Genomic DNA, 72,089 nt, shown 5'->3' with positions numbered 1-72,089 from the left:
ATACTGAAGGCATTCCAGGCTACACAGATGCAGTCTTTCTGTTCGCCAATTGTCAACGTCACATCATGGCGGCCATAACTGTTGTGAACAATTCATTATCATCGCTATCATCCATTTATCGGAAAACAGGACGAATTTCAATAACTCAAGACGTATTTTGATATATTGTGACAATGTCATTTTTACGATTGGATGGATGTGAAACCAAGCAAATGATTTATTGCCCGCAACTTAAGAATGTTATTTGGAATTTGTTCAAGTTTATGAAAGCGTGGTATGATTATAATGGATCACCTACGCTTTCCAATTCAATCACTTGGCAATTTGAAAAAAACAATTTTCCACGAAATTGTCAAAATTATCTAGTATAATTCTTCATTGGGTAATTTTGTATGCCCATCGGCTACGTCCTAATAATTACATCAAGACTTTCAACAAGTTTTATTTGACGACTTGTACTAGAAAAGCATGTATGTACATGTTGTAAATGTATATTTTATACTCAAATATGTGACGATTTTTATAATTCACACCCTGTTTCAATTTTGAGATATTACACATAATGAGTTTTGGCATTCATAACCTTGACCTGACACAGTTTCACTGTCCATATCACATGTAGATGATAACTCATATTTGACACATAATTACACTTGATTGGGTCATTTCTTCTGTCGACCAAATCTTGTAAATTGATCACACGTGTGTGAATGATCGAAAGGAACGGATATTGGAAAGAGAATACTTCAACACTTGTAAGGTTGTCGTTTCAACAACGATGACTTATCTTATTTGTTTCGCATGGAAATACGCTAAAATGATGTAATGGGTGATTGAAAAGAAACTTAAAGCTGAAAACGACAATTTCAGAGTGTGTATGTAGTGGTGAGGCTGTCCATTCATTGTTTGCCGGTCTGAGTTCACATTCATACTTTCAATAGTCTGGATGACTTTAGGTTCATTGAAGAAATGTGAAGATTGTGAAGAATACTATGCATTTGACTTTTTATAAAAGGATGTTTGTTTTGACAACGACATCTTCATATCTACATGAGACTATAGGGTCGTTTTATTGCCATCAGTGGCAGATATTTCCATGTTCAGCCACAGAGGTGTGTATTTTTTTATTGTCTTGCGTCAGCGCAAATGGGAAAAAAACCTAGTCATCCAGCGAGGCTTCACTATCTTAATAAATGTCTGTACGTTGGCAAATGTGCGAAAATCATTACATAAGTTATCAACAATTCATGGTTGATGATTATTTTTTGTAGATTCCATGTCACACAATGTTATGATTAATTTTGAGAGTACAACAACTCCAAATTCACTCATCAAACTAACAGAACTTAAAAGGTGTTAGTGTTTGGTCAGTGGGTAATCTAATCTAATCTAATCTAATCTAATCTAGTCTAGTCTAATCTAATATTCTTATACAGTGCAATCCTTGCATGTAATAAGTAAGTGAACAGTGTGTTATAGACGTACGGTTTATTGTTTTATTGCAAATAATATTTAACAGAATTACTTCCTGAATGACCAGACGTGATGTATTTCGTGTACCTGTGGTCAGATCGTGTTCTGTGACACAGTGAAGTCAAATATTAAATATCTAAGGCACGATCATCCCTGATTTCCAAGATTTGGCGGAACACATTCTGTTTGAAAACCTGCGAAGTGATTGTCTGTTACATTGTCACAAACGAAAAGTAGTTTTGATGTGTACACTGAGGGCGCATGTCATACTATATTCACATATACACAACTACTTGGCATACAGAATGAAATGATTACCCAGGACGAGAGCACACACACACACACACACACACACACACACACACACACACACACACACACATACTTCTCTATGTCTATAATACAATTATGGCAAATAAGGTCGAACATTACTTTGTGATAATTAACATTATAAGTATTTATTTGAATACATAACAAACCAATAACTTACAAACAATAACTGTAACTCCTTGTTAACATTGGAGCATGTCAAGACAGTCTCTATAGGACACTGGCATTACAAGTAATTCTTATATACAACATCTGTACAAATGACCATCTATCTCAAAGCAATCAGAACTTGTAATTGCATAATTTAAATGTGATCCTACATTTTATCCGGCTATTTTTTTCATTTTAATATTCTTGTCAACTGCGAAGGGTTAAATAATTAAACGTCAGTGAGATGTGGTGATAACGAAGTCTATTAAACTCAGGCTGTTATGGTTTGCATCTTCCTCGTCCTGTTGACTGAGTATTCTATAAAGTATGTCTAATTAGTGATAGTACATGGAAGTCATATCTGCTGTATTAAACACGTGGTTATGACAATCACAGTTTGAACAAACACGACCAGATGAGTTGATGTTTTTTGCAGAAAATGACATGGAGTTAAGTAACTAGATATATAAAATTGCCTTATGTTGTCTGTAAATAGAATTCACTTAGAACATAAGAAAGTGATTTCAGAAATCAAACTTCATGAACTCGGAGAGAAATACAGCTTTAGGAATTCGTCCTTTCTGAGTGGAGGAAACACACACACAACAATCGTATCACTAAACAAACTACATTTTGGTGACTGCGATACTTGTTAGTCATAAAACTTCGAAGTAGTAGGCTTTCTTCAGATCCATGTTCAAGTTAGTTTATGTCCTTATAGAAACTGACAGTCTGATAGGGTGAATACATTGAATTTCCATTTCTATTGGAATTTCATGGATTTTCATTAGCACCAATATATTGCAAAATGTAACACTTGATACATGTATACAGTAATAACAGACACTAAAATATATCTATTGCATGTTATACCGCAGTACCTATAGCAACCACCACCAACTGACAAGCTAAACACATTGGATAAGAAATGTGAAATTGTTTCTGTATATTAGCCGTGTCCATCCTCAAATACAATCTGAAATTACTGATGTAGGGAAACACAGCAATACTTGTCAAGTCTACCAGTGGAGAGTTAGGAATCCCTCAGGACTTGAGTGTTATGTTATTAGAACCTGGTTGTGTAAACGTCTATATGTCGCTGACCTTTGTGTCACGTGTGTCACCAATATTATGGTCACAGTCAGGAATAGTCAGGAATATGAGTATGGACACAAGTGCTGGCCTTAGCCAAGCGGCGTTTTGCTTAAGCATTCATCCTCAGTAGTGGAGATGAACATCGGTGTCTGAGCATAGATTAGTTTGATTTTTCGGGTTATATTCCACAGGGAAGTATGGCCGCATGAGCAAGAATGTAACAGGTGGTTTGAGAGGTCATACAAGTCGTAAAGTGACTCCAATATTGATAACCCGATATGGAGATGAGGAAAATCTAAGACATAAGTTGTGTTGAAATTTTCTTTTATCACAGTCTATGCCCTAAATATGTATTGCTGCTGTCTTTACTTTATCTACTGTTGTTAAACTTATGAAATGAAAATGACGTATTTTCATACACATTTTGTTGTTGCAATATTTTGTTTTCCACTTTATATTCATATAGTAGGTTTATGAAAAGTAATTTGAAAGACTTGTCCCTTTTCCATTGGCTAAAACTCTTTGTTTTCCACACCGACAGTAAGAAATCAGGGGTTTGTACGATCGCAACCTTAAAATAGACTTCCCCTTAGTGGATGTCCTTAGAGACCTGTCTGACTTGGTCAGTTATCAAAACATTGCCAAGTTGATGACTGAGACAGCGACATCGCCTACTGTGCCAGTGTTAGTATGCATGTCTATAACCTTTAGAAAGACAACAATGAATTTCTGAACTCGTCATTGTAAATTCTACTGTGGCATGGGGTAATTGTAAACGGAATTGCGGTATAAGCAGGAAATACAGCTCGGTGCTGATATGCCTCGCTGTATTTCCTATACAAATATCAATTAAAATAAATTACAATATACTCTGGAAATGAGCACAAGATGTATAAAATATAAAAATTATACATCTAGAGTGTGTGGCTTGTTGTAATAAATATGTGTACAAATTACGCTATGAAAAAAAACGCAAACATAGAAACGCAAGCATTGTGAAGATGATTTTATACCCTGGATAAAGAAGGAAGAAATTCCTATGTCCGATGTCACACCATGTGATAATGTAGAGACTCAAGTTAAGCCTATTATTGTGATTACCAAAATATATGTGAGATTTAGAACTGAAAACCATTCGCTTTTTAGTAAACACATTAAAGAAGTGCCCAAGGAAATGTGTATTACAATATTTCTCAGAAATGCTCAAGAAAAGGCATGTTTTACAGTATTTTGCAACAACACCATGGCCTTATTTGTTAGTAATCAAACAGGAGTGTGAATTCAAGATTTTGTACTATCTCAATAAGTACCCTGGGCTGGAAAAAGTACTCCATTGCGACCTGAAGTTTAAACAAATATATTATTATCTTTGATCTCCTTCAGGATATTATGAACCACATCAGTTGTACTGGCCTGTCCACCAAGATCTGGTGTGTGGATCCGGTCTTCACTCATAGTCTTCAATATAGCTGCTCTGATAGTCTTGGCTTTCTTGGACAGGTCTAGATGATCTAACATCAACGTACTTGCCAACAGCATGGCAGTTGGGTTAGCTATGTTCTTACCAGCTATACTTTTACCAGTGTTTCTAGTTGCCTGTAAAATAAACATGAAGGTACTGTATTGTCTTTTGGTTCTGTATTAATATCGAAATGCAACATGTATAGTAGGTGTAAAAACTCCATGTTCATATTTTCACAGTCACGTCATTTTAGGCATTACTGATTAGATTGTATTTTTATGCAACTAGTTAAAATTCATACATGGAAACAATGTTTGTTTCATCATTTTCACACACATACAAGTTCTGTTAAAGACTGAGCGATTCTTTTGCTAACATAAAATGATGAACATTTACATGATGGTAATTTGTTCTTGGGTTGTTTTAGAATAGCATTAAAATGGATAGGCATACCAACATTGAGTAAAATACACCCTTTGCATTTTGCCTTAAATAGAGGAAGTGTATTACCCTGACATGAAATAGTTATTGTCTTCTGAATTCCTGCACATAGCCAAGTCATTTAATACTTTTCTTTGAATTCATACTTTTTCAAATCTGAAGATGATAAACATACCCTTGCCACCAAGAAGAAGAACTATCCTTGCCAATAGAGATGGCTACAACTTGATTTATTATGAACCAGCAAAAATTTATTAATCTTGAGTGGGAATATTACAGTGATCGATACAGTACTCACAGCTTCAAAGATGGCATAGTCTTTGCCAATATTTTCACCAGGAACAAGACCAGGACCACCTACAAGTCCTGCACCAATATTACTGACAATGTTACCATACAGGTTTGGCATTACCATCACATCAAACTGCTGGGGTCTGGACACCATCTACAAAGTCCATAAAGACATCATTACAGTTACAAATTAGACTCTCAGTTGTCTGATTGAGATGGTTGGTTTCCTTCATACATTTATGAATGCGTTTGGATTGCAAGTGCTTTTGGAAAAGTGTTTTTTGTGTGGCATCCCAAGAGAAATGTGTACTTTTACATTTCACGGATAAGAAATTTAACATCACTTTATGACTATACAAAATATGATCTTGTATATTTCATGTATCTATCTGTCAGTATGTCTGTCTGTCTGTCTGTGTCTCTGTCTGTCCATCCGTCCATCCATCCGTCATGAGTTTTCTATACAAAGTTGTGAAAGGCGACATGTTGCATCTCTAAACTGAAGAGTTTGAGTGTAATTTTAAAACTTTATGTTGAAATAATCCATAATGATCATAGTGTATGAAATATGTTAATATACAAAAACATACGAAGTGTCTAGTCTGAATAGCTCTAATTATAATTTATATTCATCCTTGAGCAGAAACCTTTAGTCACAAGTCAGTGGTCTATTAGTGATTACAAGACATTTAAAATGGTCTTTGATGAAGAGGTACCTACTGAACCACACACTGACATGTTCATATCTCTTTGTTAAATAGCTACCAATATCATTTTTAACATGATGGATGGAGTCGTTTCATTTATCAAAATTAAGTCATATAAATCATATTAAGATTATAAACTAACCTGCATACTGCAATTATCAATAATCATATCACCGAATTCAATATCCGGATAGTCTTTGGCCACTTCACGACAACACTGTAAAAATAAACCATCTGCAAGTTTCCTGCCAAGACAATAACATTATAACAATTAACACTATTTATATGTTGTTTTATGTGTCTTCATGTGATCTATTTTTATACAAAACAAGTCATTGAGAATGACATAGTCCCCGCTATGATTGGATTTTAAGGAACTGGCAGTTTATGTTGTCATTTTCTTGATATCACTACTCTGATCATGCAACAACATTTGTGAACCTAAATAAAACAGACTTAGATATGTTGTGTCTGCTCGTTGGACATGGAACATGCCTACTCATGTTGTATCTCCTTGTTGGACATGGGACATCCCTACTCTTCAAGATCACCTGATGGAATAATCCATTCAACAATAAAGGATGGGTCGGGTATGGGGGGGGGGGGGACCTGTTCAAGCATGTCTGAGTAATGGCTTAGGACATGGAAAATTCGCAAACAAAATGGCTGCCAGGCAGCCATATTGGATCGTATCACGATGAAAATGGATATGCACATGTATGTCACAGAACACTGTCCTAATACCAACTTTGAATGAGATCTGTTCAAGCATGTCTGAGTTATGGCTTTGGACATGGAATATTCACAAACAAAATGGCTGCCAGGTTGCCATATTGGATCGTATCACGACAACAATGAATATGCACATGTATGTCATAAAATACTGTCCTAATACCAACTTTGAATGAGATCTGTTCAAGCATGTCTGAGTTATGGCTTTAGACAGGGAAAATTTGCAAACAAAATGGCTGCTAGGCAAACATATTGGATCGTATCATGAAACAAATTGACGTGCATATGTATGGCATTGTATGTTGCCCCTGTACCAAGTTTGAAAAAAATCGGCCCAGGCATCTCCAAGAAACGGCTCTGGACGGACGCACGGACAGACGGAACACAATCCATAAGTCCCCGTCCCGTACTTTGTCCGGCGGGGACTAATAAAGTACATGTTGTAGCTTTATCTTTAAAATATATCTCCCTTTGATGTATCTGAACTTACATAAAGCAATTTGCATTTGTAAATCAGAGTTATTGATTCCATATATAGTTACCAACTATGCTGCCATTTTCATAGGAAGAAAAGTTTGAGGGCATCCCGATCAACTGTCTATATTACAACCTATACTTTAGTTAATGTGGTACGTTAACAAATCTGCATTTCATTCTTCATTATATATTCCTTTAAACAATCGTTATGTTCAAAAGAAACGACTTCTTTCATTCTACTACTGAGCATCTTAAAACTTTAAACATCATCCACGTCTCTAGATTTTTAAACAAAAACTCACATGATGTTTGCCTTGTGTATGGCCGTCACCTTCTTCCTTTTATGTTCTACAGCATACTCAAAGGCAAACTTGGCTATTCTCTTTGATCTCTCAGATGTGATAATCTTCAGACTTTCCACGACACCTTTTACATTCTGAATGAGCCAAGAGAAATGATAAATGATAAAGGAGTGAGAAATCATACACTTCAACCTTCATTCAATATTTTGTTTACATTTTTTAGTTCCTGAGCTGCTCCTTTCAATCATTAACTATCCAATAAAAACTACAATGACAAGAGTAATAATCTCCTTGCAATGTTAAATCCCATCTGACCTTCTTTGTTCACAGTACATGTATCGACGTAGCAAACAGTTTTTACATTACACTATTATATATCAAACATGTACACTTACTTCATGTTCAAGACTACTATACTCCCCTTCTGTGTTTTCTCTGATAATGACAATATCAATGCCTTGATGTCTTGTTTTGACACCTGGTAAACTAACACACCTCAGTACATTTGCAAACAAATCGAGTTCGGTCCTGCAATTTTAAAAAGAAAGAGAGAGAATAATGATCTGAAATTTGCCAAGTATCAAACTAAAGACAAGCTTTATATCATATTATACAAAGTTGGTTACAATGATGGCATACCTGCATGTGCATTCACACTTGCATAATACAAAGAATTTGAACAATTTGCTTTCATGCTCATTAAACAGTTATTTTGTTCTCAAAATAAATTTTAACAGAGTGAAGGGAGACAATGTACACTACCCTGGTTCAGTACTTGATCAATATCAGTTTCCACCAATTTGAAAGGAAAGTCATGCTTTTATAATATTATTCTATGCTTTGAAAATTCCTCAACTCTTTGACAAGAGTCTAGTCAAGTAGTAGAACATGCAGTGCATTCATTTCTGTTGAATATCATTCATTTAGAAGAATATATATATAAGTACTATGCTTGACAGGTGGTTGTTCAAAACTTCGGTTAAAGTCAAATGTATGTATGTGTCCCTTACGGTATGAAATTGCGAGAAGAAAAGGTTTTCACTGAAAATGATTATCACCATTATGATAAACTGATATGGCTCGCTCTCATACACAACACACGAAGTCATAGTAAATCATGCAGCTATGCTTAACAAAATTTAAATTGAAAGTACACAGCCATCTGCAACATCCCATGAAATTTGTTTTGTGACCTTAAATCCAACATTAATGGTTCAAGTACAAGTCTTTACCTGAGTTTGACATTCTTGGTTTTTGCAGGAGCCCGGTCATCAAGAATAGTTTCAACATTTCCTTTTAAAGCCACGCCATTTCTCTTGACAGCTGTTATTACATCATCAATATCATCACTGTTTGGATCATTGCTTAGATTCACTTCTTCAAAGTCCACAGGAACACCAGCATGCCTTTTTTTGATAAATCAATCGTGTATAGGTCAGTATTTGTGTCTATCTTAATCACACAATGTCACACAAGCTCAACAAGCGAACTTTGTTCATTTAGGGAGGGAGGGGGTCTGGCATTAATACGATTGCTGAACTTCATTTTCGCACTTCTAACCAAGTTTTGAAAACTTTCATACCTTCAATGATAGAAGCTTCTGTATTTACTACTGAGATGTTGATAAGGTGATAAAAATTTACTTCTAATGTGAGATACACAGTGTTGGGTTTACGGTTGTATTTTGATGTGTTCACCATCATCTCAGTAAACAATTCATAAGGTTGGAACTTCATGATTGCGATAATGTTTTTACACTGCATCAATCAAAGTGGTGTGACTGCTAGAATTTTCAGCACGGTTTGCATCATATATAAACAAGTGATGTCTCATTTGTGAATGTTCATATATATAGGGGAGGGGCTTTTGCCATAAATGAACGATGTTCGTTAATTGAGCTTGTGCGACATTGTTCAATCATCCCTTAGTTTGCTGATATTTTCTGTAGCAGTATATTACCCATAGGTTTGTACATAAGCTGTATGCCAGCCACAACTAAGGCCAAATAAATAAATTATGTGTTTCTGATAACCCAACCAACCCTAGTTTAAGCCTCAAACCCTAAACATTTTTAAAAACATTTTAAACTAAAAGATAAGAAATTCTTTGCTTGACCTTCATACACATCTGTTTTCTTTCCCCAGTGACATCTGTACAAATTTCCTCAAACTGCCACAAGGGTATTCTGACCAACATTTTGTTTGTTTTTGGGTCTTGGCAATATTTTTCAAATATGAGAACAATTAAGAAGATACAATAAAACAAAAGCAAAATCCCTGACCTACCTACCTACCCTACTTTCTGAGGCCATATTGGAAACACACAATGAGTGTTTTTTCACCTAACTGTGCATGTGATAATCTGTCTTGGATATTTACAAAGTATTCTAGACAACCACAAAACCCCTTCATATCAGGTTTATACATGTTATTGTCTTTTGATATTTCCTATACATGGTTTAGAGTCCTACACATGTCATTTTTCTTTTTTCAGTTTCATTTCATTTCAAATTTCTGGGGGAATATATTTCAATGTGTCTGTTATATCATAAGATTACTTCATATAAACATATAAATTTGTCACCTGAATCAAATTCAAAGATGACTGTTGATGGGGAAACATATTACATAATGGTAGAAATGACAAGTCTTCAATGAAGATATAGACCCAACTTCTGACTACCTAATTGTTCTGTTTAGTAGGCTTTTGAACACAATTCAGTGTGCACATGATGACAGCAATTTCTTGTGACATGCAATTTTGTGTCACTCTATTTCTTATTATATCGGTGCAAGTTATTATCATTTTCACAAACTACCACTAGAGGGTGTGCACTGATTTCCTGTATTTCAACATTATATCAGGATGTGAAAATTGGATATTCCCAACAACTATATACTCTATAAATTGCCCATTTACCAGAATCATTGTTCAGATATCCATGTTCTGCTAAAGGATATTTCATAGGGCTAATACTATATGACCTTTGACCTTTGGCATTTGTCTATAGAAGCCTTGGGAATACATCTGTTTCAAGACTATTGCAGGTGACCTGAACAGGTAAAATGTTACTCGTAAGTAATCAGTACCCTTGATCATGGTCAGTGTTTTATTTAAGGGCGGTAAGTAGGTAAAATCTACCGGGGTTCCCACATCATTTTACCGGGGTTCCCCACCTAAACTATGAAACATTGCATGGGAAGCACTACCAGTTTTACCTCTTTCCCCCTTTCTGTTACCGGGGTTCCCAAACCTTAGCAAAAACACTGATGGTACAATAATTAATTATTACTATGTTTTACCGACATGATGAATGTATTTAAGGATACTGCAGACAACATAGACACCAATCTCACAATCACCAGTATCTTTCACATATCTGGATAATCTCTAAATTATACATATTAAGATCAACCACATTACATTATGAGAAAAATTGACAAAGCCCTTACCTAAATATGTCTTTGATGTGAATCATAAGTTCTGGCCCAATACCATCTCCTGGTATCAGTGTTACTGTATGTCTACCACCATACTGAGCTGGAGGGGGCTTTAGAAAATTAATGGAAGTTATTTGGCATTAAAACATTGCTTATAAGATTTATTGTATCATAATAAAGTCTTCAGTGTGCAAACAATGATTGCTGCAGTGTTGGTGAGTGTAATAGAAGCTTTATTAAGTAATCAGCTGAACAATATTATCCTTTTATTTCTTGTATTGAAGGCACCATTTCCAAGTCGCTGACCATGGACTTTTACTAGTATTAGTGCTAGATTGTACTGGTTTCTCAAGTCAATGGAGTATAGAGAGGTGCAAATAATATACATCCTACAATGTAGCATTTACAATAGTAACAAAAGATGCTACAAATAATTGCAAAGGTCTGGTTGTCAACCTGTAAATGAAATGGGTGAGAACTCGGTGAAAAATAAAGAAACTATTATTACTGTATATCATATGTTGACAGCTTATGAGAACCAGAATAAGAAAGTTGGATCAAAAGTAAAAGTAAATTTAGCAAAAAAAACAATCATGCAAAGCAAAAAACCACAGAGGCTAGAAAACAAAGAATTGAAAACAGAGTGGCTAGATCAAAAGTGCTGATGTATTTAGTCCAAACACAAGAGAAAACATTTCCTAAAACAACATAAATAAGTCATTACTCTACTAATGAGTACTACCAACATGAATGAGGTTCAACTACATACACCAACATAAACAGATTTAGATTTTCCTAAGGAACAATGTATGGGGAAAATCACATCAAATTTCAGGCGGAAAAAGACTTTGGAGAACAGAAAATAGATTCAAGCCTTGGTTCCATGCGTCTAGTCCTAAATGAACATTATAATTGTGTCAATGTTACATGGCCTTAGTACTAGTGGCTGAATTGAGTACTGGAGCTGACTTTGCAATTTCAAAGTTGTCGTGTAAAATGGCATGTTAATGTAAAATTTTGGATTCACATGATACTCTCACCAAACTACACTCTTCCTTCGCAATACTGAACATGTACATAATGAGATCATGAACACAAAGTATTTAGAAAGTATTTCATGTCAGATATTCAAAAAAAAGCTCTTCTACCATACGTTTTTTTTTGGAAATGTTAATACATGTGTGTATATTCACCAATTCTTGACATCTGTGATAAATAGATCAATAAATTTTCTTCAACCAAAGTGTCAATTTTAATTTTTCATGTGCCAGTAACATGCCATTGACATGCCAAATACATGATTGGATATAATCACCAAAGGACAATGGCATTATGAGGGCAAAGCTATGGTTAGCTGATCAAATTTGAGTTTAGTAACTGTGTTTTAATATATCGGTAACATTAGGAGGGTAAGATTGGGCTAGCTGATGGCAAAACATGGAACCAAAACTTGACAGCTCAAAGTCCTAATTCACTACATAACAACCATGCATTTTTAATAATCATTAGTAACAATCTTACCAACCTTACCATCTGTCTCAACCCTAGCTAGTATACTGTACCTAGCAACCTATTCTACATCATCATACATTGTACAATATTGTATGAATATTAAAGGGTCTGTCTAGTACAGGTAGTAAATATCACAGAAGCTGCTCCAAATCCCACTTACCATCCCCTTATATGCGTGATCCTAAGATGAGAAAAGGAGACATGCAAACAAAGACATGAACAAAGGAAAGCATATAAACTAAATGCAGATGTAAGATGCAGATGCGAAATGGCACTGGGATATCATAATAACCCAAACGAATTTGACATATTTAAAGAATACTGATCAGAGAAAGCATATTCCTGCCATGAATTCTTAATTGAAACATTTTCACCTCATGGTCATAGTGTTATATGAATGATTGCTATTATATTATACAAAGTTTTGAATGTATATTACATTGTTATGACAGTGATATTATACAAAAAATAACTGTTTGCAATATTGTCACCAGAAATGTATGTTATGTATCATGATGAATATGTTTCATGACAAAGAAATTCATATAAAACACAGAAGGATGACAGAACAACAGATACTGCTTAGTTAAGATTCCAGCTTTAATTCATTTACTGTGACATTTATGAATACTTGGCCCCCTGAAACTAAACAGGTTGCAGCCCTTCATAACAATAAATAGCGTATGACCTATCTTCAGATTTATCATCGTCAGTTATTTTATTTCCAATTCCTATTTAAGTACAAAGAATAATCATGTGTTTTAAAACAGGTCTAACCGATATCATAATTGCAAATATATAACTTAAGAAGTAGGTCGTTTTCTAGTCATATAGTATTACAAATAGGAATTTTACAAGAATGCATCAAGTACATTCTATTACTCTTATCTGTTAGTCTAGACATCTAGTAAAGCCTTCACATTTTGGCAGCTACATGGTTATACAATATACAAATTGTTACAATGAAAACTAGGAAATCATATCTGCATTAATATTGATAATATTACAGTAATTTGGAAAGGTCAGACAAATTATATATTATGAGGTTCTAATATCAAAATGTGTCCAAAAGGATATATAGATATAGATAAGATATATATTAATATTTCTTTCTTGATCAGTCTTTTGGCAAAGATTATAGAGGTTTATTCAGAAACTTGAGGTTTGAATGAAGAATACTGGTAAAAAACGGTGCTTGCAAGTTGTTGGATTTAACTTGAAAAGGAGCAGAGGCAATACTGTTACACAAGATGAGACCAAAGGTAAATGAGTGTAATAAATTACCCTCTTTTTGAAAGTGCCAATTAAGTAATGCACTCTATTTGATATTGCTGATTTAAGATACTACATTTGTGTGTTAATCCTATCTTGAAAAAATTACACGATTATATAACTACATACTAGTATTAGAGAGGTGAATGGTTGAAAAAAAATAGTTAAATCAATGTTGGGGAAAATTTGACAACAAAAACATCTCAAATAAATGTGAGGATAAAATATATCACTTGTAAATAACATAGCATGATAATATTATGTACTCTACATGTGTGTATACTAAATAAACAATGTTATTAATAGGGTACACAACCATAACAACATTACCACATCCATGGGAAGTATGGGTAACTCAATAAGGCATTCCCATTCTGTTATAATTGTTGTCACATACATACATGCACAAGTTGTACACATCCAGTGACATTGTACTTGCATGTTTCCAAGCACAGACACAGACACAGACACAGACACAGACACAAATACATGCAGACAGTGACAGACAGGCACACACGCACACATGCACACGCGTGCACACACACACACACACACACACACACACACACACACACACACACACACACACACACACACACACACACACTAATCTCTTACCACAGCTGTGTAATTTCTCTCTGGTCTTCCTGTCACTGTTATGGGAGCCAACACCTGAATAGGGGGAAAGTTTATGATTATGACTTGATAATTTGAAAACTATTTTGGGATTTGGCAAAAAAAATGACTTCAACTGTACAGCCCCACATAACTTTTCCATGCCAACACTTTAAACTTGTTTATGTAGATTGAGAAAAATACATCGAAACAGAAATTCAAAAATATTTGTACCATACCCATGTCAGAACCCCCACAGATACAAATACAAATAACAAAAAACTGATATCGATCCAACCTTAAGCTCATTTTTGAAAGGTTTGTAATCAGAAACATAACACTTAAAATTTGTCTTTTTTAACTCAGTCTTCGATTCAAATAATGCGTTACCCTATATAAAGTCATGGTTTGCTATGTTTACTCATCATCTTATTGATGCAGGTTGGTTTGTTAAACTTAAAAGTGTTATTGAGTTTATAGTTGCACTTGTGAGGCATAGAATACAAACTTAATTAACATAGTGGGTGATTGGTCGTCATAGCAAATATGAATATAACAGACCTTCGACATGATCGAATACTATACAACACAAAGTTCAATGACCCTTTCTAGTTGGCCGGTGATTTTTGCGTAACGGAACTTGTGTGCAGCAGCGTACATGTGTCATGAACGTATGGTCACACATTGTTGTATATAAGATATGGGAGAATTTGAAATACAATTTTAGTGGGGCTTTCCATCAAATGAGTGATCCGTGGTATTAGACTTTACGGCCTGTGTATGATGTGATCTCTCATGACAGTTTGACTTTGCCTAAATTATCGTCTGCTATGCTGTATTTTAACTGCACCTTGTGAGATTCTCAGGACCACCGACTTTAGACGTCGTTTTTTTAATTACGGACCCATTTTAACTGAACAATTATTAAACACAAACTTTCTACATATGTTAATATTCTACACAAAACAATCTTACCTTCAAGAGACCGCCTTGAGAATAGAAACCTTGTAATTTACAGAGAGAACGCCGGAACGTCAGTGACATGGCCGCCATCTTGGGAAAACCCTTCGCCTGCTGTAGCCTCGTTTTCGATCTCATATCGTGTTGCTCTGATACAATATATGAATCGTGTGTGGTGTGTTGTTGGTGGGGTACCTAAGCTTATAATATTTGTTAATTGTGACAAGCTTTACCCGCCAAAGTAATTTTTTTCTGATTTCATCTCTATCCATATCTATCATGTTTTTTACTTCTCAGTTTATTTGATTTTTTTTCCTTTTACCAACGAATTTAAGGCCTAAAAATGTTTGGTTCCGATTACGCTCAATTTTAGATACCACACCTAATCTAAAATTGAGCGTAATCGGAATCAAACATTTTATATGAAATGGACCGTTTCATTGTCACCTGACGACCCTTCTGGTGAAACGGTAGTAGTGTAAATCCATAATGTAATATCAGACTCGTCTTCTTTCATTTTTATGTATGAATATCTCTCCAAGGTGATTGAGCACTCTACTTGGCGAAAGAAGAATTTAACAGCTATTTATACGGACTGATTTATAAGTTCCATATGCATTTATATATATATATATATATATATATATATATATATATATATATATATATATATATATATATATATATATATATATATATATATATATATATATATATATATATATATATATATATATATATATATATATATTTTATATTAGTGTCTAGTTCAGGTAGTTATGTTTTCCATGTGGTCCATGTGTTACTGCAGTGTGTGTCTCTTTTCGTCAGATCAGATGTACAGCTTTTACAGATTGAATAATAGTTTTATTTTGTCTTTTTAGGTTAGTATCAGTTTGAGCATCCACTATTTCTTGCGAACTTCACAATTTTCTCGATTTTATTACTAGTATTATTTTTTTTTCTTGAATACCTAAAAAAAAGTTTAGGGTCGGCAGTGAAAACTTGGTGGGGTCGGGTAACCGAAACCAAACAATTGTTTAGGCATAAAAGGGATTAAATAAAACACTACTGTGCATGTGATCTCATATATGAGAAATGATACCCTATGTCCTTGAGTGAATGATTGTGAAACAGTCGAGTGAACGCGAAAGCCAATTGCAACCGCTTGAGGGGGCTATACTAGTAAGGCATATATAGTATAAGAAAATATTCATGAGACCGAAAACAATCTCCCAAAGACTGTTGCAAGTCTACGCATAACGCTCAAAATGCTACAAAATGCCCGGACAGGGTACTGCCTTCAATTATTCAGAATTCACGTTAAAGTATTGACAATTATCGCCTATTATAATAAAAAAAGGGTGGAATAGTATTGTCTTATGCAAAATATTATGGAGGTTTAGATTTTTTAATCTTGAAAAACAAGGTAAAAAGTGGCACTTTTAATTATCTTTGAACCCCCCCCCCCCCTGATTTCAAGTGCGCCCGCTGTGGCGAGGTATAAAAGAAGTAAACGAAGACAATTTCAATACGTGAAGAAGCCGAACACAGTGCAGTATAAATTCAACTTACATCTTTGGAAGCCTTGATTTAATAAAGAATACTTTGGCAAGAAAATTTACACGGAAATGGAAGTAAATTCTAACTTTTTTGAATACGTTTAGGGTCGGCGGCTTAAGCTAGGCCTGATTTCTGTGGGGTGGGATTTTAAGAAATATACATATATAATATTTGGCCCAATCTGTCACTCTGATTAAGATCTGATGAAGGATTCTTTTATTTACTCAATTTCCGTAAGTAGTATATTGGTTTTTTTTTATTTTATACTTCTGGATACCGGATGTAGCGTCTTTATCGGAAAAGGGAGCAGCAGTTTCTGCTCCAGATCTGCCCCGGCCCCCTCTCCATCCATTGATTGATTGAGTCGCTTCTGAAAATGTGATTGTATTTCAAAGAATCACTCCTGGACAAAAGTTAGAGATAACACAATCTTTCAGTACATTTATTTGTGAAAATTTATTTGCACTACAATATCTAACATGTAATTCCAATAGAATCGACACAAGTAATAAAAAACACGTACATTAAAGAAGTAACTACACACCATATGCAAATGACATATTTTCTATGATGAGTAAAATATGATTATGATATACAGAACACTAATATAATAAAAGAGCTATATGTGTGTTCATTGCTGACATAAACATTTAAAAGAAAAACTATATTAACACGAGCCAGGTTCATGTGACGTCAGAATTGTTAGTTCTGTGTGCAGTTAGCTCTTCCAACGGTTCGACTTTCGGGTACCTCATTACCATTTTTATCCGTGCACCAACATTCACTTGTTTTGCTCCAACACTGTTCAGGTGAGTAGTTGCCGTCTGAATCGCAGTAAGGAATGTAGGTTTCTGCGAAAAGTAAAACATGGTAAAAAATAATCAATAACTAATGAGAGTGAGGCTTATATTTCCATATTTTGATCGAAATAGAATCTGGACAGAATTTCTTTATGAATTGTTACTCCTTAATAGCATTGTTCATTGCGCACAGTCACGTGATTTGAATTTACAAACTATTATAGATGTTCGTAACCTGTTTACGGCGCTGACTGTGACTCCGATAGCTGTCGTCTTCTGAGAAGACAGACATCGAAGTGCTCAGTCTTACTCAAAAGTTGTACACAGGCTACTCACCGGTCCAAACACAAACGAAACTTTATGACAAATAAGCGCCATCTATCGGTAAAATTTGTCCATGGTTGATATCTTAGTAGCTATTTTCCCCTGAAATGTTTATTTGAATGTGATATGTATATTAATTAGCTAAGCAGAGTTGAAAGACCGTTCTTTGTTCGATACTTAGTCTGAGTAAAACTAAAACAGTTATGCTTATCAAAACTATCACTTTAACAGCATCATTATCCAACCATCAAGCATATTGACCCTGGGATATTGAGAGCATGTACCAAATCTGACAAGGGAAACAAGTAAGTCTTTCCATGGGCATAATAAAACGAAACGAAATCACGTTCACTTACGTTGGGTTAAGTCAGCATACGCTTCACTGACTGCTTCGCGACAGGTAGCTTTCACTGGCTCTGGAACTGAATCAAAATAATGTCATTATTTATGGAATGGGCGACATCATCTTATCTTTCAAATTCAATAGGGATGAAATTATTAGGCATACATCAAGAAACACCGTGATATTATTTGATGGACAACCCTTGGTACTTCATTACAAATGAAAAAACTGCATGCGTTCAATAAAGTAAAACCGGGCACATTTAACGAGACCCTTTTAAATCTGTAGGCAAGTTGGTGTATGCGATGTGTGGTGACAGTTGCAATGCAGGTGTTGACAGTATCATATCACTTTCAACTTCTAATATAATCATAATACGACGGGTGAGGTTCTTGGGTGCTATTTTATGAAAGTTAGAATAAAAAAAATACAATAAAATCCCTTTTCCTTTCAGTTTCGTTATTCGAAACTTTCAAATATACATTATTTATAACCACGACCTTTGATCTACTGGGTAAAGAGTATGTGTCCTAAGATGCTTACCAGGAATAGAACAGGCATGACCACATCCGTTGGAACAACATTTGTGATCATCAGGACAGTCGTGGTCATTGCTACACAACTCGGCACAGACTCCAAAACCAACACCCGGTGGTGAGGCAGGGCATACGCCAGGTTTATCTAAAAAGAAGAAAGACATTCACGCACACAAGTGTGGTTTAATAAATCGCTTTATAAACCATTTGAAATCATTATTATCGTTATCATTATTTTAAGTTCTTGCCTTAATTATCAATATCAGGTTTTCAGTACATCATCATTTCTTCAAGCCTCAAACCACGACCCCCACCACTCTCACAAACACACAAACAAACATAAGGATCACATCTAGGTTTTGTAACATCATGTCGTAACCAGCATGATTTCAACGAAGGTCCATATACTAGTAATTCATTTGTCTAATGCAAAATGAACCAGAGGTACTTATATTGCCCATACTTATACAAACACTATAAACTACAGGCAAGGAACACACACACACACACACACACACACATATACGCTGTTGGTGTACTTACCACAAACCAGGTTATCGCCACCTCTGACATTGGTATGTGTACCTTCGACACGGTTACCGTTTTTGTCAGAACACCAACAATATCCGACACTTCCATGACATTGCTTTTTCTGGTAGTAGCCGTCATCAGTACATTGTGGGGTAAAAGCACCTAGAGAGAGATCATTGAAGATTGTTATCATATTCATAAAGTAACAAACTTTAGCACTCAGTCCAGTGACTGTACAAACGTAAACGGGAACAGTAGCCGTCATCAGTACTTTGTGGGGTAAAAACACCTGTAAAGAAGATTCGAATTTTGTCATATTTATAAAAAGTTTACGGTGAAAATTGTACTAGTGAAGCTAAAAGTGTAAGCTGAAAGGTATTAAATGTGCAAATGCCACTTAAAGATAACAGTCACTAGATAAAATTCACTGAAGTAGTGTCCGCCATTTCTAAAAGAGCTACTCTTCACCAGGTAACATAAACTTGTCTTTACTCCAATTAAGCAACTGCAACGATTCTCGAGGCCTGTGGTAGATTACAAGTAAGTGCTAACGTTGTGATATATAGCTCTAAATAGTACACTTACTACTTTACACTAACTGTACTAACCTAGAAGTATTCCACGGCTTTGAACTTCTCGAGCTTCACGTTCACAGGGTGGTAAAGTTGACAAATCAGCCTCTGTTTTAGAAGGAATTTCAAAGAAAGTTAACAATAAATCTTTACTAATTTTATCATGATCACATGCATTGCTTTAATCCTCCAATAAAAGATGTTACATATCTAGAAGTCTGATCGATCACTCTGTTAGTTTGTCTGTCTGTCTGTATGACTGTCTGTCTGTCTGTCTGTCTGTCTGTCTGTCTGTCTGTCTGTCTGTCTGTCTGTTTGTACGTCAGTACGTACGTTAGTTTTAAGCTGATTGTTATGCCTCTTACCTGGAGCAGAACAGGCCTGACCACATCCATTAGAACAACATTTGTGATCATCTGGACAATCATGGTCATTGCTACACAACTCAGCACAAACACCGAAAGTATCACCTTGTGGAGCTGGGCAAGTACCGGGTTTATCTGCAAGAAGAGGTATGTATGAATTTACAAACTTGTGCATTGCTAGTAATGTACTCCATGTATGTATACATACATATATACATACATACATACATACATACATACATACATACATACACACACACACACACACACACACACATACATACATACATACATACATACATACATACATACATACATACATACATATTTACTTATTTTTTCCATTTACTTTTAATCGTTCACTAAATAGCTAAGTATGTCTTTCATACCAATTTTCTTACTCACTACACCCCATCAACAAAATACAACATCTTAACTTCATTGGAATTTTCCCTCCCTTGACCATCCCATCGTGGTGTTTACCATGACGATATCAACATTATTTCTACATGATTCAAGGGTTATGACATTTGTCTTCGCACGTCAAATCAATCAACACACACACACACACATACATACATACATACATACATACATACATACATACATACATACATACATACATACATACATACATACACACACACATACATACATATGTACATACATACATACATACATACATACATACATACATACACACACATACATACATACATACATACATACATACATACATACACACACATACATACATACATACATACATACATACATACATACACATATACATACATACATACATACATACATACATACATACATACACACACACATACATACATACACACACAAACACACATACATACATACATACATACATACATACATACACACACATACATACATACATACATACATACATACATACATACATACATACACACACATACACACATACATACATACATACATACATACATACATACATACATACATACATACATACATACATACATACATACATACATACATACATACACACAAACTGACCACATACTTACCAGCACCATACATACAGACAGCTCAGCACCTATAAACACACATCCAATACCTACTTACACGTATAGTAATTGCCAGCAACCATAATCATAGACAGCGTATACTTATGCCATCATCCATACACACACACTGTCCATACTTACCATTACCTATACACAGAGACTATCCATACTTAGCATACCCATATACACATACTGTCCATACTTACCACAAACCAGATTATCGCCACCTCTGACATTGGTATGTGTACCTTCGACACGGTTACCGTTTTTGTCAGAACACCAACAATATCCGACACTTCCATGACATTGCTTTTTCTGGTAGTAGCCATCATCAGTACATTTTGGGGTAAAAGCACCTAATGAGAGATCATTGAAGATGTTTATCATATTCATAAAGTAACAAACTTTAGTACTCAGCCCAGTGACTGTACAAACGTAAACGGGAACAAAGTGTTGAACAGTGCAATTATAGTTTCAAAGTGTGTGATGGGTATTAAACATGCACTGATCACTTGAAGTAAAAGTAGCTTGAAATAACATCCACCATTTCCGATTTTTTCCCCTTAAACTAAGCATGTGGAACATTGCTCAACATTGACTAATTCACATACATTGTTTCACATCACTAACCTAGTAATACACCACGACTTTCGACTTCACGAACTTCTCGTTCACATGGCGGTAAAGTTGATAAGTCTACTTCTGTCGAGGAAAGAAAGTTAACAATCAATCCTTCAGTCTGGTCTTCGCAAACCCTACAATGACCCCTTGCATTGCTTATATTCAGCAAACACACAACTGTTTCTGTCTGTCTGTCTGTCTGTCTGTCTGTCTGTCTGTCTGTCTGTAGAGTCAGTGTTCTTTATTATCATTGAAACTAACATTGTTTTATAATATCTTAGTTCGTATTCCATGGCTAGATTTGTTGGTTCATTCACTACAAGGTCGACTGCAGTCTGGTTTCCTCTTACCTGGAGCAGAACAAGCATGACCACATCCGTTGGAACAACATTTGTGATCGTCAGGACAATCGTGATCGTAGACACACAACTCAGCACAAATACCAAAAGTATCACCTTGTGAAGCTGGGCATGTGCCGGGTTTATCTAAAAGGTAAACCATGACAAAATATTGAGTTACCACAACAACAGACGGTAAACTATTACCTTTGAAATGTCTCGAAAACTGTACTTTAAAAAAAATGTGTATTGAACACACGTTAATCCTTTTGACATTCAGCTTTCTTTTACTCGAAACGTTTTCTTGTCTATAACTGAGATCAAAATCAAAATGGGAAAAAAATCATTTGTATGAAATAAAAACTCAGACATACCACATTCGAGGTAAGTTCTAGTCTCTGTTTCCTCTATCTTTTTGCCATCTCTACTTGAACACCAACAGTAGCCTGTACTTCCATGACACTGTTTCTTCTCATAATATCCATCTTCAGTACATCTTGGTGTGAAAGCTCCTATATTAAGACACATGATAGCTTTATAGGCTAGCTCATATTTTGTACTTCACTTAAATATCAAAGTGTAATATATTGCCAAGAAACTCCTAGGGGTGCGTTTTTATGTTGTTCTTGCCCTTTCGTTCACAATGCTTACAATCCTGGCCTTTCTTCCTTTCGTCTGGACTGGCAGCACCCGCATTGAATAATTCTTCTATTGAATCTGCATCATACAAACGACAACTTCTACTTCTACTTCTACTTCTACTTCTGAACATCCTAGAAGGATTATCATCACACATGCGTCCTTTAGATCTCAACGAAGACAGTCACTCACTCTCTCGTACTATTGGTGTGTACCAAACGACCAATATCTTTTAATACAATGACAAAATGTATACACACATACATGAGTTCCATATCTCACCTATCAATGGTCCCCTGCTTTGAACATCACGTAATTCTTTGTGACATGGTGGCAAATCCTCGACCACTGTGGAAAGAATGTGCACATACAGAGAATGCAAGGTAAATTTTAAAGATATCCCATGGCAATAGCACACTCACTCAAACACAAGGCAGAAGACTGACATTGGCAAAGAGCTTTATAGATGCTATGTCATCACAGTTCTGTTATTCCCTTAGTACTCCAATAATGCACGGGTGTACATTGTTTAGAAAAGTGTAAACTAAGGTGTATGACCTTGAATAACATTTCATCTTTACTTTATCTACAGCTAATAACAATCTTTTATCAGTTATTATCAACATTCACATTCAGCATTACTTTGTCGCAAGTTACAATTTATCTTATACCCAAATGACACTTTCTAGATTATCAATAAATCAGAAATACTATTTACCTGGAGGCTCTGGTTCAAAAAGATCAAAAGCTGGAATACACACATGGCCACATCCGTTTGAGCAACACTTTAAGTTGTTTGGGCAGTCTCCATCAACACTACAGAAATCTGCACATATGCCAACAACCCCTTCTACAACAGCTGGACAACTACCTGGTTTTTCTGTGAATTAATACAAAAAGGTCAGTGAATTCAAATAAATTAGACTAGTACGTGCACCCGATTACTGTGAGCCATGCATCTCAACACAGAATAGAACTAGCAGGTTTTAAAGTCTAACGTCGTTTGGTAATGATATTTCACTGTTTTGATATAAACTTAAACCTAAAGCAAAATAATTTAATATCTTCTTACCTAGCTTAAAGGGTTTCGAGCAGATATGGCCGCACCCGTTTGAGCAACATTTTTCTTCCCCATCACAATCGCCATCATTGCTACAAAGTTCTAAACATATTCCAAAACCATCGTCCTCTACAGCTGGACACTCGCCTATTTTCTCGATCACCCCTACTGGTGAAGACAACAAATAAAGAGCGATAATTCAATAAGTTGAAGAAACAATACCAACACCGCCTATCATCTACGGTTGGATATACAGCAACAGTATAGCTAAGATATCTTGGAGTGGGGTCTCCAAACTATACACGGTCTTCGCGATTGATGTTGTAGATAAGTAGATAGCATTGTTCATTTATCACCATTCACTCCTTAGCTAATCCCAGTAATCACAGAAAATACTGAAATTTCTTTGAACTATAAACTATCATTTTGCTGTTACAATGGAATTGGTCTTTGTTGCTAGGCATATTTGTGTCAATTCCTAAAGGTTTGTTCACTTGTCTACCTACCAATGTTATTATCTAATAAGATGCAATATGTTCTCTCATTGGTCTGTTGATATGGACTTTTTCATGGTTGCTAGAAATAGTAGTAGACATCACTTAATATATTCTTACCTATCTCTTGTGGTTTTGAACAGGCATGGCCGCATCCGTTTGAGCAACATTTTTCATCTCCATCACAGTCACCATCATTGCTACAAAGTTCTAAACATATTCCAAAACCACCGTCCTCTACAGCTGGACACTCGCCTGGTTTCTCGTTCACCGTTACTGGAAGAGACAACAAGAGTAATTTCGAATTATAGACAGTAACAACGCCTTTTATTTTACTATGTTGTCCCTTGGATTGAGGTCTCAAAACTAGCAGATTGTCTTTGAATTGCGATTGCTGCTGTTGCAGGTAGATAATATGCTTGTTACTTTATCGTTATCAACTCTCTTCCAGGTCCAGGTAATCACAGAAACCCAATAAAGAAATTATTTCGCAAGTACTGACTCTACAAGAGTATCTCAAAGTTCCTCTTGTGACCAGACAACCCTAAACTATATGACCACTACAATTCATAGCATTTGTTGTTTTGTAAACGTGAACACTTGAAATAAGTCCGGAAAGTTATGAACCCGCTTATCATTTTAATACCCAGATGTCAGAACGCTCTAGCATTGATATCTGAATCATCTAACTAATACCTTCTTCCTCGGGCAGTTGACAGATATGTCCACATCCACTGGAACAACACTTCATATCACCACGACAGTCATTATCAGACTCACAATCTTCAATACATATTCCCACGACGCCACTTTCGACAGCTGGACAATTACCTGGCTTTGTATTGTATTCTGTAAGGGTTGATATAGAACAAGTTATTACATCCGGGAGCTTATTTCTAGATTCTGATTCTGATAATTTTATGTTGAACTGCAGAAATTTCGTTAATATCTAATTCTTCTAATTGCTTGGTAAGTGTTTATAACAGTAAGTCTGTACTCTACTCTATTTAAGGATGGTTGTTCAGCACGGTTGTTGTATTGACAATGTACTCATATCAAGTAGACAAACAGAACTTTCGTTACCTATTTCTTTGCTGATAGTTGGCGTACATGTATGCCCACATCCATTGTAACAACAGATCCATCCGTTTGTGCAATCGCCATCGTTACTGCATTCTTCGACGCAGATTCCAAAACTATCTTCAGAAACGGCTGGACAGCCTGGATTCTCAACTGTAACTATGAGAAAATGTGAATATACAAGTTTACTACATTTCTAAGCATAGTCTGTGTTCTAAAGTACGGCAGTAACTTATCAAACAACGCATTTTATAGTACACCTTTCTTTTTTTACTTTCTTTGAAATTAGTAAAGGAATAAATTAGCCCAAGCCTGGTAGATTTGATTACACATTTCATAATGAAACATAACATTACTTAGAAAAATACATGTATCAAAGGTGGTTGTTATACGTAAATCATTTTCATCTTGTTCGCATTGGATATCTATCGTGCTTACTTATAGCAAGGATGGTGATAACAAATAGTTGTACAAATATCCATGAAGTCAAGAGTTGGTCCATATTTAGGTCTTGCTAAGTGTTAACTTCAAGTGTCAAAATGTCACATATTTCTCTCCTTTCCTACTGTTCCTGTAACGTACCTGCGATTGATCTATATTCCAGCACTTCAGAAAATGACCCCAGTCCTGATTCGAATGCTGCCTGAACCTTCATATAATATGTTGCCTCTGCTTCAATACCGTCAATCGTGATCTGTGTGTCACCACGCACTGTCTTAATATCCCATCGTGCGTCGACCTGACTATTGTCAGTTGTGTAGTAAATGTAATATCCTGACAAGATGAAATTATCCATATGTTAAAAGGTAAAATGATGACCATGTGTAGACTTTAAGATACCTCGTGTCGTCCAGCACTAATCAGTCTTGTGAGTGTCGGTTGATACAGCAGCACATCACGTCATGTCATGTATTATAGACTAGATCACATATTGAATGAAGTCATAGAACGGAAAAGATTGACACTTTCAACTGCTTGAAGTTGGTTTTTGGAATAGGTTGATACCACCACTACCACGAAAAGGATAATGATGTTGGTGCCATCTCAGACAAGGTGATCTAAGGTATTAACTGATGACGCTGGTACCATCTCGGATAAGATCCGAGGTACTGACTGATATTTGAAATTTCCTGCTGTCAGCACCTTCATGAATTCTAACTTTCGAATAACCATATATTTGGTTTCAGAGTCTCACTAATAATCAACCTAGCACAAACAAAACACAAATACAGACAACTGTCCCTTACCAAGTATTCCTTCCGATGATGATTCTGGTGCTTGCCATGCCAAATTAATTGATGAAACCTCGCCAGGTGTTACTGTCAAGCCTCTGGGTGCATCGGCTGGTAGAGGTGGTACAACTTCGGGTCCTTCTGTCAATAATATAATACAATTAATGTTCGTTTAGTCATTCTCTTGTTTTATTTTCCGATCTACATTTGCCTGACAAATATTCAAAAATTGTTTGGTCGATTACTAGTACTTTGTTTACTTGCAAATGAGAAAGTGTTAAGAACTCTCGAAAAATCCACGCCATTCTATTATAATATTGCATTGTGAACAAACAACATGGCTTGTAACTGACGTATCCAAATTCATATTCATTTCTAATAATTTCGACATTCAAAAAGATTTCCTTGCATTTGTAGTTTTGTGGTATACTACCCTATTGTTTATATGCTTGCGTACTAAGCTCTTTCACTGCTTTGATATTGTGATCACGGAACTTTTAGGACATAAACTGTCTCTGATCTGAATTTACTTTTTGCTTAGATCCATTTACACGACCGGAGATACGTCGTCCAAGCAGGAGTGCTCTCTACAGTGTGTCCTCATACGCACACTGTAGACTTCTCAAACGACCATATACGGTAGTCCATGGTTTATAGAATGTTTTTAAAACATAGAAGAATATTCTAAATGAAACTTTTCCTCGAAAATACAATTTCTGAACATATTCAAAAGAAAAGAAAAGCGTTCGAGAAATATTTAGTGTCTCGCTACCAAAGTTGCAGGTCATACCTATGGCTCACAGTAGGGAATATTTGGCCAAAAAGTAAATCGAGTCGCGCATCAGGCACTATATGTTAGGGTCTCGTAGTATACATTGCATTTTATTTATACTCATTACACCCCGAATTACGTACACAATACACTGATCGATGAGAACCTACCAATTCCAAGTGCAGGCGTACAAGTATGTCCACACCCATTTGAACAGCATTTCAAAGTTCCACTGCAGTCAAGATCGCTGCTACAATCTTCAGCACAAATTCCAAAAGTATCAGCTGAAGCAACTGGACACTCGCCGGGCTTCGACACTGTTTGAGAACGAAATGGTGATATATTGTATTATTCTAATGGTTTTTATATAGATGTTTCTATTTAGTTATTTGAACGCAAAAAAGATAGATTCGGAAATTTCCGCATGTATGAGCTTGTTTGGAAAACAATGACCAACTCATCATTTTGTTCATTTTGAGACGCGTCAAGCGCTGAACTCTCATATACAAACCAATCTATCTTAACTATGTCATTATCCGAATAGTTTATAACGGTATTATACCAGTACCTTTCACGAATGACTTTACTCCCACTTTCTATCTTTTCGGATGTTCCGTATTGAGTCAATAATGTGTGCGACGTGGATGTCATTTCGAACAAATGAATGAATGCAAAACACACAGACCGACTTATTTCCTTTAAAACTGAAAATCTCTTTTGCAACATCATTAACTATCGTTAACTCGATACTACTTTCTTTCAACTTTTAATTACTCTACCTTCAATTTCTGTTGGTAATGTACAGACGTGTCCACATCCATTAGAGCAACATTTGTCATCTCCTTGACAATCGTAGTCATGCTCACACTCTTGCACACATGTTCCTAAACTTCCTTCTTCCACAGCTGGACAGCTACCTTCTTTTGCTGTGTAAGAAATATAAATCGGTGTTTACCATGGCTGTGTGTCAGAGGAGTGGAGTTTTAATGTCACAAAACGAGGTGGATATGTTGAGCCAGATTTCATGATGTCACAAAGTTCATCGACAGTGTAGTGAAAAACGTCACACACACATGCAAATAGTCCACAACAGGAATGTTGACACTATATATCGTCATACTTGGGACACTGAAAATTAGGCTGACCCTATTTTCATTTGTTTCTCATTACATTTTCATAGCAACTATGGGTCGGTCAGACGATTTAAAAAAAAGATAAGTTAAAAAAATCATGTTTCTCTGCCTTTCATTTTCCTCCTCCTCTTTCTCTCGTTCTTTTATTGCCTTGCACAATTGGCATGTTCTCAGCACAATTCAAACATCTTCTTGGGGTAGTTTCGTGAACAAGCGTCGTCGCCGCCGCCATGACTGATGAAGATGACATCGACAGTGCAGACACTTACTTATTCTTGCCAGGGAGGGCGTTGTTCCACAAAATATTAGAGAAGGGCGAAAATATTTTTTTTTTATGTCGGAGCTGAAATTTTGGGTGGATCGGTCAGGTAATGAGAAACCGAAAACAATATGGCCACCCTAATACAATACTTAGGTGGTTCCAATAGCAATGAGCAAAATAAAATGAAGAAACCCAACAAACTATTAAAATCTACAAGAAAAATCAACAATAATTTTTTTATTAACTTTACTTATCCCCACTTACTAACTGTAAACGAGAAAGTGAAAGAACAGCGGGTCGTGATGACACCAAAGCGATCTGTCAATGTCGGTAAATTCACCGGCTATTTCCGCTGTCGATTTTATCATTTTATTTTGTATTTTGCCACCTCACCTGTTCATACCGACCTTTAACCTCTAAAACTTACTTGGAATGGGATCTATAATGATGAACGGCTGACATGTATGTCCACAACCATTGGAGCAACATTTCAAATCATCCTCGCATTCACCATCATGGCTACATTCTTCAACGCAGATTCCCCCTGAATTCGAATCGATGAATGGGCATGAACCATATTTTTCGGTGTAAGGGACTTCCTTGTCTGGCTTTTTATCTGAATATAAGAATGGGGCGTGAAATGTATTGAATCATTTTTACTAAATCGAAATTTTATGCAAATTGCTTCTTTGATATGCAAAATGCTGGTATACTTATAAAATTCATACCTTAAATTTGCCTGGTAGCAAATTACAATTGAGTCTACTTTTCTTAAAGTTATGCATATATACCTGTATATTCTAAAAGAATTAATTCCCCCATAATTCACATAATTTGCACTTGGCGTAGAAAATCAAATGTGACATTTTGTTTCATTATGTATCCACATCAAGTTCTTCCCATAGCCTGTTTGCGTTCCTAATCAGAGATCAAGATCTGCACATGCTTATAGCGAAGCATTGCGTTACGTTCAGGTCGCTCATGCCAATGCCCTGCATATTCCTATAAAACAGCCAACTCTCTGATTAATTCCAGAAGTGAAATCCAACGTGATACCCACAGCTATCGAGTTGTTTTGGTGCTCTTTCTAACCTGGGGTTATCAACCCTAGAACCCTTTCATCTCCTTCGGTAAGAGCTAACATTTTGCGACCTTTGACTTCTGAAAACTAGCACTAACGTTATACAGCATACCTTCGACTTTCCCTGTTTTGTATTGAAAGACTTCTGACATTGATCCAATACCAGATCCGAATGCTGCTTGCATCTTGAAGTAATACGAGGTGTCCTTCTCCAATTCGTCAATAACAAGTTCGTTCTGCTCACGAACTGATTTGATACTCCATGCTGAATCCCTCTGACTGCCGTCAGTTGTGTACAGAATGTAATATCCTAATAAATAAAACAAAAATAACTAAAAATGTGAAGTACAGCTAAGAATAACCAGTCTAGTGCAAAGTGACGTTTTCATTGTGTTTATGTAATACGAAAGGTGGAATGACATTGGAAATATTTCGAATCTGAACAATATATGCTAAAAATGCCTTGATTTTGACATTGCTTCTGTCACCTTGGTGGTCTTAAAACAAAGCACCCGTGAACAATGTCAGAAGAAAGTACATCTCCAAAATTTCATCCTTACGCAAAGTTTGATTTAGCTGGCTTGCCACAAAGATCTCACATCGCCATAGTAACACTCCTTTATAGGAATCGAAAAACAACACGCAATACATATGAGTAATATCTTTGATCTTGAAATATCAATACATGACAATGTTACCGTCTGCTAAATTAAACACTTGACGATATGGTAAAGGTACACACATCAAGACAATTTTGTACATACCAAGCACTTGCTCCTTTGGTGCTGCTGGGGATTCCCATGTCAAAGTAAGTGATGTTGGGTCTTCGCTTGCCGTCACTGCCAATGAACTAGGTGCATCAGGTGCTGCTGGAGGTGCTCGAGGCACTGGTGGTTCTTAGTGGTAATGAATATACATAAAACGCATGTTTAGTAAAAGTTTAGACGAAAGGTTCAAGGTCGTGAAATTAATGACATGTATGTAGGTAGTGTCTTACATTTTGGCTGTCGACGGAAAGAAGCACGAGTGTGCGGACATGAGTCTTTCCTATAGCTCCCTCCAAGCTGTGCCAGTTCGAGGCTAAGAGTGTAATTTTGGGTTCAGCAAATACATCGATCTGTTCGACAATAGCCCTGTTCTGTTTACGTTGCACACATGTAGTATGCATATTTGAAACCCCCGTATACTGCTGACATTCTCCAGTATTAAACAAGTGTCTTAGGCACGTTATTGTCTACAACGTTTGCATCATTCTGTAACCCTTGTATGAAAAATGGGGGTCGCTAATGTCGCAGCTGGACAAGTGCCTGGTTTCTCTACAGAAGCGATATCAAACTGTTTGTTACACAAGCACAAACACATGGCATATTGTAAACGTATGTATGATGCTGACGTGATTATGCCAATGAACTGCCAAAACAACCTGGATTGCGATTAAAATTACTGTCGAAGCAACAATAACATTGGTATTTCAAATTTAGCGAATTTCAATATTCCAAGTTCAATGCTAAGAGTTATCTTGGTAGGGGACTGTACAATGGCTATCTTTCATAATATCCCAGACCACTGTTGCAGTGGTAAAAAGCTGTGTGACAACTAAGAAACTATTTTAGAGCTCTCTGACCGTCATTTCTAAGCGGACAGGTTGGTAAAAGGCAAGTCACTGGGCTCAAGCAGACAGATTGAATCATAGACTGAAAGGTTCAGCGTTGTGTATGCTCCTTTATTCATATTTAGCTAAATGGTTAGCAGGAGTGCCAACAGTGAATCTACTTACATGTAACACGTTGATCTGACTATGATAGATTTTACAAAGAATGTAATATTCTGGTCCTCGCAAATAAAAATTATACACTCTTTCTAATTACCTGGGACGGGGTCTATAATGACAAATGGCTGACATGTATGTCCACAACCATTGGAGCAACATTTCCAATCATAATTGCATTCACCATCATGGCTACATTCTTCAACGCAAATTCCCACGGCATCACTTGAAACAGGCGCACACTCTCCTGGTTTCTCTAGGTAAGATAAATGACAGAATGCTTCGTTACTCGAACTCTGGAAGCTAACCTGTCTACGCCGCCGTAGTTGCAAACAAATCTTATGCTCATATATGCTTCTTTCACAATTACTATCCGGATAATAGTGAAGGAGCGTTGTTGAATCACGGTACGGATCAAGCGAGTATACAGCCATGTTATAAATGTGCTCAAACATCGAAAAGATACCGAGACATAGGGATTTAATACAGTTGTATTTTGACCTAAAACTTGCACATTTTCAAAACATGTCCTACTGGGTAGTAAAAGTTTAGACGAAAGGTTCAAGGTCGTGAAATTAATGACATGTATGTAGGTAGTGTCTTACATTTTGGCTGTCGACGGAAAGAAGCATGAGTGTGCGGACATGAGTCTTTCCTATAGCTCCCTCCAAGCTGTGCCAGTTTGGGGCTAAGAGTGTAATTTTGGGTTCAGCAAATACATCGATCTGTTCGACAATAGCCCTGTTCTGTTCACAGTCATTGGTTTACGTTGCACACATGTAGTATGCATATTTGAAGCCCCCGTATACTGCTGACATTCTCCAGTATTAAACAAGTGTCTTAGGCACGTTATTGTCTACAACGTTTGCATCATTCTGTAACCCTTGTATGAAAAATGAGGGTCGCTAATGTGGACTAAGAATGAAAAAAAGAGGGGTCATCATTGTGTATCACAATGTTACTTTGGTCTGGAAATATCCTCGAAAAAAATACTATCGATATATTTAGTATAGTAAGGTTTACCCTACTGGGATCGTGTACTAGTTGCATAGATTGGTCACAAACAGCCTACCTATTGGAAGTGGAGGAGTGCAAGTATGCCCACAGCCATTGGAACAGCATTTCAAATTACGACCACAGTCACCATCGTGGCTACATTCTTCAACACACGTTCCAAAAGAATCACGTCTAACGAATGGGCATTCTCCAGGCTTCGTTAACGCGACTGTTTTGAACAAATGATGGACAAGAGACAGGTGATTTAATGATGTGACATCTTTACAATCTGATGTAGTATTTGATTTTTCAAAGAGTCAATAAAACCATGATAGTCTTGGATCATCCATTTCACACAGTCTGTAACTGGCACCATCTTATTACGTCAACCAAATTTTAACCTTATGACCACTAATACGTTCGATAGTTGGTGATCAATCTATCTTTAGGATGTTCTACATGGAGTCAATAATTGTGTGATCAGAGACGTGGATGTTATTACGAACAAATAAATGCAAAATACAGGCCAACTTATTTCGTTTCATTCAACTTTTAATTACTCTACCTTTAATTTCTGTTGGTAATGTACAGACGTGTCCACATCCATTAGAGCAACATTTGTCTTCTCCATCACAATCATAGTCGCCGTTACACTCTTCCACACAGGTTCCTACAAGTCCTGGTTCCACAGCTGGACAAGTGCCTGGTTTCTCTACAGAAGCGATATCAAACTGTTTGTTACACAAGCACAAACACATGGCATATTGTAAACGTTTGTATGATGCTGACGTGATTATGCCAATGAACTGCCAAAACAACAGGATTGCGATTAAAATTACTGTCGAAGCAACAATAACATTGGTATTTCAAATTTAGCGAATTTCAATATTCCAAGTTCAATGCTAAGAGTTATCTTGGTAGGGGACTGTACAATGGCTATCTTTCATAATATCCCAGACCACTGTTGCAGTGGTAAAAAAGCTGTGTGACAACTAAGAAACATGTCTATTTTAGAGCTCTCTGACCGTCATTTCTAAGCGGACAGGTTGGTAAAAGGCAAGTCACTGGGCTCAAGCAGACAGATTGAATCATAGACTGAAAGGTTCATCGTTGTGTATGCTCCTTTATTCATATTTAGCTAAATGGTTAGCAGGAGTGCCAACAGAGAATCTACTTACATGTAACACGTTGATCTGACTATGATAGATTTTACAAAGAATGTAATATTCTGGTCCTCGCAAATAAAAAATATACACTCTTTCTAATTACCTGGGACGGGGTCTATAATGACAAATGGTTGACATGTATGTCCACAACCATTGGAGCAACATTTCCAATCATAATTGCATTCACCATCATGGCTACATTCTTCAACGCAAATTCCCACGGCATCACTTGAAACAGGCGCACAGTCTCCTGGTTTCTCTAGGTAAGATAAATGACAGAATGCTTTGTTACTCGAACTCTGGAGGCTAACCTGTCTACGTCGCCGTAGTTGCAAACAAATCTGATGCTCATATATGCTTCTTTCACAATTACTATCCGGATAATAGTGAAGGAGCGTTGTTGAATCACGGTACGGATCAAGCGAGTATATAGTCTATCAGCTAGCCCTCGGATGTTCTTCCGATAAAATACGACACACAGCCGAACAACGCTATCGAGGACGGAACATCCGAGGTCTAGCGAATGTCATCAGAATATAAACAACTGCCAATCAGAAAACCGTATTAGCGACAAGCACAAACAGAGGACAATAGCTAAATTGCCATGCATATACATCTTAAGGAGGGGCTTGTATAAATAACCATCAATGCCTTAACTGAAATGTGTGAATGACAACGTCTACACACTCATTAAACTCACAATTACCATAAACCGATAGGCCATAGTAATGACATAAAATGTGTTTGTCAACACTTGCCTGCAGAGATTCCCCGAGGTCATAGGTTATTGAATATATTAAAGTATATATATGCATATATGGCCCAACCCACCGCTTATTGTAATCTCAATGTAATGTCCGGTCTGAAAATGACATTCGCTAGACTGTTCGGGCAAGCCCTCACATGCGAACTTCGTTCGCTTAGGGACCGGTCAGTTTGTTCGGCCTGGGGAGGGGGGGGTCACCCTGTTTTTGAAATTGGCAGTAGGGGGGTCATGCTGTTTTCAAAATTGTGGATAGGGGGGGGGTCATTGTGTTTTAAATTGTGAGGGAAGAAAACAATCCTTTCTACAATGGCATATAGCCTTGTCTGAAATGTGGTAAATGTCAATATTTGTTCTTGTGCCTGTTTCTTACATGAATTTTTTAATATTACTTATTAGTTCAAACATAACTATACATATACATATACATGTATTACCTAGCTACCACACTAGTTACAGAACATGCCATCTAAATGCTTGGCTGTTTCACAATCAATGCTTCACTTATATTGCAGTTTGGGGCAAAAGTGAACTTGAAGGTTTCGTAATGGCAATTTTCATTGATAGTTTATAAATGAAGTTAATCTAAATTGTTCTACTCGTCATGTTATTGACACTACAAATCACCACATCTCATCAGATTCCAGTTTCTATTATACACTAGGTATGACCACCTAAAGTTCTCTAACATACCGGTGACTGTATTATACATATATTAATGCCCCTATACTAATGTAACATGTCCATTTAATGTAATATAGGAAACTCATTTAAAACGTACATTTACGTTAGCTTTTCGAAGCTTGGAAATATTACCTCAAAGGTTATGAATAACCTAAACATTGCCTTAGTATCTCAAGCAAAAAACTCCAGATCTGCCAGAGGTCAACCAACAATCAGATGCACCAACAACCTTTTTACTGTCATAATGGTAGTAAACTTTTCTTAAATATTTTCACCCTATTCTAATTTGGGATGATATTGTCTTTTCAAGATGTGAAATGTTCGCCAAGATAGTCTAAAATTGCCTTAATCTCCAAATCTCCCCTACCAATGATACTATCATTAGATGTGCTGACCTTTACTATATGTATATAATGATGTCATTTAACTTTTTAAGAACATATTTCAACCCTTAGTGTAAGTTATAAAGAATAGTTTCTGATACGTGCTGTCTTGTAAAGAATGGATTAAGTTATTGCTTGAAAGGGTCTAAATAGCGTAAATATTTGCTATAACAGTAAAAATCCTCCAGGGCTTCTAGAGGGACACCCCCTCAGACCCCCGCATGAGGTGGACATATCCCAGTCTCAAGCTCTTCCCCTCTTACTGTCAAGATGCTATCAAAGTATATTTCAAAAGTATTTCAACCCTATGTAGTTTTTTTTTTTTACATGTTGGTGTTGTCTGTAAGGCTTGGAAATTATTGTCTGAAAGGGTCTGAATAGTCTCAAAATTGACTTTTCAGGGAAAAAACCTCCAGGGCTTCTAGGGGGAGACCCCCTAGGAACCCCCCCCCCCATGAGGTGTACACATCCCAGTCTCAAAGATCTCCCCCCCCCTTCCTCTTACTGTGAAGATCCTATCAAACTATATTTCAAAAATATTTCAACCTTATGTAGTTGCTTTTTACATGTTGGTGCAGTCTTGTAAAGCTTGGAAATGATTTTCTAAACATGTCTGAATAGTCTCAAAATTGACTTTTCAGAGTTAAAAACCCCCTGGGCTTCTAGGGGGAGACCCTTAGGACCCCCATGACAGCTGTACATATTCCCTTCTCAAGCTTTCCCCCTATCTTTCACCTATCTTTTCAAATATATTTACCCTGTGTAGTCAATAATTATAATTATGATAGTGCTAACCCCGGGATCTTATAAAGTAGATGCAAGACAGTCAAGCAGTCCACACTGAGTCACGATCAAAAAATACCTGTCACTCATGAGAATATCATATATGGGGGGTCATCATGTTTTAGAATTAAGTGATAGGGGGGGTCAGCCTGTTTTGGGTTTTACAGATAGGGGGGGGGGGGGATCAGTGACTTTTTGTCGGCCCGGTTTAAGAATCCACCCCCCCCCCCCCAGGCTGGAGAAACTGACCGGTCCCTTATAGTTATAGCATCGAAAGAAAGCCCGAACTTCTAGCAGCAAGACTAGCGAGTATACAGCCATGCTATAAATGTGCTCAAACATCGAAAAGATACCGAGACATAGGGATTTAATACAGTTGTATTTTGACCTAAAACTTGCACATTTTCAAAACATGTCCTACTGGGTAGTAAAAGTTTAGACGAAAGGTTCAAGGTCGTGAAATTAATGACATGTATGTAGGTAGTGTCTTACATTTTGGCTGTCGACGGAAAGAAGCACGAGTGTGCGGACATGAGTCTTTCCTATAGCTCCCTCCAAGCTGTGCCAGTTCGGGGCTAAGAGTGTAATTTTGGGTTCAGCAAATACATCGATCTGTTCGACAATAGCCCTGTTCTGTTCACAGTCATTGGTTTACGTTGCACACATGTAGTATGCATATTTGAAGCCCCCGTATACTGCTGACATTCTCCAGTATTAAACAAGTGTCTTAGGCACGTTATTGTCTACAACGTTTGCATCATTCTGTAACCCTTGTATGAAAAATGAGGGTCGCTAATGTGGACTAAGAATGAAAAAAAGAGGGGTCATCATTGTGTATCACGATGTTACTTTGGTCTGGAAATATCCTCGAAAAAAATACTATCGATATATTTAGTATAGTAAGGTTTACCCTACTGGGATCGTGTTATGTAGTTGCATAGATTGGTCACAAACAGCCTACCTATTGGAAGTGGAGGAGTGCAAGTATGCCCACAGCCATTGGAACAGCATTTCAAATTACGACCACAGTCACCATCCTGGCTACATTCTTCAACACATGTTCCAAAAGAATCACGTCTAACGAATGGGCATTCTCCAGGCTTCGTTAACGCGACTGTTTTGAATAAATGATGGACAAGAAAAAAGGTTATTTAATGATGTGACATCTTTACAATCTGATGTAGTATTTGATTTTTCAAAGAGTCAATAAAACTATGATAGTCTTGGATCATCCATTTCACACAGTCTGTAACTGGCACCATCTTATTACGTCAACCAAAAATTTTAACCTTATGACCACTAATACGTTCGATAGTTGGTGATCAATCTATCTTTTGGATGTTCTACATGGAGTCAATAATTGTGGATGTCATTACGAACAAATAAATGCAAAATACAGGCCAACTTATTTCGTTTCATTCAACTTTTAATTACTTTACCTTTAATTTCTGTTGGTAATGTACAGACGTGTCCACATCCATTAGAGCAACATTTGTCTTCTCCATCACAATCATGGTCGCTGTTACACTCTTCCACACAGGTTCCTACAAGTCCTGGTTCCACAGCTGGACAAGTGCCTGGTTTCTCTACAGAAGCGATATCAAACTGTTTGTTACACAAGCACAAACACATGGCATATTGTAAACGTATGTATGATGCTGACGTGATTATGCCAATGAACTGCCAAAACAACAGGATTGCGATTAAAATTACTGTCGAAGCAACAATAACATTGGTATTTCAAATTTAGCGAATTTCAATATTCCAAGTTCAATGCTAAGAGTTATCTTGGTAGGGGACTGTACAATGGCTATCTTTCATAATATCCCAGACCACTGTCGCAGTGGTAAAAAGCTGTGTGACAACTAAGAAAGATGTCTATTTTAGAGCTCTCTGACCGTCATTTCTAAGCGGACAGGTTGGTAAAAGGCAAGTCACTGGGCTCAAGCAGACAGATTGAATCATAGACTGAAAGGTTCAGCGTTGTGTATGCTCCTTTATTCATATTTAGCTAAATGGTTAGCAGGAGTGCCAACAGTGAATCTACTTACATTTAACACGTTGATCTGACTATGATAGATTTTACAAAGAATGTAATATTCTGGTCCTCGCAAATCGTTACAAGTCACATTTCATTCATTTCATACATACATACATACATACATACATACATACATACATACATACATACATACATACATACATACATACATACATACATACACACACACACACACACACATACATACATGCATGCATGCATGCATGCATGCATACATACATACATACATACATACATACATACATACATACATACATACATACATACATACATACATACATACATAGACATGCATTTCAGCCATGGTCGCTATACTTTCACTATGTTTCAGTCCATGCTGTTATGTGTAGTGAGATATTAATATGTTCTGACCGTCATTTCTAAGCGGACAGGTTGGTAAAAGGCAAGTCACTGGGCTCAAGCAGACAGATTGAATCATAGACTGAAAGGTTCAGCGTTGTGTATGCTCCTTTATTCATATTTAGCTAAATGGTTAGCAGGAGTGCCAACAGTGAATCTACTTACATTTAACACGTTGATCTGACTATGATAGATTTTACAAAGAATGTAATATTCTGGTCCTCGCAAATCGTTACAAGTCACATTTCATTCATTTCATACATACATACATACATACATACATACATACATACATACATACATACATACATACATACATACATACACACACACACACACACACATACATACATACATGCATGCATGCATGCATGCATGCATACATACATACATACATACATACATACATACATACATACATACATACATACATACATACATACATAGACATGCATTTCAGCCATGGTCGCTATACTTTCACTATGTTTCAGTCCATGCTGTTATGTGTAGTGAGATATTAATATGTTCTGACCGTGATTGAATTCTAAAACTTACCGACTACAGGTTCACTCGTAGAAGCAGGTTTACAGGTGTGGCCGCATCCATTTGAACAACACTTCAAATCATCTGGACACTCTCCGTCGTGGCCACATTCTTCCAAACAAATACCAGATGTGCCACTTGGAACAGCTGGACAATCGCCTGCTTTTACTGAAATAATCAATATTTGTAGTTTGATGATTGCATACCTGCCATCAAACGGATATAAATCACGTCTATGCTAAATGTATAACTGTAATAAGCTAAAGTTGGTAGTTTGATACAATTGTGACGAAAGAGAATGGAAATCTGGACGATCGATTGCACTTTATCTAGTGCAGTCATGTGATTTACCGCGTTAGCTCTAGATCTGCTGGTCAGATCATTCTTAGTTTACATGAAAGGAACGTGGGTCTGACTCCTATATCTACAACTTTTCATTCGTCATTCCTCAATTTCATATAAATATGTATCTTGATGAGATTCGTTTCCCACCGGTGTTGATAAAGAGATACAAAGTTCATTTAATCCTATGTCATCAATACTTTTTTCTATTTATTTCACCAGAAATTGTACAAAAGGGTACATAACAGGAATATAAAGAGGAGGAGGAAAAGCATATAAGTTACAATTTCTGACAAAATTACTTCCAACTAATAATTACACCATAGACCCTCCACTGGGGGGTCTATGATTACACTAATACTAAAAGAAAGAATAAAAAAAGGAAGAGCAAATTATTCCTGGTGAGGACCATGATAAAGTCCGATAGGGACTAATCCATAGTCCTGACTTAATAATATATATAAATATATATACAGTTACAGCGTACACTTATCAAATGAAGTGAAGTGAAAACAATACACTATGCACTGAAAATTAAAGAAACAACAATGGAAGACAGGAAAAATGAATCAAATATGTAAAATATGGTGTTTAAGATTTGTCTTGAATGCATGGCGATTATGGGTATTCTTTAAAGTAGGGGGCGGGAGTTCAAGATTATCTTTCCGTCATTTTTTCAAAATAATTACCTGGCTTATTAGGTGTTTTACTTGCCGCTGACATACAGACTCTACCACAACCATTTGAACAACATTTTGTTTTACCACCACAGTCGCCGTCGTTGGAGCAGTCCTGGACACAGATTCCAACAGCAGTGCCATCGATTGCGGGACATTCTCCGGGTTTTTCAGTTATAACTGTTGGAGAAATAAGCAGTATATGACGATGTGGACTTCTATCGTGTTTCCACAGAATCGTCTATCTATTTACCAAACTAACATAATGACATCATCATACTTATTTGCATATTTTAATATGCCAAAGGTATATTGACTAGTCAGTTCCAGCCGAGCAGCCACACAATGAATATATTGTACTGTGTGCATCATTTCCTGATTTGATTGGTTACTATAGCCAAACGGATTTCACTACCGTGGAACTACTCAGATCACACAGTTAATTGTGAATATCTTGTAATGTACATTAGGAATGAAGGATCGCTAACATACACGATGTATGTGTGTGTGTGTGTGTGTGTGTGTGTGTGTGTGTATGTGTGTGTGTGTGTGTATGTGTGTGTGTTAAACATCTTCTCCACAGGGATATTCATAATTCGGGAAGTCAAATATGAGAATTAATCGACGGACGCACTGTCTTACCAGAAATTTCAATTGGCAGCACACATGTATGTCCACAGCCGTTAGAACAACACTTCTCATTTGCATTGCAATCGCCATCATCGGTACACTCTTCTTGACAAACTCCAAAAGATTCGCTTTTCACATACGGGCATTCTCCGGATTTGACGACAGCTACGAAATTACAAAATTTAGCAAAAAAGACCTTTGGAAAATTTGTATATAAAAGAAACGTGCCACTGGGATATAACATATTGCATTTGTATATGTAGAATATATAATGTATAATGATAGAGGTAGTTCATTCTGTGTGGGAATGGTGGTGTTATTGATTTTGACGTTTAAAGCTCAGTCAGCTGTAACTGGAGTGACATTTTTCCGATCAAAAACCAACAAAACATTTGCTAAATACCAATAACTGGACATCGCATATTTTCACTCGGGGATAAGATGAAGTGACGTCACAATTTCTCAAAGGGAACACCGGCGGGCGCTGTATTTAAGGGCAACATGGCGACATACATGAACTTGTTATATCAGAAGATAAAACCGGTTTTTAACCTATACCAAAGACAATTGACCTCAGAAAATGGTACAAATCACTTGCAATGTCATTTGATTTGACCTTCCTTTTAACTAGGGCCGACTGTATCCAGAAATCAATTGATTTTATTCATTACACCATACTATGTCTACTGCTAATATGATTTACCCACATGTGATTCAATATTTTGCAGGGTGTATGATATTACAATAGCGAGTAAGTAATATATAACAAATAAGTTTAAAAAAAAACATTCCAGTTGAAGCTAGTGCAACTTAAAGGTTGAACTTCTGAAGTTCTGACCTATCCTATTGGTCATACCTTTTATTTTCCTGAATTGGATGACGTCCGACATTGATCCCAAACCAGACTGAAAGGCCGCTTGTACTTTAAAGTAATACGTGGTATCTTTATCCAATCCATCCACTACAAAGCTGTCAACATCGCGAACTGTCTTGATCAACCACTCAGAGTCTCTTTGACTGTCGTCAGTTGTGTAGAAAATATAGTATCCTACAAGGAACAGAGAGGAGAAGCTGTTGTGAAAAATGGTGTACGTTGTTGGGAAGGGGTTAATGATGAGAACGAATGAAAAGACGGGATTCAAATAATAACCCGTCGCAAAGAAACTAAGCTTATCTGTACAGAAATATTAAAATTTACAACACATCTTCACAGACAGACGGACGGACGGATGGACGGAAGGACAGACAGACAGACAGACAGACAGACAGACAGGTAGGTAGGTAGGCAGGCTTACTGGCTGGCTGACTGACTGACTGACTGACTGACTAAAAACTGACAGAGTGTAGACACTGACAGAGAATAGACATAGACAAACTGACTAGAATTATCAGTATACTTGCCTAGTACGGGGTCCTTTGGTGATCTTGGACCAACCCAGTTCAAAACAAGTGTAGAGGGTTCATTTCCCAATGTCACTTTGATATTTCTTGGTACATCAGGCGGGATGACGATAGGTGGCACTATACGGAAAATGACATAAAGAAAATTGTTAATGTTCCAGAATTCCGATCACAGTGCTATGATCCATTATAGCAAAATATATTGACATGATACCAAATACAAAAACATAATTACATCTCAACACCAAACCGTCTTCAGGGAAAAAACGCAGATTTTGTACAGATTGAGCTGGCATCGCATATTGATCATATGTATGTAAAGCTAGTCTAAATGATTCCTACTTATTGGCACTTCTACTAAGTATTCGCTAAACCTCAGACCACTATAGAGTTTCTATAGTGGTCTGAGGCTAAACACAATATTTCAATCTATAACATACGGCCAACCTTCTTTGTAGAATATACACGTTTCCCTAGAAATATACGAGAAAAGTGTACCTATTTGTCTTGCTGGGGAACACACATGACCACAACCATTAGAGCAACACTTCTCATCACGTTCACATTCGCCATCATGACTGCATAGTTCGACGCAGCTTCCCACCACATCGTTATCAAGAATGGGACATTCTCCAGGCTTTTGAACGACTAAACGAGAGAGATAATGATATGAAGATTATATCCTCAACGTATACTGTACCACATTTTCTTTTCTTTATCTCCAGCCATGTATTTGATCTGAAACGGTGTATAAACTTCTCTTTGATTTCGAAGATGAACCTAGGTAGCACTAGCTGCCACTTCTTCAAAACCAAACAAATTCAGGTTATAAAGTACACTAATTATTCAATTTGCGTTTACTCGACTATGCTTCTCAGCTTTCTAATTATGCACTGCACGTTAATACGTGTATCATCGCGTGACGAGTAAACCAGCATGCTAGAAAAATCGAACAATTTCTTTGACGTTGAAATAGACTACTTACGAGCTACTTCATACTACTTTAACCATACATATTTGTACTTACTTTGCACGATACAAGGTGGGATGTTAAAATAAAATACAAATTAAGGACAATGAAAGTACAACACAAGGATCCAATCTTGTCATGAAATGTGATCAGAATTAAGGATGAAGTACTGGCATGTATGCATTGTTCACTTGAAATGTAACAACACAGCTTACATTACTCGTGTATGGAAATCGATGATTTGATAGAGTCATTACACAAGAATTGAGTTCTGAACGTGAGATGACTCTCTTCACAAAGTGAATCTTTCATTACATAGGAAGAACGAGGAATTATGAACTTCAGTACAAGGGTCTAGAGAGTCTCGGTTGATTCAAACCTTGTCCACAGAGAAGTTACTATAGAGGGGATGAGTGCACCGTCGTAACGGTATGTTCTTTTATGACGTGATCACTTTGGGTAGAGGATAGAAATTTTTTAAAGAGAAATTTTACTTCAGAAGTTGCAGAGATATCAGTTGTGCTTTATCGGATGTGAAGAGTGTACATAGAGAACTAAAGGAGACGTTATATTGTTCATGGAAGATTCAGAAAACGTTACATCCAGGAAAACACATATACTATAAGCTTTACGTGGAGGTTTTCATCCACCGGCTTCGACAACCGTCTTGCCGTTCTCACCATCGACCGATGTGCCGCTTTCATCATTATCTTCAATATCTAGACCTGTCTTAATAGGAGCTGGTATACGGACATTAGATGCCTTTTTTGATGGTATGCTACTTTGCCTGCCCGGTTTGGCAATTTCTACATCAAGTTTAATGTCTCTTGCATTCTCAGCGGTGACGTCATTTTCGTTTCCAATATCACCCAATCCTGGTGCACTTCGACCACCTCCTGTTACGTCCACCTTCACATTTAGCACTGTTCCATCAGGCAGTTCGATCTCACCTTCGAACGGTTCACTCTCTGGTTCACTCACTGGTTCTCCATCCAAAGCTGGAACACATGTAGTGCCATTTCCGGCAGGTTTGATATTTATTATGCATGGAATATGTTGTGTTAGTCAAAAAACAACACACCCCCTCTCAAACAAATGCTAGAAAATAACACTTCACTATTATTCATCATCTCGAGTTGGATGTTACGATGTAAGTACATTGTATTAGCTGCCACCCTCGGTCTTTGTTGTCACCAATAAAATAATGAAATAACGTTACAATACGTATCGTTCGAATGTATAACTTTAGTAGAGCGTAACATATATCTGAATATGACGCATGGCCTTTCACCAGAACAGTTATCGTTGAATGAAATGAACTATCCCCATTCTGTCATCGAATCACCTTCGACATCATCATTCAAGACAAGAAATAGAGATCACTTAAATCAGTAGTGTGCAGATCTTAACCCTTGACACCCCCCCCCCCCACTGATGGGATACTCCAAAGGAGGCGGTGCCAATTAAGTATCCAGATCAAGATTCAGATCTATTTCTGCCTTTTTATCAAATTGTCACATTAATGTTGATAAATCTCTGTTACTTCAATCAATCATGACAGTAACTCTTTCGACCATTCTAACTTTGAATATTCAATTGCACAATACACAAATATGTATTCGTATACTTAGAGGGATCGTAAAAAAACATATCCTTACCCACTGTTGCCATGCAGACATGACCACACCCATTAGAACAGCATTTGTGTTGGTCCGGACAATCATGGTCATAACTACACTCCTCGACACAAGTACCGAACGAGTTTGGATCAGCAGCCGGACAAGTACCTGGTTTGTCTGGGGCAAAATGGAAATAGAGCAGACAAAGTTTGCATTTTGATATTGATAGACAAAGGAAATGACACAGGGTGTTTTGGCGAACCTTTTTTTTATTAATAAATGCTCTTCTGGTACTTTTAAGGTACATACTGAATTGGAAAAGATGCACACGTGCTAAAATAACTGTTTCCCCTGTCTTACGGTGCCATTTGTAAGAGTGACTATATTTTGTCACCTCACTTTACATCCTAATATCGTCAAAGGATGATCGCTGTATCGTTTTGAACCCATCCTAATCACTCGGATAAACTACTGAAGCTGGTAGTTGCGATTATTTTCCTATTCACCAGTAAATGAGTACGAAATCTTCGACATAGTACAAGTTTCGCCCCTCGGCGGGCTTTTCTAAAAAAGTTTGATTTAATTTATAATTCCTTTCTTTATTTCTAGCTAACTTAAACAGAGTCTTCTTTCATTCAAAACTCAACTTACCACAAGCAGGTTCACCGCGAATTCTGGTGCCGCTAACTTCATTGCCGTTTTTGTCTGTGCACCAACACTGTCCTACACTTCCATGGCACTGCTTCTTGTCGTAGTAACCGTCGTCACGACACGTTGGTACCATCATACCTGGCAATGTGATGATGATGCAAAGTAATCAAAACTGACATATTGTAATGATAAAATCACCAAGCCTCTTGTAAGATTTGATTAATCTTATTTGAGTCTGATCATTTGCTTATTTCCCATATACTGTTGTTCTCCTTTGATTTCGTTATTATATTACATTACATGTCGGGTCTCCACCTCTTGCTCATTTTGCGGCATATGTGCAAATTCCACTCTTGTATTTAAAAATCTAGGCATATATCATCTCACTGTGCTCGTTTAACAAGGTCGCGTTTTCTAACACCAAGTGGTGTCCGTTACGTCCGTCAATGTAAAACCTGAGGACCCAAAGACAGACCTGCCTGGTGTACGTGGTGTATGTTACTTCCGTCAATGTACCCAAAGACAGACCTGCCTGGTGGTGTCCGTTACTCCAAACAATGTATAATCCTGAAGATCGGGTGACAGACCTACACGGTGGTGTATATGTTACCGCTTACACTGTCTAGACCTGTAGACCCGGTGATAAACCTACACCTGGTGGTATCTGTTACCTCTAACAATGTCTAAACATGTAGACCCGGTGATAAATCTACCTGGTGGTGTCTGTTACCTCTAACAATGTCTAAACATGTAGACCCGGTGATAAACCTACCTGGTGGATAAGGGTCAGGCATTGCGTCTAGTTCCCTGCGACATGGTTCGTCTGCTGGTATTAAATCTACAAACAACCAAAATACGTATACACAACATTGATAGAGTTGCCAAGGATTACATAATTACAAAATGTTGTCCTAAAACTTTCACCAGCAACAGTTAAGTTAATTTAAGTGTATTTTGATAGGTTTAGTACAGTTCATTGAGACTACCACAGATTATAATTCGGATTATTGATTATTGATCATTCATTTCCTCTGATCACGGATGATTCAAGGACAGCAACAAAGATATTAAACTTCACAGTATAATAGGATATAATTGTGTGTCGATAAATTTTTTTTCGAAGTGCTGGTATTCTACAAGTAGTAAATATAGTTCATTAGTAGTTTACCTAGTCCACCGAATACGACAGTGCATTCGTGTCCACAACCAGTAGAGCAACATTTCTGTTCACCGGGACATTCTTGGTCGATGGTACACATATCGGCACAAACACCGAACACTCCTCCATCTCTTACAACAGGACAAGTGCCAGGTTTTTCTAAAAAGAAGTCAACATGATGTCTCAATATGCAGACTAACTTCTTGGAGCCAGTATTCATCAGCTGTATAGATACTACAAGGGAGACTTTTATACAAGACATAATTTATGTATTCATTTCCAAATACCTCGTGTCAAGAGATTCTTTAACTTGACTGCCACTACACAGGCCAGGCAGACAATTGTCATGTTTGCCGTTGCAATTAATACACTCGTATTGGTTGTATGCATGTTCCATGACTAGAGTTTTGTTATATGATCATTTCAAAGCCACCAACACATTGCCATATTTACGAATAAACTATAACTGTCACAATCTCGCACACCGGGGCTTATTTTCTTCTGTAATACGTCTTGGACGGTGCCGTAAAAGAGGCTGTGGTTTATGACGGTTCAATTGCCCAAAAATAGCCTTGTATACCGACACATTAGATTTTGCATAGACAAATACAATGAAATTGAAAAAAAAAGTTAAGGCAAGGAACTATTACCTCGCATGGCATTTTCAGCCTCTATACAGACATGTCCTCCACAGGCATTGGAACAACATTTCTTAGTGCTTGGACAATCTCGGTCCATGCCGCACGTGTTTGCACAGATTCCGAAGATCTCTTCGTTCGGGATTGTTTCAGCTGCTGGACAAAATCCAGGTTTTTCTGTAGCAGTTCAAGATAATGTGGAGAAGAGACGTATACAAATAAATTACATATGTATATTCATCGACGCTTTAAAAATAACATTAAATAAGAACTAAAATGTTCTCGAAAATTGAAGATCATGTTACTTTTTGGTTTATGACTCACCTGTTGGAGGTTGGCATACATGACCACATCCATTAGAACAGCATTTGAAATCAGCTGGGCAATCATCATCAATAGTACATAATTCTACACAGATACCCACCGAGCTTCCGGGTAGAGCCGGACACTGTCCTGGTTTGGCAGGTTTAGCTGGAAATTTTCAAATAAGAAAAACAGACATATTTTTCATTTTTTGGATAGTCGCACCTGAGCAGATGAGAGACCGTTGTACTACGATATCATATACTTAGTGTAACATATCAATACACCATTCTCTGCAAAATCACACTACATCGTAAATGATCATACCGTTATCCCACCAACAAATCTTATGTTATTTCACTTCACAACCTGACCTATCATAGTGTAATTTCAACATCAGCTATACGTTACCATGGTTACGATCGTATTATCGTATTATTCTAACATACAGTATGATGAAAAGACGTGACAAACGTCAGTTACTCTACCTTTGACGTCACAGTTGACTTTCTCTCCATTGGAATCAAAGAACTCTGGCTTACAGTCTCCACAAAAGTTGCCCTTGCACTTTGCAGTGGGATTGGCTTCGCAACGTGCACCCTCACATGGATCAACCCGGCAATTTATACGGGGCACTCCTAACGGACAGTCGGCACTCTCATACGCTCCTGTAGGAAAGACAACACTTTGTCACGTTCTTGTTTGCATCAAGGCGAAAAGCATACTCTACTGATAACAATACTTGTAAGGTACTCAAAAAGATAGAAATCAAATACAAATATACTTCATGCCATTGACCACTGTTTAGTATCGATGAAGGACGGTCTAGTCATGATTCAAACTAATTTCAAAATCTTTTGCATCTTACAGGGACAAAGATTAGGTTGATTTTTATCTTAGCTGTATCTCTTAATATGCTTGGGGGACTTAGAAAAGCCATTTCCTCGATCCTACATCGCGCGACTGAGGACTGCTGTACACTGACTGGGGCAAGGTATCTTGGGAATTAAACACAGTTTTAGGAGCTTCGAAACAATTGCCTCTAAATATAACTTGGACAATGGTTCAAGATCAAGAGGTGTGGAACTCCTGTGTCCGTTTTCCATATACTAGTAATGCCTCGTCTCATGTGTACAACAGATCTCCGGCTTCTAATAAGCTATATTTGGTACTTTTTAAAGCTCTATTTTACAGAGGTCGCGCGATGCAGAGTTGAAACCAGTAATGACTTGTCTACGATGATACCACCCTGAATTCTTTTTCCAAAGTGTTCTCTCACCTCCATTACCACAGTCGACTTTATTACCATCCTCTCCAAAAAATTCCGTGTTGCATCCACCACAGAAGTTAAACTTACAACGTGCATTAGGAACACGTGGACAAGTTGCTACTAAACACGGGTCAACTTTACATGCGACGATTGGTACTCCGGGGTCACATCCATAGTACTCATCTAGTTCTCCCTTGACTACAGATAAAAAAGAAACGAGTTCTTCATTTATCAAATGTAACGTATTCCGTACTGTTCAATCTTAAAACGTGAAGTTTTTAGCTTTCTCTATCTCTTTAATATCAGCCTGCATTTGTGTAAATTCGCGGACAAGGAATTGGAAAAGACTTGTCTATGGTATATTGTCGAATCGTACCACATACTAGTATCACCTCTGGATTCACAATTCTATCGTTTAACACATGACGCAAGTGACTACGTACATTATATGGTTTTTCCATAAAAAAAATTTTTATCGGGTACTTTTTTGTTGCATATCATTGTTTTAACCTCAGACCACTACTAGTTAATGGTCTGAGTTTTAACCAATATATATACAATGGTAAAGTAAAACAGATGAGAACATTGGCGATGCTTACGATGGGGACGACCACTGATACGGTTGTAATCATTCGACTGCAGAGTTAGCCGTGTGTCTGTTCTTTCCATGATCATTTTATAGTATATCAGTTACTACTTCTGAAAGCATGCTATCAGCAAATTAAGATAGACACAAACTCAAATTGTTGTTGTTGCATGTGGTAGTTACACAAATCTTGGTTATGCCTCAGACTACTAAAAGAACTTTTAGTGGTATGAGGTTATTGGATATAATCACACTGAATGAGGTTGAATATGCTGGCCACATGAACAAATCTTGCGATCAGAGACACCATCCTACAGTGTGAGTTAAGTACACCAGCGTCCATGGATATCTTAAATCGACATGTCTCTGATGTCTATCATGGTTTCCCGATACCTAATCTGGAAGGTACGCCGTGACGGGGCGCCCTCACACATCGGCCAACCCCTAACAGAGGAGGCCGGTGAGGGCGAAACGTCACGACGTATCTTACAGTCTACTCGATACCCTGATTTCCGTAGTGGTAACATTTACCGAAGGATTTCTCTTTCCTTTTCGAAACTACAGGTACAATTATAATTTCGACTACTCACCACCCAATCTACAATCGACTTTGTTGCCATAGAGATCGTAGAATTCAGCGTTACAACCACCACAGTAGTTGGCACGACATTGTGCATTGGGGAATTTCGGACAATCGGTGACGTCACATGGGTGGATGGCACATCGGATAACGTCTACTCCTTGAGGACATCCATGGAGTTCCGCTACAAATAAGTACATACGAAAAGAAATCAAGACCCAAGGCCTATAGAATTCATCGGATCGTTACATCAGAAAACTCACAGTACTGGCTTTCCATTTGTAGTTACATGTATATTATTCGTATAAAGTTATTTGTTACTAACTACATATATGTCTACGACTCGGTATAGACTTTACGGGTCTAAGTCAAATAATACGTCATCACAGTCTATAAATGTGCAAATTTAATTTACTCGAACTCAATGGATAATTCTGTGTCACGATTGAATTATGATATTCCATCATCGTGAACGAGTCATTGGGTTTACGATATTAAACCTGTGCGTGCGCTACTGTTAATGAGCTGTAACATGTATAGTAGACATGGGTGTCAATCAGAAGAAAGTGTGTTCGCGCTTTACAGAAGTACAGAATATAAAAGTATTGTTTCGCCATTTTATTCACCATGGCACACAGTTGATTTGTCTGCGCTCCCCCCTATTGTGTCAAAGGTCAGGGAGATCCTAGACTTTGCATTGTAAATAAATAAATATTTATTTTCCCTCCAGATACGAAAACTATCTTGTATCTAAGATACACCCTATCGTGGCGCCGTCATCGGCCTACATCTCTCAAGAAATGAAGAATAATAGATAGCCGATGAGGGCGGACCTACCTTCAGTGTGACATTTCACTGGGTTTCCCAACGCGTCAAAATATGTTGCACTGCATTCACCACAGTAGTTCGGTTTACAACGATAATGTGGACATTTGCTATCATCACATGGATTACGTAGACACGCCACTTTACGCTGACCTGGTGGACATCCATCTTCACTCACAATGGCGGCGCCTGTGATAAGAGTTGGTAAACAGTATTGATTTGAGGGGGGAGGGGGAAGGAGGGGGAGGTTATACTATCTATTAAATGCAGTAAAAGTCTAACCTACCATTTGACTTACATTTCGTTTGTAGCGTTATCTTTTAATACTTAGTAATATATTTGTGGTAAATAAAACTAGTAGTCGATGCATGCCATTATCTACGACCTTGGTCTCTTACGAATTTGTAAAATAACCCGAAAATGTTGGTAGCCCACCCCATCTTGCTCAGGAAATATGGGGAAGTAAAAAAAATCCGCAAAACATCGAGTACCCTAACCTACCTGTAAGCATACGCATGTATATACATCTACTCTGCCACCACACCTCCCCCCTCCGCCACCCCACCCCATCATTAACCGAGAACCGTGTTCATGTTAACGGTTTTCATCTGGGATATTCATGTACAGTTGAGAGTGGGTGAGTTGATAAGAGTGATGCCTCTTAATATCTGTACTTCAGAGGATAAAATATACAGTGTCTTGAGTCATGTAGACACATTATGTGCCAACCTGTAAGCCTGGAGAGTTGTCTTGGTGCTACTATCTCAAGACACTCACTCGGTGTTCGGAACTTCAATCTTGAGAGTGTAACACCAAGACAAGTTTCTGGACTAGTGCCAGCTAGTTTTAAAAGTTCCCTAGCTAGTCACATCAAATATTATTTCATACCTTACAGCAACAAGTATCCATACCAGTGTAACAATCAGGTTAAAGGAGCACAAGCACTGTTTTATGTTTTTTGGATGCAATTGTTTTTTGCATATTAAAAGATATTTTCACGTAAGTTTATAAACTCAGCTTGTGCCACTTTAATGAATTACATTAAAATGAGGTTATTGGTGATGAATATTGAATACGCTCATTATGACTATTCCATCAAACATTTACTCTGACAATTGAGAACAGTAGACTTGGAATTTCCTCTGCAGTATATCAAACAATTAGATGCTATTCCCCAATATTTTTCTTCGTTCAGCCAAGGCAAATACGAGTGACCTAAGGGGGGGGGGGCTTTGTCACTACGAGTCGCAAGACGAGTAGCGACAACTTGAACCCTTAGGTCACGAGTATTTTCCAACTGAATGAAGACAAATACTGGAGAATGACATAATTATACCAGCACCAGTAATATTACATAAAAATCGGGGAAAGAAATGGCAATTTTGAATGTTTAACTCATATTTCGAACACAGCAGAACCAGTGACGTAGACACACGTTGTCATGACAGACGTGAGTTTTCGTGACATAGAACGACCACATAATATATTCCATATTTTTTGTTCAACTTGGCTCATGCATGGTATAATCAATTCTTATTTACCACTGATGAATAAAAATATAACATTTTTTTTACCGGCAAAACCAGGAAAACCGGAATGACCATCTCTTTTGGGTGTTCTGTAGTAATAGGCCATGGAGATAGGTCCTCCACCCATGGCGTTGAAAGCCTGTACGATGAACCCATATTTAGTATTAGGTAAGAGCTCTTCGATCACAGCACGGTTTTCTTTGCCATCAACACGTTTAATTCTCCATGACATGTAAGACTGGGTAAATTCTTCTGATTTGGTGTCAGTGTGGAAAATAATATGACCTGGTTGCAAAACGAGAACAGAAGTAATCGTAATACGTGTACAGTGCCATAGACAAGGAAAACATGTTTTCCTCAATCTGTGATATTGAATCATTGCCTTTTAGTAAATTCCACACGTTACTACCAAACCAGAAAGGCTATAGCGTTTCAATCAGGCACGATGTTTTTTTACATCTCACACAACGTCTCTTGCTACAAATAACACAAACAAAATACAGGCAGTGATAGTGGGCAAGCACACCAAATGTTACATTTTATCTCACTGTGAACACACATACTCAGTTGTGTGTTTGAATCTTCCGACAGTGATGTTGATTTAGCTTCACAGTTGGATAACATGTATCGTATGTGCTTGCGCGCTATTGATGTCTGTATTTTGTTTTTAAGTGATTTGTAACAAAAAGGAGTAAGACGTAAGGAACACCGTGTTGCCTAATTGAAACTTTATAGTCACTCTGGTTTGGTAGTATTTTTATGTTAATACAGTGCTCTGTGAGCTATATGCCTACCTGTAATCACGAGGAACAAGACAAGTGTATGTATTGGTTACTTGATATTCGTTTATTTGGAAGTTTCTTTCGAATGAAACTGTGTCACATTGTTTCCTTTACGTTCTTGAATACAATCTTCAATAGTTTATCTAATCTGTTAGTTACGCAGCTACAGTCAAAAAAATATCATTCATCCTTTCTCCTAAGTATCTACACTGAGCTCGTAAAGCGTTGTAGAAAAGGTGGCTTTGTTTAAATGGCCAAAGCATTAATTGCTGTCAAATGATAAGACGTCTACCTCGAAGGAATTGTGCAACATTTCTACAACCAATACGTTGGTTGTTAGAGGTAGCATCGAAGTAATGCGCCTTGCTGACAAATTTCCCTGAAAATCTAAAGTTATTCAATTCTCTCCAAACTTTGCCATACACAAGCTTGTTCCCAGTCCTTTCGGAATAATAAAAGAAATTTGGGAGTTCATCGTCTTGCTTTCAAGGAAATTGTCAATCGTTTAATCACCCCACAGAATTCGACGGCCATATTGGATTCTAAAGTAACTAATGCACGAGTCAATGTAATGCCCGAGGGACCCCACCTCGGGCGATACGGGACAAATGTGGGGGATTAGACCGTGTTTGCCATGAAACCATGCCCGAGGGCCCGGAGTGGGGCAATTGCCTCATATTGACCCCCCTAGTCATTTTCACGGACGTAAAAGAGTGGTTTTGAATGCCCCACCCATTGGGGTGGGGGAAATGTTGGGAGTTTTACTTGTTTTAGGTGGGGATTTTCCAGAATGTCTTGCCCCAGGGGGTGAGGCATTTGACAAATTTTATAAGACTAATTTCCAAATCCCCCACTATGCCCCGAGGTGAGGGGGGGGGGGTTTGACATTGACTCGTGCATAAATTTTCTTATCATTTTGACCTCTATTTCAAAACCTTGTGTGGTGACCCCAGATTGATTTATAGGTTTGTTTATTGATAATAGGATTAAAAAGAAACAGCAAAGTTTGAAGAGTTTAGGCGCGTTAAAATTTAACTCTGTACGTCGATGACATAGCGTGGCAAAACTGAACATCCATATCCCTACCTGTAAGTTCATTGTCAGGATCATCCTTTGTGGACCAGCGTATCAATCCATTGACGGTGTCAAGTCCACCATATTCCTCCACAGTTTCGATAACAGGGGTAGACGTTGGGGCTCCAATGGCTGCAGTGGTAACAAAGAGTATGGTCATGTACGATTATTAGAGACTTAGAATCATTTTGAATGGTCAAATGATAATTGTATGCCAGTGACATAACTAAAATACAAGTACACTTAACGTTAACGTTTCTGCACCTGGCAGTCATGTCAAAACAGGAGGGAGGGGAGGGGAGAGGGGAGAAGAGAAGAGAAGAGAAGAGAAGAGAAGAGTACAGCAGAGGAGAGGAGAGGGGAGATGAGAGGGAGGACATCTAGAGAAGATGGGAGATGAGAATGGTGTTGAAAAAAAGGAGCGGTATTGTATTACCTCCTAGTACGACTGTTGTCACAGCAACTGGAGTACTTGCAGGACTTCGGAGTGCACCTTGGAGGATGGTCACAACAAACTCATACCGTGTGAAAGGTGAAAGATTTTCAATGGAAGCCCATGCCTCATCTACCTCGCTTTCCTGAAAGCTGTAAAGTCAACATGTCACATGAAATCCGATATTAGACATAACCATATTATAGCATGTACGTCATTGCGCGTGTCTTTGTAACTGAAGTTGTAGACGGTTCCAATTGGTTGATCTTCTTATTTTCATCGCTATTATAGATATGTCTAAGTTTCTAAGTTTTGAAAAATTAAATGGCTTTCTTTTTCATGAATTAGTACAAGATCTGAAAGATTTGATATCTAATTTATTCAAATTGTTACTGATGATGGGAGTGGTTATATATATATATATATATATATATATATATATATATATATATATATATATATATATATATACACACACACACATATATATATATGTGTATATATATATATATATATATATATATATATATATATATATATATATATATATATATATATATATATATATATATATATATTAGTATATTTATATGAATTTTAATTCAATTCACCCGACACTTTTTTTCTGTTTAAGTGTGAAAACTCGCGTCATGACGTATGAACCCCTCAGACCGACATTCGTGTCAGGTAAACGAACCTTGTTTTCCATGGATCCAAAGCTCTGTAACTAATAGAATATCTCCTGGCACTTGGTGGCGTCCTACCAACGGGCACGTCTGGATCTCGCCACGTAAGCATAACTTGATTTAGTGTGTGCGCCCTCACTATTACATCGGCAGGTGCTTCCAGTCTTTGTCCTGAGAAAGGAAAGTTGGGGAGAGTCATTGTATGTTCAAGGTTCAAAGGCCAGTGTTTGTATGTTTTTATCTTGCGTGCATGTGAGAAATTTCATGTTTCACAGGTGGCCCTTCCTCCCAATCTCATCATGCTACTCTTGCATCAGATAGTTATATCATGCCTCGGTATTATACCTCCACGGCTATAGGTATGACATATGTGTGCAACCATTAGAATTAGAATTTCTATTGGCCCTATAACATTTAAAAAAACAAAAACATTATGTGTGATACATTGATGTCAAAGTGCAAGGGAAGTCACCGGGTACGGTGACTCATCCACAGTACTACGAAATATTATAGTGGTTCAATTCTTATCACATAAAGGTGGGAGCGAGACAAACATCCGCCGTGAGTTGGCCGACCTTTAGCAGAGTGTAGACGAACAATGTAAAAAAGGAGGTGGTGTGACAGCGTATTATTATATATATAGCACACGTACAACTTTTCTCTTTGCCACCATTTGTGATTTAAGTGTGGACGTTGTATCACGGAGCATTGTATAAAGCCTACTAAGGTCTACCTAACAATGTAACGCCTGTGTGCCTTTTGCTTCTATGTAATCTGATAAGTATGAGTTATGCAAATTAATGTGAGTACAATATCATTTACACAAGGTCGTTAGATTGATAGTTAGCAGGGTATCTTAGATACTTTTGAATTTTTTTTAGAAAATTGCTTTCGGTGATCTGTGTTCCATATAAATCTACTTTATATTTTAAGTAGTTACTATCGTCAGTAATCTCAACTCGTCTGGGTTTTCTTATTTAACAAGATTTCATTCTTATCTTTTGTGCATACTCGATATGTTGCCCCGATTACGAATCATATACAGCTTACAGGGGCACAAAACTTCGGACAATGACCTCGCCAACCGGCTAAGGTAAACTGTGGGGTGTATAACGTACAGTCACTTGTAAGCTAATATTCTCTTCAAGGATGGTCATAATACAAAATAATGGCGTTATTTGGTATTGACGAATATTTAAAAAATACCATCACCGGTGCACTTTTGATACTCGTAAATACCTAATAACGCTATTATTTTGTATTATAACACAGACAAGTAATTTGTGATTATGACGCAGGGTTATGACGATCCTTGAGTAGAATATCAGCTCGCAAGTGACTGTGGTATAAACATGGAATCGTCCTTCTCGTCCGTCCATGCTAAATACAACCCATAACACCAAAGTAAAGCACTTTCTGTGTGAACTACAATAGTTTATAGCATCCATATCAGGTGTAAAAATATATTTTTTCATTTGGCAATTGACCACATTAGAAATGCCTCGTGTTGGGCTTGTAAATACACCAATTAAAACAGTATACTTTTACACTTAATATGAATGCTATAAATGAGTGTAGCAAATAGAGAAAGTGTTTTACTTCAGTGTTACTTGTCGTATAACAAGCAGTATCTGTTTTGTACATGTAACACCACAGGGGCGTGTAATATTGCATAGATTGTTGTTTTCCAGGTAGTACTATAGATCGATACATTTGTAGCAGCAAGATTCGTATGATATTTTCCTAAGAAAACGGAAATCTAAGCAATAATACACGCCCCTGTGTGTAACACTGCCTACTATGTCACTTTTGTCAATGTTGTTAAAGTTGCCGCGGGAATTTGCAGGAAGATGCGAAAGAAGTTAAACACATAGGACCAAAACAGTATCGTCACTAAAATACTCTGCAGCCTCCCGTTCTTTCTTTCTAAATACGTGAGATAAGATCTCATTATTTGAAAGGCTTAGACGAATGTATAATTTACGTAATACATTATCGAATATTACACGAAAAAGACGATTGTGCTAAACCTAGGAATGTGCAAATAATATCTGCAACTTGGAACCAAAGCCGTCCTGTAGAATTTAACCATATATGTATTATAGGGTCTCCCCTAATAGTAATACATCCATGATTTATATAAACATAACCTACATACGAACGGTGGTGATGGATTCGACCATGGAGGGTCTATGATTCGACCTAGTGTGTTGCCTTCCAGGTATTCAAATCAACCACTAACACTAACACTAACACTAACACTAACACTAACAGCAAACAAAAGCTCAGAGCCCTGGCGGCTGTCTGGCATGAATATGTCGCTCACCAGAACATCTACCGTCAAACCAGAACATCGAATCAGATAAGCAAGTTATTGTCTCTGGGCCAATTATTTAATAGCGGCTTTTAGCTCAGACATTGGCGGTTGTCTGGGATATTAACTTGATACATAGAACGGCGATAGAGCGAGAGGTCAACTTATTTCTGAAGTTGACAAAAAAACTTCAGAATTTATTGAGGCCAACATTAATTTACAACATGCTAAAGGTGAAGTAGGAATGTTCTAAATGATAATCCTAAAGATATTGTAAATCGTAAAATGTCTGACAAGAACTGATAAAGGGATATCAGACTACATTGCGATCTAAGTTAGCTGACCTTGAGACTTTGATATACAAGATACAGTATCTTCGGTGTTGAAAAGAAGAAGTTAAGTGAAGACAAAATGTGACATGAAATGAAGATATCGATGAAATTCCAAAAACAAAATCACCGGCCGATAAGAGAAGGTTCTATGCGAAACAGCTAGCATATGTGTACAAGGTCCTTTTACGCTAAAATTCGCATTGTCTGTGTAGAAGGAGACAAAATCCGTACTTACCGAAAGCATGTGCTGTGAAGAAGGCACACAGTAGTATGCCTGTAAAGTGCTTCATCTTTCAGACAAGTGATCTGATCACAAACTATAAGAACTCATTGAAGTCAGGTAAAGTAGAGTAAATGTTCGAACTGTTCGGTGGACACCAGGCTATATGTATATGTTTACCGTCATGCTTAGTGACTTTTAATCTAGGGGTCAGTGTATTTTGCGACCAATGACAAAGATAAGATATCGCGATCAACAACTAAGCAAATAAACGTCAGAACAATGACCATACTTTATGAATGTTCGTAGGTGTTGTCTGCAAACATTTCCTGCAGCCGTGTGCGACTTCCTTCCTTTCTTTGTTTTTTTCTTGTAAAGTGCAGTGTATGCGTACTGACACAGTCCGATACACAATGGGGGTACACTAGAAGGCTCCGTGGATGCAAGATATCAGTACAGGGTACGGTATTGGAGTCAACCAAAAACTGTAACCTGCTGCAGGCCTGCAGTCTGATTGTTTGTATTTGGCTTATGTGGACAAGCAGTGATATACTAACCCCCTCCCCCCTCCCTACCCGAGACCAAGGTCATATGGAGACAACATTCCAGAGCAACATTCAGAGAAATATTGAAGATGGGACATAAACAAGTGACAAAATACTATATATTGGAAAGACGTCACTCACATTGCTTATAATATAAACTTCAACAAGTATTATCCAAACGATATGTAGCTAGCAGTGCAGCCTGACTATATCATCGCCCGGAGCAGTTATCCATCTATTTGTTTGACATGTTTGTCATGTTTACGGCGATCTAACCATGACCTACGTACGACAATGGGTGAACAGGTCACAGTACAGCTAACAATACAGTTTTATATTTTATACTACACCTAAGGAGATTACGTCAACATTGCACTGAGAGGCTCAAAACTTCATCCGCATCAGATTTTTTGGCACAGTAAATTAAAAATGTAGACAACGTTACTTGTGAAATTTGAATGGTGTTCAGCAGATGAATTTAATTTTCGTTGGTAATATGCAAATTATTATCATTTACACCTGCTAAATTGGCCACACACCTATCGTTTTTAGACCAATAATCTTCAAGGGGGTATTACTCACGTAGCAAGTGTATATGTAGAGTTTTGACCCCTCTTTGAATGCATGCACGACCTTTTCAACGACATAGTTTCCTTGTTGCTTATTTTCATTTTTTCCGAGATTATTGACCCCTGTTGTCTGATAGAATGTAGACATTTGCGCCTTATTGGTTGGCTGAAAGGTAGAATTTGGACCCCTAGCTTTTGAATTTTTGTAGCGTTTGTGCATAGACCCTCCACCCATGGGTCTATGGTTTGTGCTACAAATTTGAATCTGTCAGGATACACAGGTGCCCCATTACCCAGCTAAGTACCCCCACCCCCGGGGTAGACAACTGTTGTTAGTTCCTTCTTGGAGGAATTATACTGTCGGTATAATTCCTCCAAGGTTCCTTATAGTCATCTATAGTCCATCTTGACCTTGTTCGGGTTATGACGTCATTGGTATGACGACAGTATGAGTGTGTGAACGGAATCAATTTTCAGGTGTACCACAGACCCTACACTTTCGTGTTCGGTCTATGAGTACACCTTGTTTGGGTTATGACGTCATCGGTGTGATTAGTATGACAGGTGTGAATCGAACTAATCTGATTAGTGCACCTTGTTTGGGAAATGATTCACCAGGGCCCCAGGGCAGGTAGGAAGTTTTCCTACCTCCATGTAAGTCCTCCCTACCTCCATGTGTGAACAATGTAACAGTTCAAGTTTGTTTTTAGGTACGATGTCTCGCACATAACAAACCAAAGACATAACGTTGCATGTATGACACCTGTGGACAAATTTAGTTGGTGAAATTGAAACCCTAACTTACGCGCGCACGATGTGTTTCCCCAACTTCTATAAAATCTTACGTGACAAATTACCAAGGTGCTAGCGCCACCTGGCACTCACTGTGTCGATTCGGGGAAGGTGGAAATGGGCACGCGTGATATCTACCCTGGACCCCACGCTTTCCTGTTCTACAATTTATAGGAGGAGGAAATCAAATTTCATATGTGATATACTAATTGGCATTTGTACAGAATAAACCTTACCCTTTGATGCTTCGGACTCTCTTGTGTGTATTACTAGTATTTTGGAAATGATAATGGAATGCAATCCGAGGACAGGGCTTGGATTGTCGGTCACGTGATCTTCAGGGGTATAAGCTCGAACCCGTGTCAGAGATTGATTGTGAAAAAGTCATGGGTTCGTGATATTTCCTTTAGGAACGAGCAAGTTAAAACTACCATTATACTCGTAACACATTATTTCTCACAATAAATTGTCCATCATTTAAAAATGGTAGGCGTCATTATGGTGGTAGGTAGCGCTGAATGAGCTCTGGAAATGTGAGTTTACCCTGGAGGCGTGAATGGAGACGGGTCGGAGTTGTCGAAGCACACATTTCCAGAGCTAGGCGGTAGGTCTACCGATGTGTCACACATGGTATATTGGAGGAGATTGGTGCACACAATGAGAAGGGATTATCACAAGTTATAGGATACAATTTACACACTGTGTGGGAAGGGTACGGTATGACACCTGTCATATTGGAGGGATTGCCACACGCAGTATGACAGGGGTACGACATGCAGTATGGGAGTGGTTTGCATTGACACATCTGAAATGGGAAGGAGATTGATACTCGATACTTAGCATGGACGTGGGTACGCAACGTATAATCCCGATGCTAAAGTGTGACCCATTGAAGGCTTCCCAACCTCGAATTTTAGATTAGTAGAAATGTGTTAATTGGCCTCATCATTTATATCAACAGAAATAAGGAACTGTCGGGTATTTGCATAATCACCGAATGTGAACAATACAACACTATGTTTTGATAAAAAGGACCAAAAATAATTACGTAATCGGCCTGAAAAAAATACGACTTGTTGGCAAAATGAATACAGACAATACCGAATATGGTAGCATGTTCGGAAGTATATAATACTTCATGCAGAACTATTAAAGAAGTGGCTATGTTTTTTTGTGGTGTTTTTTTAATTCTTTTTTTTTTGTAAAAGTATTCATGGTCTTGGCTCGAGTTGTTTTAAAAGTAAAAATTAGATGTAAAAAAACACACAAAAAAACAAACACGTACTTTCGAAGCATACTGTAACAGTGGAAAATACAACTGGAAACAATTATCCGTTGCTCTCAGAAAAGTTTTCACTCAATTTGTTATTTTTAGCATGCAGGACCCGTTCTCTCTTATTTGAAACATTCGCGAGTCACAACCAACTATGGTGATTTTGTGATTTGTAGCATATCATGAGGCTAGAATCTTTCCTATATAACTTTACCAAAATGTGAAGTATATGTGAGTTATGCTTTTACTTTCATTTTATTTTTCGTTCCTAAAACAAACTGTAAAATGAACGGGCAACTTGCTGGTTCCCAAATCTCCTCTTTACATTGAAATACGGCAATTACTCAGTTATTTTCGGATTATCCCATTACTCTAGATAAATCACACTCCTGCGCACTGAATAGTTTTTTGTTATACTAACAACAAACCTTTATGTGGCCAGGAATCGAACATTTGTGACACTCACTTTTTCAGTTAGAAAAAACTTCCCTTTTCGAAAAAAATGTTATGGAGATTAGTCCCCAGCATCATTGTCACAAACCTGCGAAGAGGAGCCGAGGCATTGATCGGCACAATATTGTACAGTCAGACACAGTCTCTCGGAGAGACTATACATTCCTTGCTGTTCACAAATGTAGACATTTCTACTAGGCTACATCCATTTCGTAGGGTCTATGAGCCACTATAGTGGTCTGAGGATCCATGTAGTCCTACTTGCATACGGAGTAAGTTGTCCCTTCCTTCTCCGTCCTACAATTTCAAAGAGACAGTTGTGAAACCTGGGCTTACCAGAAATGCTGGTAACTAAAGAATTAACGCACCTGTGTTCAAATTAGCAATAAATCGACTGATTAGTAATTTTACCTCGCCTTGGCTACAAAAGTCCCGGTCGGAGGACCAGAAATCCCGAAATAAAAGTTCAATCGTAATTTTTTCGTAAAGAGGAGCATTATGTACGATGCCAAAGTGGATGTCCCGATCAAATGTAGCGGAACTTGTGAAATTAGTCGGAAGTGGAAAAGTTCCGATTTCGACACTTTTTGTGATCATACCAGCGACTACTATTGTTAAAGAGATGAAAAAATGTGTCCGTCGACTGATCGATTGCTAATATTTGATAGCTTTGTATGTAATTCTTTTGTAATTGGTGCAGAAGCATTTTGCTTTCGCACTTGCTTTAGGTCGGTTACATTGCTTTTTGTAGGACGGTGTTGAGCGAAACTCGTGTACCGTCTGCAAGCAGGACTGTGATCCATGGTACATCGGATTAAAAGGTGTCAACTAGTTCTAGCAAGATGCTTAGTTTAGACAAACAAGTTTTATTTACACATAGCAACAAATCGTAGGCTGGTGGCGATATTCAACATATGGGTACAGGTCTAAGAAGGTGCTGTTAGCATCGGCAGAATTGTAATGGTGACACAGATGGTAAGGGAGGGGATTAGGAAAAACATGGGGGAATTTACACATACATGGTAAATAGAATGAGAGAAATCAGATTGATATTGTGCTTGGCAACACATATTTACTACTTCATAAAATCTCGAGTTCCAAATACATTGCAGTGACAAAATTAGACAATGTTTCTTTTATGATAACGGTTTCAGGTATTCTTTAGAACAACCACGGTACTTCCTCATTTACTATAACAAGGAAATACACAACACGTTGAAGTTGTCCGACTAAAACATTGTCCAAATAATAATACATCTTCCTAATCAATTTGTGTAATCATGTTTTGTCTTTTAGTATATTTAGTATGCGGATAATCAATTCTACCGAGGGTCACCAAAAATGCTCAAATTTATTCTTCGGGGTCAGGAATACGTCCAATGGTACAACAGGCAAGACGGGCTCCAGCATTCCCAGTGGCGAGACTACCTTCGTCCCCACCACGTCCTAAATCATCAACTCCGGCATGAATCTGAAACAGAGAAGGATTTACGGAACATTTACACTGAAGCACTATTCCCGTGGCCTTACAGAAGCACTGTAAAACATTCAAAAAGCTTGATGTTAGACTGGCAAAGACATGCACAGTTTTTTCAAGTGATCTTTTACGTGAGCTTTTGAAATATTGCAAACATTGTGTGATGGTGGACTCTTGCACGATGGCTGTAAAAGTTATTGTTTACGAAAAACAGAATGGAACTGCTGGTGTTTATTCACAAGTAACATATCGATCGAAGCCAAAGGTGAGCGCTCAGAAAGACGACCTAATTTTTGCCAACACAATGTTTCAAAAAATCACAATCACGTGAGATTTCGCAGTCACCCATGATTTCGATAAAAAAATATGGAAATTTTTAATCTTAGATGCAGAGATAACCAGAAAACAAAGAAGATCCGGATTTATGTGTGTACTTCAACAACTTTACACAATTCTGCCACTACTATACAACATTCAGTTATAGCAGTGCAATATATTCATATATTCACACAATAGAAGGAATTACATAACCGTAATTTCTTTTTAAAACGACTCGATGTGGCGCAAAAAATAGATCAAGTAGGCCCGAATTTCATCTCCAAGTGAAAGTAGTGTTGTAGTATCGGTACGGTACTATAGTACTATGTTATATAGGCGAATTACAGCTATCGGTATGATAGAGTGAAAGCATGGAAGTTTTACAAGTTATTATATATCTCTTACGACAAATGAACGTCCGATAATGGTGTCAGTTCCAACCAGGGAAGCCACAGAGTCCGTGATGCTGACGAATGCCTTCCCATCATTGTCACTCTGAATGTTACCGAGATCACCGACATGGCTGAAAGACAGAACAAAGGGGAGAGGTGAATAAATTAGACACTGAGAAAGAAAGAGTCTGAGAGAAAGACATAGCAATCAGTCAGTCAGTCAGGCAGTAAGTCAGGCAGGCAGGCAGGCAGACAGACAGACAGACAGACAGACAGACAGACAGACAGACAGACAGACAGACAGACAGACAGACAGACAGACAAAAGAGGTAGAATTCGAAAGATAACGCTGGAGACACGACACAGAGTGTGATATGAGATAAGGGAAAGAGACAGCGAAATAGAGTCAGAATCAAACACGAACAAAAGTAGCCAAACAATGTAAGAGGATATAATAAAGGACAGGACACTATAAGTGACAAACATACAAACCGTCTAGTCATAACAGTTTTGTACCTTTCGTAAATATTTCAAAATGTCAGATTTTTGAATATCATCTATCATAAACAGTATAATGTATTTACCAATCGACATTATGATAAGGAAGTCTGTTTCCATATTTTGAGATATTTATGATTGCGACTTTCATATTCAGCTTTCATGACGTTTAATTACTTAGCTCATCCCTGTATTAAAATCCATATTACATGTAGCTTGAGTACATACAATTTGATGGTGATATATACTTACCGTTCTTCGTCTTCTGGAGCACCATGAAGTTTGTTGTACGGATTGTAATGGCCCCCAGTTGCAGTACAACCTCTTCTGTTGTCGATGTAGCCGTATGTATGAATGTGGAATCCGTGCATAGAGTTAGGTTCAAAACCATGCAAGTTCAAGGAAATATCAACATCGCCTCCTAATGACTGTAAGTTCAAAAACAAGACAAAATGTATGTGACTATTAAAATTGGTGGCAACGCCAAATTTGTTATTCCTAGTCAGGGTGTACGGGTATATGAGAAATAGAAAAAAAATATGGTCATCCTAGTCTGTTACTTCTTGTACTCTTACCTTAACTTGCAAAGACCACTATGTCAGAGCCTTTATGTCATTGTACGCTCAATTGCTGTTAATTGCTCACAGTGCACTTTTGCAATAATGACGTGATGGCAGGGGAGGAGGAAACAACGTTTGGAGTATATTCTTACGAATCTCTTCCGTTAAACCTTCGTAAAGTTGACCTTTCCAATTATAACACAGTGTAGAATGCATTTAATAAACACTTCCATACCGATTGTTTCACAACGATCTTTCCCTGGATAGGTCTATAACTTCTGAGTCTCGGAGAGACTGCGGGATTGGGGAACATATAACAACCTGCATAGATGTGTTCTGTCAAACAAACAAAAAACAGTCAAGATATGAAATTCATGTACGATAAGTTATGATAAAGCAGGGATCCATAAATTTAGATTCCCAAGTCACGCCAGTCACTCATAATTAAACTATGGAATAATTTGTGTACAGGTAAAAGATATTCCGGGATATAATAACCGAAGCTGTCAAACTTCTGAGCTGAGAGTCATACAAATCTGCAAGTTTCAGTTCATCTTATGTTACAGTATTGAAACTGGAAGTCTATAGAATGGATAGACTTGACTTACGTTACATGATACACTTTGTAAATTTTGAAGGCCGTGGTTGCATTGAAAATAAATATAACATTTTTTTTTGTTTTTTTCCTAATTATATACCTCGCCAGACAGTGAAATTTCCATATAATCCTTCGACTCTTCTGACTTTAAGGCAAATTGTATGTCGACCAAAAACCCTCAACACCTAAGGCAACTTGCAGTGCATACATATATGACATTTAAACTGTAAACGTTTCCATTTCACAATATATGCTTTGAATTAGTCTTTATTCGATTCCTTCCATGTACGAATGTGGTCTTTTTATGTTTTATTTTTGGATTATGGATCAATTGAAACACAGTGTTCAGTATGTCTACATTTCCAAAGCAAAAAAAATGGCAAATCTATAACTGTCGAGCTTAGATGACGTCATTGTAGTTGTATAAACTGACATGAACACCTTACCTTCGGGAAGACACTCGGGAACATCACCGGTCCAACTTCCTTCCTCGTTACAACTGATAACAGATTCACCCCTCAGGACATATCCGTCATCACATGTAAACCGACATGTATCGCCGACCCTATTAGGACATATCCTCGGTGATGAAAACTCAGGAGGGGTGATATGTGGGCAGTAACCAATCTCAGGTTGTCGAATTAACTCTGGAATCAGCGGAATATAAGAGTACATTGTTACGAGTTAGGGTAGCCGTTTCTTTAGTGTGAGACTGAATAATAAAGTTGTTTACTGAGAGTAAGCCGATTATCTGACTATTGTGGGCGATAAAAATTTAAATTCAACAATATATAGAGTGTTCTGATCGCTGGTGTCGAAATTTTGATGACTTTAGGGACCGGACAGAATTTACGGCGGGGGGGGGGGGGGGGCTGGGGAGAAATTATCTCTGACTTGGTTTTTTTTCCTGGCCCCCCCATCCACTGTGACCAAAATTTCACAGCCCCCCCTTTCAAAAGTATAAAAATTTCATGCCCCCCCCCCAAAAAAAAAAAGAAAAAAAAAGAAAAAGAAAAAAAGTGCACAATATTCTGCCCCCTAAAATAACTAAAAAGAGTACAAATTTTTTCGTTACTGTAGCACAACTGTAATATTTCTTTTAGTACTACTATTATGTTACTATTTCAGCCCAAACAACTTAGTAGTTGTAGAGGAAGTTTTTTAGAAAACAAAACAAAATAAAACATTTTGACCATACATGTAATCATGCACATGTGGTATAATCTTGTTTATTTCTCAACTAGACACCATAAGTAGTCATCACTTAATACCAAGGCATTTGATGTGGTGGTTTTAACTGTCATTCACTTATACATACACAGAAACACAGACACAGAGTAAACACACATTCACATGCGTGATTTGTGAAAAACTGTAGTGGGGACATTTGTGGGGAGTATCTAAGGACATCACCTACATAGTGTATTCAAATATCTATTTATACTCATAACACAATAACTATCTAATGTCAGACATTTGTGATGTCATGAAGTGCTAGCAAACTAAGGATTTTATGCACACTGAGGTCTGACAAGAAAAGTAAGAAGAAGGAAAGAGAAAAGAACAATTAGTCAAGCAAAAAGACTGTTGTTAACTGTTTTAGTGAGCAACTTGTGGATAAGGTTGTAGGAAAATACGGCCAGAAGGCAACTACCAAAGTTAGTGCAAAGTCACTGATGAAAAAACACTTAACACCACACAGACATCTAAATGCTTTACAATATTTAGTACAGATAGATGCATTTGATGATGCTGAGGAGGGAAATAGTTTAATTTCACTGGTTTTAGATAGAAAGAAAGACAAGTCTTACCTCATATCTTCAGACTCTAGTGAGTCTGAGAGTGAAACTCAAGAACAGTGTCAAGGAAAGAAATAAAACACCTATCTAAATTAATCTGGCCAGACGTTTCTGTATTTACATTTTTCACCAAAAGGTCACTTTTTAATCACATAAATTACAGGTCCTATGCTAGTATATTACCATATATATATATATATATATATATATATATATATATATATATATATATATATATATATATATATATATATATATATATATATATATATATATATATATATATATATATATATATATATATATAGCATAGGACCTGTAATTTATGTGATATATATATATATATATATATATATATATATATATATATATATATATATATATGTATCCTTGATGGTAATTACACACTGAAACTCTTTCCACAGTGCTAAAATGTATGTATGTATGTATGTATGTATGTATACATGTGTGTGTGTGTGTGTGTGTGTGTGTGTGTGTGTGTGTGTGTGTGTGAACAACTTGGAGTATATAAGTCTTAGAGTAATTCAGGGTGTATCAAATTAATCTTGAGTAGTGTTTTTATTCTTCACTTAATAGGTACATACAAACGTACACACTTCCATTTTAATACATAAATGAAAGTGTAGACATTAAATATTAAAGGCGATATCAAGTGCTATCTCATGCAATGCTAAATTTTCTAACATATTAATTTTTTTCAATGACAAAATATTTCGCGCCCCCCTATCAAACCATGAGAATTTTCATGCCCTCCCCTTCAAGCCTCCCATTTTTTTCATGCCCCCCCCCCAATTTCTCCCCCCCCCCCCGCCGTAAATTCTGTCCAGTCCCTTACTAAATAGTGGCAGAGAAAGACACTGACGTTATGCATTAACAGATTCTGTTATTATTCATATACATATTGGGTCATAGTTGGTCATCAGAGAATAGTTTGTCCTTTTCTGTACAAATATTACTAATATTATGTTGCTAAGAGCCAAACTTAGCGATTACGTCGTGCCGTTCAGCCCCCACCGGCCTCCTAGGGGTTGGCCGATATGTGAGGGCGCTCCATCACGGCGTACCTTACAGACTACTTAGAAGGTTGATTCTTTTTATTCGAAACATGATAACTTTTCGTTGCGTATATTTACCAAATATGATAAATGGTGTACAGACATGACCACATCCGTTGGAACAACACTTTAAGTAATCTTCACAGTCACTATCACTGCCACAATCTTCCACACAGATTCCCCCAGAACCGGATTCTACAACTGGACATTCACCTGGTTTCTCTGGAACACAGTAACATGCACAGTGACATGCAGTGAGATTGACCCCCCCCCCCCATGTCAATTTGCCAATTAATTTAGTGGTACAATTCGTACAAGCTAATAGATGGAGTTTACATATTTGACATCATTTGGTGTAACATTTTACCATTGACTTTAACTTAATCATAATACTCGATAACATTAGACCGAGGGATGTTGGGACTAATGTGTTTTGAACTTGGATACAAACTGATATTTTGCGGAATGCGGGCCATCATTGCATTATACTAAAGTAAGTTGTGCACCATAAGCTTATATTGGAGACCAAACGAAGCGAATAACACTTGAATAACAAATCCCCTCTGTAGAATGCAAAATAAAGAACTTCTAGACCTCTGAACCTAACGTAAATATACCAACAAAATCGCAATGGTTTCGTCTACGTTTGCGAGTTGTTACCTGTCTTTGCTTGGATAGGTGTACAGACATGACCACATCCGTTGGAACAACACTTTAAGTCATCTTCACAGTCACTATCACTGCCACAACCTTCCACACAGATTCCCCCAGAACCGGATTCTACAACTGGACATTCACCTGGTTTCTCTGGAACACATTAACATGCACAGTGACATGCAGTGAGATCGATTTCCCCCAAAAAATGTCACTTTGCCAATTAATTTAGTGGTACAATTCGTACATGCTAATAGATGGAGTTTACATATTTGACACCATTTGGTGTAACATTTTACCATTGACTTAATCATAATACTCGATAACATTAGACCGATGGATGTTGGGACTAACATGTTTTGAACTTGGATACAAACTGATATTTTACGGAATGCGGGCCATCATTGCTTTATACTAAGTTAAGTTGTGCATCATATATTCTATGTGGAGACCAAACGAAGCGAAGAACACTTGAATAACAAATCGCTTCTGTAGTATGCAAAAAAAGAGAACTTCTAGACTTCTAAACCTAACGTAAATATACCAACAAAATTGCAATGGTTTCGTCTAAGTTTGCGAGTTGTTACCTGTCTTTGCTTGGATAGGTGTACAGACATGACCACATCCGTTGGAACAACACTTTAAGCCATCTTCACAGTCACTATCACTGCCACAACCTTCCACACAGATTCCCCCAAAACCGGATTCTACAACTGGACATTCACCTGGTTTCTCTGGAACACATTAACATGCACAGTGACATGCAGTGAGATCAACCCCCCCCCCCCAAAAAAAAGAGTAACTTTGTCATTTGATTTGATTTATTTGTATAATTCATACAAGCTAACAGATGGAGTTTGCATATTTGACATCCTTTGGTAACATTTTACCTGGATCCAGGCTGATATTTTACGGAATGTGGGTCATCATTGCATTATACTAAGTTAAGTTGTGCACCATATATTCTATCTCTATTTGAAGACCAAACGAAGCGAATAACAAATCGCTTCCGTAGAATGCAAAAAAAAAGAACGTCTAGACTTCTAAACCAAACGTAGATATACCAACAAAATAGCAATGGTTTCGTCTACGTTTGCGAGTTGTTACCTGTCTTTGCTTGGATAGGTGTACAGACATGACCACATCCGTTGGAACAACACTTTAAGTCATCTTCACAGTCACTATCACTGCCACAACCTTCCACACAGATTCCCCCAAAACCGGATTCTACAACTGGACACTCGCCAGGTTTCTCTGTGAAGTAAGGAATATTACATAAAATCAATTAATGGGTGTAATTTTTCGAATCCATTTCTGGGTTCACCATGACGCAATTTGTTAAAACAACAAACTTGGTTTATATGTTCATATTTGATATGATTGTGAATAATGTACTTCGTTCCTTTATTGGTGTTTCTTGTTTCTTCGTCTGAATTCTTTGCATCACCATATTTACATTTATTACTTGATAGATTTCAGAAATGTACAGGAGCATTTTAGGACATTTCATTAGTGCTGGATGTCAAAGGTTCCATTTGTAATCGTGATTATGTAAACCATTGGTAAAACTGATCATTACTAGATATTGGGTATTATATTATAGCATTACCAATTCCAGTGAATTTTGTGACGTCATCGCTGTACATTATTACTGATAATGTACTCCGTTATTGGGCATCGCGGCCCCGGAACGAGCATAACAATACAAGCTTATTTGTTCTGTTTCTTCATAGGACTAGGTATTTTTTCGAAATGTATGTTGTTACTTATGATTGTCATTTCTACTGTTTAAAAATACAACGCATTCATGAAACAAATTTGTGTTCACAGCAGTTCATTGAAGTGTATATGTGTGTGTACGTGTACGTACGTGTGTCGCTATGATTAGTATTCAGCTTCCGGTCCGAACATGGCAGACGATGTTCAGCGCTGTGTATATTATACATTGTTTTTGCGTTTCTCGGTCTACAAATTCACTGGAATTGGCAAACTATAAAATAATAACAATAATGTACGCCCTCCCAGTCCATAATGGACTCAAACAAACTTTGCACTCCATAATGGGCTCGGCTGTCGCCTCGCCCATTATGTCGTTCAAAGTTTGCTTTCGTCCATTATGGGCTGGGAGGGCGTACATTATTGTTTAAATATTACTCTTCGTCGTGACATTTCGACAACGTTGACTCAGACAGTCCAGCATAGAAAGGGAGAAGAAGAAAGGAGAGGAAAAGGGAGAAAAGGTGAAGACAAGGAAAGAGGGAAAGTGGTGATACGTACAGGTAGGGAACCGACATTAAAGAAGGAGATACGACAAGAAGGGAAGAATGGAAGTTGTGGTGAAAAAGGGAGCATGTAGTAAGAGCCTCGGGAAGGAAGGGGGGGGGGGTCGAAGTTGAGGGAGAGGAAAGACATGAGAAGTGACGGTAAGCGAAGGGTTCGTAAGCTGTTGGATAAAAATTCAGGAAAGGAAACCCCTGAAAGAATGGG

The 72,089-nt window shown here is 37.4% G+C and overlaps 2 protein-coding genes across 5 annotated transcripts; both read right to left on the bottom strand.

The window, feature by feature from the left end:
• Window positions 1-1,915: 1,915 nt before the first annotated feature.
• Window positions 1,916-15,359, bottom strand: LOC144435313 (isocitrate dehydrogenase [NAD] subunit gamma, mitochondrial-like). Of its 2 annotated transcripts, XM_078123943.1 has the most exons (10): window positions 15,275-15,359; window positions 14,303-14,356; window positions 12,573-12,593; window positions 10,913-11,010; window positions 8,693-8,866; window positions 7,856-7,988; window positions 7,461-7,594; window positions 6,092-6,194; window positions 5,250-5,396; window positions 1,916-4,644 (listed from the first exon to the last, which is right to left on the bottom strand). In XM_078123943.1, exons 1-10 carry the CDS (start codon window positions 15,350-15,352, stop codon window positions 4,396-4,398), a joined length of 1,191 nt encoding a protein of 396 aa, XP_077980069.1. In that variant the 5' UTR covers window positions 15,353-15,359; the 3' UTR covers window positions 1,916-4,395. The 2 variants fall into 2 exon arrangements, with proteins under 2 accessions (XP_077980069.1, XP_077980139.1); XM_078124013.1 differs by lacking the exon at window positions 12,573-12,593.
• A 1,934-nt stretch (window positions 15,360-17,293) lies between these two features.
• LOC144452853 (uncharacterized) lies at window positions 17,294-58,729 on the bottom strand. 3 transcript variants are annotated; one of them, XM_078144077.1, is made up of 50 exons: window positions 58,614-58,729; window positions 55,744-55,903; window positions 55,050-55,198; window positions 54,626-54,745; window positions 52,803-53,042; window positions 51,241-51,417; window positions 50,414-50,587; window positions 49,247-49,435; window positions 48,456-48,635; window positions 47,989-48,135; window positions 47,677-47,841; window positions 47,036-47,185; window positions 46,640-46,705; window positions 45,868-46,005; window positions 45,256-45,393; window positions 43,126-43,275; window positions 42,628-42,747; window positions 42,083-42,274; window positions 41,239-41,391; window positions 40,609-40,776; window positions 39,590-39,745; window positions 38,052-38,198; window positions 37,574-37,726; window positions 34,103-34,258; window positions 33,399-33,545; window positions 32,910-33,062; window positions 31,938-32,093; window positions 30,834-30,965; window positions 30,182-30,379; window positions 29,416-29,604; window positions 28,373-28,519; window positions 27,764-27,910; window positions 26,837-26,962; window positions 26,172-26,363; window positions 25,593-25,748; window positions 25,206-25,358; window positions 24,630-24,785; window positions 24,028-24,183; window positions 23,674-23,835; window positions 23,238-23,303; window positions 22,691-22,828; window positions 22,329-22,463; window positions 21,988-22,059; window positions 21,564-21,713; window positions 20,294-20,428; window positions 19,965-20,036; window positions 19,369-19,518; window positions 18,833-18,970; window positions 18,303-18,368; window positions 17,294-17,673 (listed from the first exon to the last, which is right to left on the bottom strand). In XM_078144077.1, the coding sequence occupies exons 1-50, from the start codon at window positions 58,666-58,668 to the stop codon at window positions 17,525-17,527; spliced, it is 7,284 nt and encodes a 2,427-aa protein (XP_078000203.1). In that variant the 5' UTR covers window positions 58,669-58,729; the 3' UTR covers window positions 17,294-17,524. The 3 variants fall into 3 exon arrangements, with proteins under 3 accessions (XP_078000203.1, XP_078000283.1, XP_078000366.1); XM_078144157.1 differs by having other exon boundaries at window positions 26,837-26,959; XM_078144240.1 differs by lacking the exon at window positions 40,609-40,776.
• Between the last annotated feature and the right edge of the window lie 13,360 nt (window positions 58,730-72,089).

The sequence above is a fragment of the Glandiceps talaboti genome, chromosome 1, assembly GCF_964340395.1.
Source record: "Glandiceps talaboti chromosome 1, keGlaTala1.1, whole genome shotgun sequence".
Lineage (NCBI taxonomy): Eukaryota > Metazoa > Hemichordata > Enteropneusta > Spengelidae > Glandiceps > Glandiceps talaboti.
This window is presented reverse-complemented; position numbering and strand designations above follow the sequence as displayed.

Excerpts from the sequence above, each read along its gene's own strand:
- LOC144435313 (XM_078123943.1), bottom strand. The coding sequence starts at position 15,352 with ATGGCGGCCATGTCACTGACGTTCCGGCGTTCTCTCTGTAAATTACAA. Across the intron at positions 8,867-10,912 it reads CACATCAAAGACATATTTAG|GCATGCTGGTGTTCCTGTGG; the intron begins GTAAGGGCTTTG and ends TATCAAAAAAAG. Across the intron at positions 5,397-6,091 it reads TTGATAATTGCAGTATGCAG|ATGGTGTCCAGACCCCAGCA; the intron begins GTTAGTTTATAA and ends TGGACTTTGTAG.
- LOC144452853 (XM_078144077.1), bottom strand. The coding sequence starts at position 58,668 with ATGAAGCACTTTACAGGCATACTACTGTGTGCCTTCTTCACAGCACAT. Across the intron at positions 33,546-34,102 it reads CATTATAGACCCCGTCCCAG|AGAAACCAGGCACTTGTCCA; the intron begins GTAATTAGAAAG and ends TCGCTTCTGTAG. Across the intron at positions 21,714-21,987 it reads AAGTCGTGGTGTATTACTAG|GTGCTTTTACCCCAAAATGT; the intron begins GTTAGTGATGTG and ends ATCTCTCATTAG.